Source organism: Petromyzon marinus (genome assembly GCF_048934315.1).
Source record: "Petromyzon marinus isolate PM22_M1 ecotype Great Lakes invasive population chromosome 76 unlocalized genomic scaffold, UKy_Petmar_22M1.pri1.0 chr76_unloc.2, whole genome shotgun sequence".
Classification (NCBI taxonomy): domain Eukaryota; kingdom Metazoa; phylum Chordata; class Hyperoartia; order Petromyzontiformes; family Petromyzontidae; genus Petromyzon; species Petromyzon marinus.
The window spans coordinates 656,304-728,392 of NW_027422619.1; the positions used below are offsets into that span (position 1 = coordinate 656,304).

The 72,089-nt window shown below is 49.2% G+C and overlaps 1 protein-coding gene and 1 long non-coding RNA gene across 2 annotated transcripts; both read right to left on the reverse strand.

Moving 5' to 3' along the window:
• Positions 1-20,090: 20,090 nt before the first annotated feature.
• On the reverse strand, positions 20,091-45,262 carry LOC116958328 (transcription initiation factor TFIID subunit 7). Its single transcript, XM_032980886.2, has 7 exons — positions 44,890-45,262; positions 43,511-43,589; positions 42,581-42,714; positions 39,093-39,225; positions 38,020-38,078; positions 27,535-27,607; positions 20,091-20,372 (listed from the first exon to the last, which is right to left on the reverse strand). The coding sequence occupies exons 1-7, from the start codon at positions 44,959-44,961 to the stop codon at positions 20,173-20,175; spliced, it is 750 nt and encodes a 249-aa protein (XP_032836777.2). The 5' UTR covers positions 44,962-45,262; the 3' UTR covers positions 20,091-20,172.
• Positions 45,263-57,955: 12,693 nt separating this feature from the next.
• On the reverse strand, positions 57,956-61,399 carry LOC142908202 (uncharacterized). The gene is made up of 3 exons (XR_012931632.1): positions 61,080-61,399; positions 58,842-60,793; positions 57,956-58,403 (listed from the first exon to the last, which is right to left on the reverse strand). It is a non-coding gene; the product is annotated as an uncharacterized LOC142908202 (long non-coding RNA).
• Between the last annotated feature and the right edge of the window lie 10,690 nt (positions 61,400-72,089).

Consider the following 72,089-nt stretch of genomic DNA (forward strand, 5'->3'; position numbering starts at 1 on the left):
ATTGCAGCTGCATGAGTCACAGTCCTAAACCTCGCCCATTTACCCTCGACATCAGGAGGAGTCGGGGACGATGCCAATCCCAGCCGCAAGCGATGATGAAATTCTCGCTTGTAACTTTCATAAGATAACTGAGACCAGGCCACTTTAGGTTGGAATGGGGTCCTGGGTGTACACACAGACACACACACACAGACACACACACACACAAATAACACACACACACAGAAAACACACACATACACACAGACACACACACACAGTGACACACACAGACACACACACAGACACACACACAGACACACATACACAGATAACACACACACACACACAAACAGTGACACACACAGACACACACACACAGTGACACACACAGACACACACACAGACACACACACAGACACACACACACAGACACACAGACACACAGACACACACACACACACAGTGACACACACAGACACACACACACAGTGACACACACACACAGACACACACACACAGACACACACATACACAGACACACACACACACACAGACACACACACAGTGACACACATACACACACACATAGTGACACATACACACACAGACACACACATACACACAGACACACACATACAGTGACACACACAGACACATACACACACAGACACACACACACAGTGACACACACAGACACACACACACACACAGTGACATACATACACACATACACACACACATAGTGACACATACACATACACACAGACACACACACAGATGACGCATCTCACCACGGTGTTCTCTTGGCCACACTGAAATTTATTCGTTGACGAGGCGACGGAGTTCCCACGAACATCACCGAGGACACACAGACAGAGACAAAGCTCCCCCAGGTAGTCTCTAACAGGGCTGTAGGGGCAAGTGCTGTCAGCAGCAGCAGCAGCAGTGTCTATGAAGGCTACCGGCACTGTGACACACACAGACAAAGCTACCCCAGGTAGCCTCTAACACGATGTAGGGGCAAGTGCTGTCAGCAGCAGCAGTGTCTATGAAGGCTACCGGCACTGTGACACACACAGAGTGGTGGTGATGATGTGATGGTGGTGATGATGTGATGGTGGTGATGATGTGACCAGCACCACCACCACGCCCGGCCGCCTTTGTCTCTCCCCCAGTGCTAGCGATGTTCACTACTACACTACACCGATACACACAGCACCAGGTACTCATTTGAGGCCGAGTCGACCTAGGGGAGGCCCAGGACCGGCTCAGAGAATCGTCGCCAGGTTCATAGCGCAGCGTAGCGCTAACCGCTGCACTATCACTACACACACAGACACACAGTGACACACACACACAGTGACACACACACACAGTGACACACACACAGTGACACAGACACACACACAGTGACACACACACAGACACACACACAGACACACACACAGTGACACACACACAGAGACACACAGAGACACACAGAGACACACACAGACACACACAGTGACACACACACAGTGACACACCCACACACAGTGACACACCCACACACAGTGACACACCCACACACAGTGACACTCACACACAGTGACACACACACACAGTGACACACACACACAGTGACACACACACACACAGTGACACACACACAGTGACACACACATAGTGACACACACACACAGAGACACACACACACACAGAGACACTCACACACACAGAGACACTCACACACACAGTGACACACAGACACACACACAGACACACACAGTGAAACACACACACAGTGACACACACAGTGACACACACACACAGTGACACACACACACAGTGACACACACAGTGACACGCGCAGTGACACAGTGACACACACACAGTGACACACACACTGACACACACAGTGACACACAAAGATAAAGATCCCCCATATAGCCTTAACAGACTGTAGGGGCAAGTGCTGTTAGCGAGCACCTATGAAGGCCGGAACGGTACACGAGGGGGTGGGTGGCCAGCACCACGCCCGACCGCCTTTGTCTCCCCAGTGGCAATGTTTACACACCACACAAGGTACTCATTTGAGGCTGAGTCAACCTAGGGGAGGCCCAGGACCGGTTCAGATAATCGTCACTGGTGTTGGCCGTGAGCGGGAATCGAACCCGGGTCGCCAGGTTCATAGCGCAGCATAGCGCTAACCGCTACACTACACACACACAGTGACACACACAGTGACAAACACAGTGACACACACACAGTAACACACACACAGTGACACTCACACACAGAGACACTCACACACAGAGACACACACACAGTGACACACACAGTGACAAACACAGTGACACACACACAGTGACACACACACAGTAACACACACACAGTGACACTCACACACAGAGACACTCACACACAGAGACACACACACAGTGACAAACACAGTGACACACACACAGTAACACACACACAGTGACACTCACACACACACACACAGACACACACAGTGACACACACACAGTAAGAGGTCACGGGAGGTCACGGGAGGTCGTGAGAGGTCACGGGAGGTCACGGGAGGTCGCGGTCCTCGTGAGCTCCGCCTCCAATCGCGTTCTCAACAGCTCCAGCTGGGGGAGGAGACACGGCAAGTCACTCACCAAGTCACTCACCAAGTCACTCACCAAGTCACTCACCAAGTCACTCACCAAGTCACTCGCCAAGTCACTCACTCGCCAAGTCACTCACCAAGTCACTCACCAAGTCACTCGCCAAGTCACTCACCAAGTCACTCGCCAAGTCACTCACCAAGTCACTCACCAAGTCACTCACCAAGTCACTCACTCGCCAAGTCACTCACTCGCCAAGTCACTCACTCGCCAAGTCACTCACTCGCCAAGTCACTCACCAAGTCACTCACCAAGTCACTCGCCAAGTCACTCAGCAAGTCACTCACCAAATCACTCACCAAGTCACTCACTCACCAAGTCACTCACCAAGTCACTCGCCAAGTCACTCGCCAAGTCACTCACCAAGTCACTCGCCAAGTCATTAGCCAAGCCACTCACCAAGTCACTCACTCACCAAGTCACTCACTCACCAAGTCACTCACTCACCAAGTCACTCACCAAGTCACTCACCAAGTCACTCACCAAGTCACTCACTCACCAATTCGCTCACCAAGTCACTCACTCACCAAGTCACTCACCAAGTCACTCAACAAGTCACTCAACAAGTCACTCACCCACCAAGTCACTCACCAAGTCACTCACCAAGTCACTCACCAAGTCACTCGCCAAGTCACTCGGCAAGTCACTCGGCAAGTCACTCAGCAAGTCACTCAGCAAGTCACTCGCCAAGTCACTCACCAAGTCACTCACTCACCAAGTCACTCACCAAGTCACTCGCCAAGTCACTCACCAAGTCACTCACCAAGTCACTCACCAAGTCACTCACCAAGCCACTCACCAAGCCACTCACCAAGCCACTCACCAAGTCACTCGCCAAGTCAACCGCCAAGTCACTCACCAAGTCACTCGCCAAGTCACCCGCCAAGTCACCCGCCAAGTCACTCACCAAGTCACTCGCCAAGTCACTCACCAAGTCACTCACCAAGTCACTCACCAAGTCACTCGCCAAGTCACTCACCAAGTCACTCGCCAAGTCACTCACCAAGTCACTCACCAAGTCACTCACCAAGTCACTCACTCGCCAAGTCACTCACTCGCCAAGTCACTCACTCGCCAAGTCACTCAAAAAGTCACTCACCAAGTCACTCACCAAGTCACTCGCCAAGTCACTCAGCAAGTCACTCAGCAAGTCACTCACCAAATCACTCACCAAGTCACTCACTCACCAAGTCACTCACCAAGTCACTCGCCAAGTCACTCGCCAAGTCACTCACCAAGTCACTCGCCAAGTCATTAGCCAATCCACTCACCAAGTCACTCACTCACCAAGTCACTCACTCACCAAGTCACTCACTCACAAAGTCACTCACCAAGTCACTCACCAAGTCACTCACCAAGTCACTCACTCACCAATTCGCTCACCAAGTCACTCACTCACCAAGTCACTCAACAAGTCACTCAACAAGTCACTCACCCACCAAGTCACTCACCAAGTCACTCACCAAGTCACTCACCAAGTCACTCACCAAGTCACTCGCCAAGTCACTCGGCAAGTCACTCGGCAAGTCACTCAGCAAGTCCCTCAGCAAGTCACTCGCCAAGTCACTCACCAAGTCACTCACTCACCAAGTCACTCACCAAGTCATTCGCCAAGTCACTCACCAAGTCACTCACCAAGTTACTCACCAAGTCACTCACCAAGCCACTCACCAAGCCACTCACCAAGCCACTCGCCAAGTCACTCACCAAGTCACCCGCCAAGTCACCCGCCAAGTCACTCACCAAGTCACTCGCCAAGTCACTCACCAAGTCACTCACTCACCAAGCCACTCACCAAGCCACTCACCAAGTCACTCACCAAGTCACTCACCAAGCCACTCACCAAGTCACTCACCAAGTCACTCACCAAGTCACTCACCAAGTCACTCGCCAAGTCACTCGCCAAGTCACTCGGCAAGTCACTCGGCAAGTCACTCAGCAAGTCACTCAGCAAGTCACTCGCCAAGTCACTCACCAAGTCACTCACTCACCAAGTCACTCACCAAGTCACTCGCCAAGTCACTCACCAAGTCACTCACCAAGTCACTCACCAAGCCACTCACCAAGCCACTCACCAAGCCACTCACCAAGCCACTCTCCAAGTCACTCACCAAGTCACTCACCAAGTCACTCGCCAAGTCACTCACCAAGTCACTCACCAAGTCACTCACCAAGTCACTCACCAAGTCACTCAGCAAGTCACTCAGCAAGTCACTCGCCAAGTCACTCACCAAGTCACTCACCAAGTCACTCACCAAGTCACTCAGCAAGTCACTCGCCAAGTCACTCACCAAGTCACTCGGCAAGTCACTCACCAAGTCACTCACCAAGTCACTCAACAGGTCACTCACCAGGTCACTCGCCAAGTCACTCGGCAAGTCACTCACCAAGTCACTCACCAAGTCACTCACCAAGTCACTCGCCAAGTCACTCACCAAGTCACTCAACAAGTCACTCACCAAGTCACTCACCAAGTCACTCGCCAAGTCACTCACCAAGTCACCCGCCAAGTCACCCGCCAAGTCACTCACTCGCCAAGTCACTCGCCAAGTCACTCACTCACCAAGTCACCCGCCAAGTCACCCGCCAAGTCACTCACTCGCCAAGTCATTCGCCAAGTCACTCGCCAAGTCACTCACTCGCCAAGTCACTCACTCACCAAGTCACTCACCAAGTCACTCACCAAGTCACTCACCAAGTCACTCGGCAAGTCACTCGGCAAGTCACTCACCAAATCGCTCACTCGCCAAGTCACTCACTCACAAAGTCACTCACAAAGTCACTCACCAAGTCACCCACCAAGTCACTCACCAAGTCACTCACTCGCTAAGTCACTCCCTCGCCAAGTCACTCACTCACCAAGTCACTCACTCACAAAGTCACTCACAAAGTCACTCACCAAGTCACCCACCAAGTCACTCACCAAGTCACTCACTCGCTAAGTCACTCCCTCGCCAAGTCACTCACTCACCAAGTCACTCACTCACAAAGTCACTCACAAAGTCACTCACCAAGTCACTCGGCAAGTCACTCACCAAGTCACTCACTCACCAAGTCACTCACCAAGTCACTCACTCACAAAGTCACTCACTCACCAAGTCACTCACCAAGTCACTCACCAAGTCACTCATTCAACAAGTCACTCACCAAGTGACTCACCAAGTCACTCACTTGCCAAGTCACTCACCAAGTCACTCACCAAGTCACTCGCCAAGTCACATGCCAAGTCACTCACCAAGTCACTCACCAAGTCACTCACCAAGTCACTCACCAAGTCACTCTCACAAAGTCACTCACTCACCAAGTCACTCACCAAGTCACTCGCCAAGTCACTCGCCAAGTCACTCGTCAAGTCACTCACTCACCAAGTCACTCACCAAGTCACTCACTCACCAAGTCACTCACCAAGTCACTCACCAAGTCACTCGCCAAATCACTCACTCAGAAAGTCACTCAATCACCAAGTCACTCACCAAGTCACTCACTCGCCAAGTCACTCACTCACAAAGTCACTCACCAAGTCACTCACTCACCAAGTTACTTACCAAGTCACTCACCAAGTCACTCACCAAGTCACTCACTCACCACACCACTCACCACACCACTCACCACACCACTCACCACCACTCACCACTCACCACACCATTCACCACACCACTCACCACACCACTCACCACCACTCACCACTCACCACACCATTCACCACTCACCACACCACTCACCACCACTCACCACTCACCACACCACTCACCATCACTCACCACATCACTCACCACACCACTCACCACATCACTCACCACACCACTCACCACCACTCACCACACCACTCACCACCACTCACCACCACACCACTCACCACTCACCACCACTCACCACACACCACCACACCTCACCACTCACCACACCACTCACCACCACTCACCACACCACTCACCACCACACATCACCACTCACCACACACCACCACACCACTCACCACTCACCACCACTCACCACCACACCTCACCACTCACCACTCACCACACCTCACCACACCACCACTCACCACACCACTCACCACCACTCACCACTCACCTCACCACACCACCAACCACACCACTCACCACACACCACACACACCACTCACCACACCACACACCACCACTCACCTCACCACTCACCACCACTCACCACACCTCACCACTCACCACACCACTCACCACACCACTCACCAAACCACTCACCACACCACTCACCACACCACTCACCACTCCTCACCACTCACCACTCCTCACACCACACCTCACCACACCTCACACCACGCACCACCACTCACCACACCACTCAGCACCACTCAGCACCACTCACCACTCCTCACCACTCACCAGACCACCCCTCACCACTCCTCACCACTCCTCACCACACCTCACCACACCACTCCTCACCACTCCTCACCACTCCTCACCACTCACCACCACTCACCACCACTCCTCACCACACCACTCCTCACCACTCCTCACCACTCCTCACCACACCACTCCTCACCACTCCTCACCACACCACTCACCACCCCTCACCACTCCTCACCACTCCTCACCACACCACTCACCACCACACCACTCACCACCACACCACTCACCACCACACCACTCACCATCACACCACACCACTCCTCACCACTCCTCACCACTCCTCACCACTCCTCACCACTCCTCACCACTCCTCACCACACCACACCACTCCTCACCACACCACACCACTCCTCACCACTCCTCACCACTCCTCACCACACCACACCACTCCTCACCACACCACTCACCACTCCTCACCACACCACACCACTCACCACTCCTCACCACTCCTCACCACACTCCTCACCACACCACTCACCACCACTCCTCACCACTCCTCACCACACACCACTCACCACTCCTCACCACCACTCACCACCACTCACCACTCCTCACCACTCCTCACCACTCACCACCACTCACCACCACTCACCACTCACCACTCCTCACCACACCACACCACTCACCACTCCTCACCACTCCTCACCACTCCTCACCACTCCTCACCACTCACCACCACTCACCACTCACCACTCCTCACCACACCACACCACTCACCACTCCTCACCACTCCTCACCACACCACTCACCACCACTCCTCACCACACACCACTCACCACTCCTCACCACCACTCACCACCACTCACCACTCCTCACCACTCCTCACCACTCCTCACCACACACTCCTCACCACTCCTCACCACACACCACTCACCACTCCTCACCACTCCTCACCACACACCACTCCTCACCACTCCTCACCACACACCACTCCGCACCACTCCGCACCACTCCTCACCACACACCACCACTCACCACCACTCACCACTCCTCACCACTCCTCACCACTCACCACTCACCACTCCTCACCACTCCTCACCACACTCCTCACCACACCACTCACCACCACTCCTCACCACACACCACTCACCACTCCTCACCACTCCTCACCACTCCTCACCACACACTCCTCACCACTCCTCACCACACACCACTCACCACTCCTCACCACACACCACTCCTCACCACTCCTCACCACTCCTCACCACTCCCCACCACTCCTCACCACTCCTCACCACTCCTCACCACTCCGCACCACTCCTCACCACTCCTCACCACACACCACCACTCACCACCACTCACCACTCCTCACCACACACAACTCACCACTCCTCACCACACACCACTCACCACTCCTCACCACTCCTCACCACACACCACTCCTCACCACTCCTCACCACTCACCACACCTCACCACTCCTCACCACTCCTCACACCACTCCTCACCACCACTCACCACCACTCACCACCACTCCTCACCACTCACCACTCCTCACCACTCCTCACCACTCCACACCACTCCTCACCACTCCTCACTCCTCACCACTCCTCACCACTCCTCACCACTCCTCACCACCACTCACCACTCCTCACCACACACCACTCACCACCCCCACCACTCCTCACCACTCCTCACCACCCCTCACCACTCCTCACACCACTCACCACTCCTCACCACACCACACACCACTCACCACTCCTCACCACTCCTCACCACTCCTCACCACTCCTCACCACTCCTCACCACTCCTCACCACACCACTCCTCACCACTCCTCACCATTCCTCACCACAACACCCACCACTCCTCACCTGCTGTTCCTCTTTTTCTTCCTGCCTTGTGATGTCATCCAAATTTGCCTGGAGGCGATTCTGGGAGACACAAAAACATCGTCACACCAACATCGTCACACCAACATCGTCACACCAACATCGTCACACCAACACCATCACACCGTCACAGCGTCACACCAACATCGTCATACCAACATCGTCACACCAACATCGTCACACCATCACAGCGTCACACCAACACACCAACACCGTCACACCAACACCGTCACACCAACACCGTCACACCGTCACAGCGTCACACCAACACCGTCACACCAACACCGTCACACCAACACCGTCACACCGTCACAGCGTCACACCAACACCGTCACACCAACATCGTCACACCAACATCGTCACACCAACATCGTCACTCCAACATCGTCACACCAACACCGTCACACCAACACCGTCACACCAACATCGTCACACCAACACCGTCATACCAACACCGTCACACCAACACCGTCGCACTGTCACACCAACACCGTCACACCAACATCGTCACACCAACACCGTCACACCGTCACAGCGTCACACCAACACCGTCACACCAACACCGTCATACCAACATCGTCACACCAACACCGTCACACCAATACCGTCACACCAACACCGTCACACCGTCACACCAACACCGTCCCACCAACACCGTCACACCAACATCGTCACACCAACACCGTCACACCAACATCGTGACACCAACACCGTCACACCAACACCGTCATACCAACATCGTCACACCAACACCGTCACACCAATACCGTCACACCAACACCATCACACCGTCACACCAACACCGTCCCACCAACACCGTCACACCAACATCGTCACACCAACACCGTCACACCAACATCGTGACACCAACACCGTCATACCAACACCGTCACACCAACACCATCACACCAACACCAACATCGTCACACCAACATCGTCACACCAACACCATCGCACCAACACCGTCACACCAACATCGTCACACCAACACCGTCATACCAACACCGTCACACCAACACCGTCGCACTGTCACACCAACACCGTCACACCAACATCGTCACACCAACACCGTCACACCGTCACAGCGTCACACCAACACCGTCACACCAACACCGTCATACCAACATCGTCACACCAACACCGTCACACCAATACCGTCACACCAACACCGTCACACCGTCACACCAACACCGTCCCACCAACACCGTCACACCAACATCGTCACACCAACACCGTCACACCAACATCGTGACACCAACACCGTCACACCAACACCGTCATACCAACATCGTCACACCAACACCGTCACACCAATACCGTCACACCAACACCGTCACACCGTCACACCAACACCGTCCCACCAACACCGTCACACCAACATCGTCACACCAACACCGTCACACCAACATCGTGACACCAACACCGTCACACCAACACCGTCATACCAACACCGTCACACCAACACCGTCACACCAACACCAACATCGTCACACCAACACCGTCACACCAACACCATCGCACCAACACCGTCACACCAACATCGTCACACCAACACCGTCACACCAACACCGTCATACCAACACTGTCACACCAACACCAACACCGTCACACCAACACCGTCACACCAACACCGTCACACCGTCACCATCACACCAACACCGTCATAGCGTCACCGTGACACCAACATACCAACACCGTCACACCGTCAGTCACACCAACACCGTCACACCAACACCGTCACCCCCGTCACACCGTCACAGCGTCACCGTCACACCGTCACACCGTCACACCAACACCCTCACACCAACACCGTCACACCCTCACACCGTCACACTGTCAGTCACACCGTCACCGTCACACCGTCACAGTCACACCGTCACACCGTCAGTCACACCAACACAGTCACACCGTCACAGCGTCACACCAACACCCTCACACCGACACACCGTCACAGCGTCACACCGTCACAGTCACACCGTCACCCCGTCACACCAACACAGCGTCACACCGTCACCTTCAGGGCCACGTTGCCCACTTTGTTGATGAGCTCCTCCTGACGCCTCCGGCGGTCACGGGTCTCCCTGAGACGGAGCGTCAACACGTCCACCTGGGCCCTCAGCTCACCCACTGGCAGGGGGTGGACACACGGGTGGACACACGGGGTGACACACGGGGTGAGACACGGGGTGACACACGGGGTGAGACACGGGGTAGAGACTGGGCGAGTCTCCCTGAGACGGAGCGTCAACACGTCCACCTGGGCCCTCAGCTCACCCACTTGCGGGGGGGTGGACACACGGGGTGACACACGGGGTGACACACGGGGTGAGACACGGGGTGACACGCGGGGTGAGACACGGGTGGACACACGGGTGGACACACGGGGTGACACGCGGGGTGACGCGCGGGGTAGAGACACGGGGTAGAGACACACAGGGTGAGACACGGGGTGACACACGGGGTGAGACACGGGGTGAGACAGGGAGTGAGACGCGGGGTGAGACACGGGGTGAGACAGGGAGTGAGACGCGGGGTGAGACAGGGAGTGAGACACGGGGTGAGACACGGGGTGACACACGGGGTGACACACGGGGTGACACAACAACCGCCATTCGCCACTAAGTGGCGGTGACATCACCACGACGCTTGTGCCAGGCCACGTGCACCTTAAGGCCACGTGAAGTGTCGAACGCCCGCGGGCAGGAGGTCACGGGGCAGACCCAGGTGCCACGGGTCGACTGACTGAGATGACTGGCTGATGCACCATCTGTGCCCCCTACTGTGCCAACCTGCTGTGCTTTAGCCACCCGGCGCTCCGCTCGTTGTTGTGAGCGTCGCTCCTCCGCCCTATGTTGTTGTTGGAGGGCGACTACCTCTAACTGCCCAGTAGCGTCCTTCACGAGCCTCCTCCACAGAGCCCGATCTTGACACCGCTGGTACCAGTCAGCTCCACGTCCTCCTGTACCACATCACTCCATCTCTTCTCTAGCCCGTGCCGCGCCCGTTTAGCCCCCTCCATCCGGCCGAACCAAAGGTGTTTCGGCATGCGGTGGCTGGGCATGCGGGCTACATGACCCAGCCATCGCAGCCTTGCCCGCCGGAGGAGCTCACCGATGGGACCTTGCCCAGATCTTTCAAGGATTTGTGAGCTCCTCACACAATCCAGTCTGGTTAAACCCAGGATGGATCGTAGGCAGGCCAGCCTAAATGTTTCTAACCGGCGAAGGTGTTCCATTAGGGGGGTCCACGTTTTGCAAGCATAGAGAAGGGAGGGAATGACCGTGGCCGAGAAGACCTGAAGCTTAGTGCGAAGCGACAGACCAGGTAGCCGGTCATAAGCACACTGCCCAGGTATGGGAAACTCTCCACTCTCTCCACAACTGCCCCATCACCGATTGGGAGTTGTGAGGGTGGGGTGTCCAATGGTACAAAATACCCAGGCAGGTGCTTAGTTTTGGTGGGGCTGATGGTAAGGCCCCACCTCTTAGTGGCACGCTCCAGTCTCAGCAGCAGCGTCTCCAACTCCTCCTCTGAATGAGCAGCTATTACCAAATCATCAGCATACATAACGTGGTTGAGCAATAGGGAGCCATCCCTTGACCGCACCCAGGCATCGATCAGCCTCCCATTATATCTGTACCATATGGAGATTCCCCCGGTACAGCTATTGAAGGCTTCACGAACTACTTGGTCAAAATAGATGTCAAATAATGTGGGAGCCAAAGGACATCCCTGTCGCACCCCAAGGTGTACAGGGAATGGCTCTGACTCCCGGCCACGTAGTTTTACCCGGGCCTGCTCACCATCATGAAGGTCCTTAATGATCGTGAGCAGAGGGTCAGGTACTCCAAAAGCACGAAGAACAACCCAGAGCCCAGGCCTACTGATGGTATCATAGGCCTTGACCAGGTCAATAAAGCAGAGATGTAGGTCTTTTTGGAATTCCCTACACCTCTGCTGTAGCAGACGGACAGAAAATATGGCATCTGTGCAGGTCCGCCCTTTCCTGAAACCGCATTGGGGCTCCGCAAGCTTCTCCTCAGCGTGCCTGGCAAGGCGATGCTGAATAATCCTTGCCAGGACCTTTCCCGGCACACTGAGGAGTGAAATGCCCCTGTACTTGTTACAGTCTGTGCGGTCCCCCTTCTTCTTAAAAAGGGGGACCACCGGGGCATCCTTCCAATACAGCGGAACCCGTCCAGTGGTCCAGACTGTTGTTGATGTCATATAGGGCAATTTGTGCACAAACGCCACCCTCCCTCAGCATTTGGCTTGGGAGATCATCTCTGCCCGCTGCCTTTCCTGGTCTCAGACTCCTCAACAGATGGCACCTCAGCCAGCCACTGACAGGGGGTGACTTCTTCCAATATTTGAGGCACCGCAGCCTCAGCAGGGTCATCCTCACTTTGTGCCATGATGTTTTCCTGGCTGAGGGATTTTCCCTCCCCCAGGACCTCACAGAAATGCTCAGCAAATCTGCAAACCTGTTCCTGGGGGTCGGAGATTGGATCACCGTTTTTTCCCCTAATGATGGTAATAGGTGTGGCGCTGCAGGTTACTTTTTGATGGAGTCAAATAGAGATTTGTGATCACGGGCCACTGAGGCAGACTCCATCTCCTCAGCAACCTGCGACCACCACCCATCCCTTGCAGCGCCTCACAGCTCTCCGAACCTCCGAGCGAAGGCTGCAGTAAGCCTCCTCATTCTCTGATGTGGGATTCTGTAGCCGATGACAGTGGGCCTGTCGCTTTTTCTCAACCATCCTGAACACCTCCTCTGTCAGCCAGGGTCTCTGGGGAGGTCTGGACCGCGTACCCAAAGCAGCCATTGCAGCTGCATGAGTCACAGTCCTAAACCTCGCCCATTTACCCTCGACATCAGGAGGAGTCGGGGACGATGCCAATCCCAGCCGCAAGCGATGATGAAATTCTCGCTTGCAACTTTCATCTGATAACTGAGACCAGGCCACTTTTGGTCGGAATGGGGTCCTGGGTGTACACCCACCACCGGAGTAGAAGAATGGCAGGCGCATCTTACAGATGACTAGTCGATGGTCAGAGGGCAGATCAGCTCCACGGTAGGTCCTGGTGTCAAGGACATGGGCTCGCATCCGCTGGTCCGTCACTACGTAGTCCAGCAGATGTTCTTGCTTGGACCCGGCATGCATCCATGATGTTGGGTGGATGCGCCGATGCCGGAACAGCGTGTTGGTAATTACAAGCCCATGGGCTGCACAAAAATCTAGCAGCCTCCTACCGTTATTATTGAGCTGATCTGGCCCATGCCCTCCAATCACTCCAGACCAGGTGCCAGCATCATGACCAACTCGGGCATTGAAGCCACCCAACATGATGACTCTATCCCGAGGGGCCACTTTAGCCAGCACCTGTGCACAGGAGGTCATAGAAGGCATCTGACTCATCGGCTTTCCCTGCATCCTTCCACGGATGTTCATCTTCGGTGGGGGCATAAGTAACCACGACCACCATTCCTCGCCTCCGGTTGATGGGAAGGCGAGCCCAAAGTAGCCCGGGGCTTACAGCTTCCCACACCTCACCGCCACGCTCCCACGCCCCCTTCATTCTTTTGTTCAAAAGAACAGCCACACCCTGTTGTTTGGCAGTCTGCTGCCCCGAGTAGAGGACTGTCCAGCCCTCATGGTGGCAGGAGCCAGAGCCGGTCCACCGGACCTCCTGAATGCCACACAGATCCAGGCGGTACTGGTCCAGCTCCCGACAGAGGAGTGTCAGCCTCTCCTCCGCAGTGAGCGTTCGAACATTCCACGTGGCCATCCGTAGTGGTTTATCGTTGTTTCTGGAGGAGCCCCGAGGGTAGATATTCAATCTCCTGGCTCCGCCAATTGGGGTTTGGCCAGGAGACGTCATAGACGCCTGGCCCCCCGGGGCCTCCGGCACAAGCTTATTAGTTATATACTTAATTCGCGGTTTAGTGGTAATTAATTGAAGGTGGAGGGGTTACCAGCCCCTCGCACCCATCCAGAGCCCCCGTTTAGCCCCTGTGGTGGTCACAGACGCCATGAGGGGAGGAGCCAATCGAAATTGGATCTCCCCCCACAGCACTGTCCACGACAGAGTTGCCCGTCCGGCACCGTGAGGAGGTAGGGGGTTGCCGGACCAGTCACACACACAAACAGTGACACACACACACACAGGGTGACACTGACACACACACACACAGGGTGACACACAGGGTGACACACAGGGTGACACAGACACACACACAGAGTGACACACAGGGTGACACAGACACACACACAGAGTGACACACAGGGTGACACACAGACACACACACACAGAGTGACACACACACAGGGTGACACACAGGGTGACACACAGGGTGACACAGACACACACACAGAGTGATACACAGGGTGACACAGACACACACACAGAGTGACACACACACGGGGTGACACACAGGGTGACACACAGGGTGACACACGGTGACACACAGGGTGACACAGACACACACACAGGGTGACACACAGGGTGACACACAGGGTGACACACAGGGTGACACACAGGGTGACACACACACACACACATACAGGGTGACACACAGGGTGACACACAGGGTGACACACAGGGTGACACACAGGGTGACACACACACACATACAGGGTGACACACAGGGTGACACAGACACACACACCGGGTGACACACAGGGTGACACACAGGGTGACACACAGGGTGACACAGACACACACACAGAGTGACACACAGGGTGACACAGACACACACACAGAGTGACACACAGGGTGACACAGACACACACACAGGGTGACACACAGGGTGACACACAGACACACACACAGAGTGACACACACACACACGGGGTGACACACAGGGTGACACACAGGGTGACACACAGGGTGACACACAGGGTGACACACACACACAGGGTGACACACAGGGTGACACACAGGGTGACACACAGGGTGACACACAGGGTGACACACAGGGTGACACACAGGGTGACACACAGGGTGACACAGACACACACACACACAGGGTGACACACAGGGTGACACACAGGGTGACACACAGGGTGACACACAGGGTGACACAGACACACACACAGGGTGACACACACACACACACAGGGTGACACACAGGGTGACACACAGGGTGACACACACACACACACAGGGTGACACACAGGGTGACACACAGGGTGACACACAGGGTGACACAGACACACACACAGAGTGACACACAGGGTGACACACAGACACACACACAGAGTGACACACACACACACGGGGTGACACACAGGGTGACACACAGGGTGACACACAGGGTGACACAGACACACACACAGGGTGACACACACACACACACAGGGTGACACACAGGGTGACACACAGGGTGACACACACACACACACAGGGTGACACACAGGGTGACACACAGGGTGACACACAGGGTGACACAGACACACACACAGAGTGACACACAGGGTGACACACAGACACACACACAGAGTGACACACACACACACGGGGTGACACACAGGGTGACACACGGGGTGACACACAGGGTGACACAGACACACACAGAGTGACACACACACAGGGTGACACACAGGGTGACACAGACACACACACACAGGGTGACACACAGGGTGACACACAGGGTGACACACACACACACACAGGGTGACACAGACACACACACACACAGGGTGACACACACACACACAGGGTGACACACAGGGTGACACAGACACACACACACAGGGTGACACACACACACACACAGGGTGACACAGACACACACACACACAGGGTGACACAGACACACACACACACAGAGTGACACACAGGGTGACACACGGGGTGACACACAGGGTGACACAGACACACACACACAGGGTGACACACAGGGTGACACACAGGGTGACACACACACACACAGGGTGACACACGGGGTGACACACAGGGTGACACACAGGGTGACACACAGGGTGACACACACACACACAGGGTGACACACGGGGTGACACACAGGGTGACACACAGGGTGACACAGACACACAGGGTGACACACAGGCTGACACACAGGGTGACACACAGGGTGACACACAGACACACACACACGGCGTGATTCTGCGACTACGCTGCAGGTAACCTCACCAATCTGCGTCTTCTCATCCCCGGCCCTCCCGGCCGCCCCTCCGGCCCCTCCTCGCCTCTGGCCGCCCACTGCGTCCACCTCCTCCTCCTCCTCCTCATCCTCCTCCTCCTCCTCGTCCACCTCCTCCTCCACCTCCTCCTCATCGTCTGCCCTGGCTCTCCCCCGGCCGCCTCTCGTCTTCATCCCACCTCCTCCTCCTCCTCCTCCACCTCCTCCACCTCCTCCACCTCCTCCACCTCCTCCTCCTCCACCACCTCCTCCACCTCTTCTTCCACCACCCCCTCCGGCCGCCGCTGATGAGGCTTTGGCTGCCGCGGCCGCTTTGGACGATGTCCCGGCAGTTGTCGCCGTTGACGACGACGAGGCGGTGGTGGCGGTGGTGGCGGTGGTGGTGGCGGTGTTCCTGTGGTGGTGGCTGTGGTGGTGGTGGTGGTGGTGGTGGTGGTGGAGGTCGTCGAGGTCGTCGAGGTCGTCGTCGCTGCTGCTCAGCTCGTTGAAAATCTCGCGGAGCTCGTCACGGTCTGGGGTGGTGGGGGGGTGGTGGTTGGTGGGGGGGTGGTGGGGGGGGGGTGGTGGTGGGGGGAAGGTGGGAGGAGGTGGGGGGGACGGGGATGTCAAGGGGCCAGCAGTGAGTGGGTGAGTGAGTGGGTGAGTGAGTGGGTGGGTGAGTGAGTGGGTGAGTGAGTGGGTGAGTGAGTGGGTGAGTGAGTGGGTGAGTGGGTGGGTGGGTGAGTGAGTGGGTGAGTGAGTGGGTGAGTGGGTGGGTGGGTGGGTGAGTGAGTGAGTGGGTGAGTGAGTGGGTGGGTGAGTGGGTGGGTGAGTGAGTGAGTGGGTGGGTGAGTGGGTGAGTGAGTGGGTGAGTGAGTGGGTGAGTGGGTGAGTGGGTGGGTGAGTGACTGACTGGTTGAGTGGGTGGGTGAGTCAATCGGTGGGCGAGTCGGTGGGTGGGTGAGTGAGTGGGTGGGTGGGTGAGTGGGTGAGTGAGTGGGTGAGTGAGTGGGTGAGTGGGTGGGTGAGTGAGTGAGTGGGTGAGTGAGTGAGTGGGTGGGTGGGTGAGTGGGTGGGTGAGTGAGTGAGTGGGTGGGTGAGTGGGTGAGTGAGTGGGTGAGTGAGTGGGTGAGTGGGTGGGTGAGTGAGTGGGTGAGTGAGTGGGTGGGTGGGTGAGTGGGTGAGTGAGTGGGTGAGTGAGTGGGTGAGTGAGTGGGTGAGTGAGTGAGTGGGTGAGTGAGTGGGTGGGTGAGTGAGTGGGTGGGTGAGTGAGTGGGTGGGTGAGTGGGTGAGTGAGTGGGTGAGTGGGTGAGTGAGTGGGTGAGTGGGTGAGTGGGTGAGTGGGTGGGTGAGTGACTGACTGGTTGAGTGGGTGGGTGAGTCAATCGGTGGGCGAGTCGGTGGGTGGGTGAGTGAGTGGAAAGGTGAACAAGTGAGTGAGTGACTGAGCAAATGACAGGGCGAGTGAGCGACTGACTGGCTGAGTGAGTGACTGAGCGTGGGAGTGACTGGCTAGCGAGCGAGTGAATGAACGAGTGACTGAGCGTGGGAGTGACCAGTGAGTGACTGGCCGAGCGAGCGACTGACTAGCGAGCGAGTAGCGAGTGACTGGTGAGTGACTAGCGAGGGACTGAGCAAGTGAGTGAATGAGCGAGTGACTGAGCGAGTGAGTGAGCGAGTGGCTGAGCGAGTGAGTGACTGACTAGCGAGTGACTGACTAGCGAGTGACTGACTAGCGAGTGACTGACTAGCGAGTGACTGACTAGCGAGTGACTAGTGAGTTACTAGCGAGTGACTGACTAGCGAGTGACTGACTAGCGAGTGACTGAGCGAGTGACTGACTAGCGAGTGACTAAGCGAGTGACTGAGCGAGTGACTGACTAGCGAGTGACTGAGCGAGTGACTGAGCGAGTGACTGAGCGAGTGACTAAGCGAGTCACCTGAGGCTCCCCTAGGTGTGGCTGTGGCTGCCCCGCTGGTCGAGGAGTCCAGCAGGAGACCAGGCAAGTTCCCGCGGACTCCGTCAGTGACTGACTAGCGAGTGACTGACTAGCGAGTGACTGAGCGAGTGACTGAGCGAGTGACTGACTAGCGAGTGACTGAGCGAGTGAGTGAATGAGCAAGTGAATGAGCGAGTTACTGAGCGAGTGAATGAGCGAGTGAATGAGCGAGTGACTGAGCGAGTGAATGAGCGAGTGACTGACTAGCGAGTGACTGACTAGCGAGTGACTGAGCGAGTGACTGAGCGAGTGACTGACTAGCGAGTGACTGAGCGAGTGAGTGAATGAGCGAGTGAATGAGCGAGTGACTGAGCGAGTGAATGAGCGAGTGAATGAGCGAGTGACTGAGCGAGTGACTGAGCGAGTGACTGACTAGCGAGTGACTGAGCGAGTGACTGAGCGAGTGACTGACTAGCGAGTGACTGACTAGCGAGTGACTGACTAGCGAGTCACCTGAGGCTCCCCTAGGTGTGGCTGTGGCTGCCCCGCTGGTCGAGGAGTCCAGCAGGAGACCAGGCAAGTTCCCGCAGACTCCTTCAGTGACTGACTAGCGAGTGACTGACTAGCGAGTGACTGAGCGAGTGACTGACTAGCGAGTGACTGAGCGAGTGACTGAGCGAGTGACTGAGCGAGTGACTGACTAGCGAGTGACTGAGCGAGTGACTGAGCGAGTGACTAGTGACTGACTAGCGAGTGACTGACTAGCGAGTGACTGAGCGAGTGACTGAGCGAGTGACTGACTAGCGAGTGACTGACTAGCGAGTGACTGACTAGCGAGTCACCTGAGGCTCCCCTAGGTGTGGCTGTGGCTGCCCCGCTGGTCGAGGAGTCCAGCAGGAGACCAGGCAAGTTCCCGCGGACTCCGTCAGTGACTGACTAGCGAGTGACTGAGCGAGTGACTGACTAGCGAGTGACTGAGCGAGTGACTGACTAGCGAGTCACCTGAGGCTCCCCTAGGTGTGGCTTTGGCTGCCCCGCTGGTCGAGGAGTCCAGCAGGAGACCAGGCAAGTTCCCGCGGACTCCTTCAGTGACTGACTAGCGAGTGACTGACTAGCGAGTGACTGAGCGAGTGACTGAGTGAGTCACCTGAGGCTCCCCTAGGTGTGGCTGTGGCTGCCCCGCTGGTCGAGGAGTCCAGCAGGAGACCAGGCAAGTTCCCGCGGACTCCGTCAGTGACTGACTAGCGAGTGACTGAGCGAGTGACTGACTAGCGAGTGACTGAGCGAGTGACTGACTAGCGAGTCACCTGAGGCTCCCCTAGGTGTGGCTGTGGCTGCCCCGCTGGTCGAGGAGTCCAGCAGGAGACCAGGCAAGTTCCCGCGGACTCCGTCAGCGTCACGTAAATCCTCGTCCAGAATCACCTCCCAGCCTGGACCCAGCCGCAGCAGCCCCAGCAGCAGCAGAGCTCAGGAAGTACAGGTTCAACACGTGGCAGCAGATGCAGCAGCAACACACGTGGTCGTGGTGGTCGTGGTGGTCGAGGTGGTGGTAGGGGTAGTCGGGTAGTGGTAGGGGTAGGGGTAGTGTTATTGTGGTAGTGTTATTGGTAGTGTTATTGTGGTAGTGTTATTGGTAGTGTTATTGTGGTAGTGTTATTGGTAGTGTTATTGTGGTAGTGTTAGTGGTAGTGTTATTGTGGTAGTGTTATTGTGGTAGTGTTATTGTGGTAGTGTTATTGGTAGTGTTATTGTGGTAGTGTTATTGGTAGTGTTATTGTGGTAGTGTTAGTGGTAGTGTTATTGTGGTAGTGTTATTGGTAGTGTTATTGTGGTAGTGTTATTGTGGTAGTGTTATTGTGGTAGTGTTATTGGTAGGGGTAGTGTTAGTGGTAGTGTTATTGGGGGTAGTGTTATTGTGGTAGTGTTATTGTGGTAGTGTTATTGTGGTAGTGTTATTGTGGTAGTGTTATTGTGGTAGTGTTATTGTGGTAGTGTTATTGTGGTAGTGTTATTGTGGTAGTGTTAGTGGTAGTGTTATTGTGGTAGTGTTATTGTGGTAGTGTTATTGTGGTAGTGTTATTGGTAGTGTTAGTGGTAGTGTTATTGTGGTAGTGTTAGTGGTAGTGTTATTGTGGTAGTGTTATTGTGGTAGTGTTATTGTGGTAGTGTTATTGGTAGTGTTATTGTGGTAGTGTTATTGTGGTAGTGTTATTGTGGTAGTGTTATTGGCAGTGTTATTGTGGTAGTGTTATTGTGGTAGTGTTATTGTGGTAGTGTTATTGTGGTAGTGTTATTGTGGTAGTGTTATTGTGGTAGTGTTATTGGTAGGGGTAGTGTTAGTGGTAGTGTTATTGGGGGTAGTGTTATTGTGGTAGTGTTATTGTGGTAGTGTTATTGTGGTAGTGTTATTGTGGTAGTGTTAGTGGGGTAGTGGTAGTGTTATTGGTAGTGTTATTGGTAGTGTTATTGTGGTAGTGTTAGTGGGGTAGTGGTAGTGTTATTGGTAGTGTTATTGGTAGTGTTATTGTGGTAGTGTTATAGTGGTAGTGTTATTGTGGTAGTGTTATTGTGGTAGTGTTATTGTGGTAGTGTTATTGTGGTAGTGTTATTGTGGTAGTGTTATTGTGGTAGTGGTATTGTGGTAGTGTTATTGGTAGTGTTATTGGTAGTGTTATTGTGGTAGTGTTATAGTGGTAGTGTTATTGTGGTAGTGTTATTGTGGTAGTGTTAGTGGGGTAGTGGTAGTGTTATTGGTAGTGTTATTGGTAGTGTTATTGTGGTAGTGTTAGTGGGGTAGTGGTAGTGTTATTGGTAGTGTTATTGGTAGTGTTATTGTGGTAGTGTTATAGTGGTAGTGTTATTGTGGTAGTGTTATTGTGGTAGTGTTATTGTGGTAGTGTTATTGTGGTAGTGTTATTGTGGTAGTGTTATTGTGGTAGTGGTATTGTGGTAGTGTTATTGGTAGTGTTATTGTGGTAGTGGTAGTGTTATTGGTAGTGTTATTGTGGTAGTGTTATTGTGGTAGTGTTATTGTGGTAGTGTTATTGTGGTAGTGTTATTGTGGTAGTGTTATTGTGGTAGTGTTATTGTGGTAGTGTTATTGTGGTAGTGTTATTGTGGTAGTGTTATTGTGGTAGTGTTATTGTGGTAGTGTTATTGTGGTAGTGTTATTGGTAGTGTTATTGTGGTAGTGTTATTGTGGTAGTGTTATTGTGGTAGTGTTATTGGTAGTGTTAGTGGTAGTGTTAGTGGTAGTGTTAGTGGCAGTGTTATTGTGGTAGTGTTATTGTGGTAGTGTTATTGTGGTAGTGTTATTGTGGTAGTGTTATTGTGGTAGTGTTATTGTGGTAGTGTTAGTGGTAGTGTTAGTGGTAGTGTTATTGTGGTAGTGTTATTGTGGTAGTGTTATTGTGGTAGTGTTATTGGGGGTAGTGTTATTGGTAGTGTTATTGTGGTAGTGTTATTGGGGGTAGTGTTATTGGTAGTGTTATTGTGGTAGTGTTATTGTGGTAGTGTTATTGGTAGTGTTATTGTGGTAGTGTTATTGTGGTAGTGTTATTGGTAGTGTTATTGTGGTAGTGTTATTGGGGGTAGTGTAATTGGTAGTGTTAGTGGTAGGGGAAGTGTTATTGGTAGTGTTATTGTGGTAGTCTTAGTGGTAGTGTTATTGTGGTAGTGTTATTGTGGTAGTGTTAGTGGTAGTGTTATTGTGGTAGTGTTATTGTGGTAGTGTTATTGTGGTAGTGTTATTGGTAGTGGTAGTGTTATTGTGGTAGTGTTATTGTGGTAGTGTTATTGTGGTAGTGTTATTGGTAGTGTTATTGTGGTAGTGTTATTGTGGTAGTGTTATTGGTAGTGTTATTGTGGTAGTGTTATTGGTAGTGTTATTGGTAGTGTTATTGTGGTAGTGTTAGTGGGGTAGTGGTAGTGTTATTGGTAGTGTTATTGGTAGTGTTATTGTGGTAGTGTTATAGTGGTAGTGTTATTGTGGTAGTGTTATTGTGGTAGTGTTATTGTGGTAGTGTTATTGTGGTAGTGTTATTGTGGTAGTGTTATTGTGGTAGTGTTATTGGTAGTGTTATTGTGGTAGTGTTATTGTGGTAGTGTTATTGTGGTAGTGGTAGTGTTATTGGTAGTGTTATTGTGGTAGTGTTATTGTGGTAGTGTTATTGTGGTAGTGTTATTGTGGTAGTGTTATTGTGGTAGTGTTATTGTGGTAGTGTTATTGTGGTAGTGTTATTGTGGTAGTGTTATTGTGGTAGTGTTATTGTGGTAGTGTTATTGTGGTAGTGTTATTGGTAGTGTTATTGTGGTAGTGTTATTGTGGTAGTGTTATTGTGGTAGTGTTATTGGTAGTGTTAGTGGTAGTGTTAGTGGTAGTGTTAGTGGCAGTGTTATTGTGGTAGTGTTATTGTGGTAGTGTTATTGTGGTAGTGTTATTGTGGTAGTGTTATTGTGGTAGTGTTATTGTGGTAGTGTTAGTGGTAGTGTTAGTGGTAGTGTTATTGTGGTAGTGTTATTGTGGTAGTGTTATTGTGGTAGTGTTATTGGGGGTAGTGTTATTGGTAGTGTTATTGTGGTAGTGTTATTGGGGGTAGTGTTATTGGTAGTGTTATTGTGGTAGTGTTATTGTGGTAGTGTTATTGGTAGTGTTATTGTGGTAGTGTTATTGTGGTAGTGTTATTGGTAGTGTTATTGTGGTAGTGTTATTGGGGGTAGTGTAATTGGTAGTGTTAGTGGTAGGGGAAGTGTTATTGGTAGTGTTATTGTGGTAGTCTTAGTGGTAGTGTTATTGTGGTAGTGTTATTGTGGTAGTGTTAGTGGTAGTGTTATTGTGGTAGTGTTATTGTGGTAGTGTTATTGTGGTAGTGTTATTGGTAGTGGTAGTGTTATTGTGGTAGTGTTATTGTGGTAGTGTTATTGTGGTAGTGTTATTGTGGTAGTGTTATTGTGGTAGTGTTATTGTGGTAGTGTTATTGTGGTAGTGTTATTGTGGTAGTGTTATTGGTAGTGTTATTGTGGTAGTGTTATTGTGGTAGTGTTATTGTGGTAGTGTTATTGGTAGTGTTAGTGGTAGTGTTAGTGGTAGTGTTAGTGGCAGTGTTATTGTGGTAGTGTTATTGTGGTAGTGTTATTGTGGTAGTGTTATTGTGGTAGTGTTATTGTGGTAGTGTTATTGTGGTAGTGTTAGTGGTAGTGTTATTGTGGTAGTGTTATTGTGGTAGTGTTATTGTGGTAGTGTTATTGGTAGTGTTAGTGGTAGTGTTATTGTGGTAGTGTTAGTGGTAGTGTTATTGTGGTAGTGTTATTGTGGTAGTGTTATTGTGGTAGTGTTATTGGTAGTGTTATTGTGGTAGTGTTATTGTGGTAGTGTTATTGTGGTAGTGTTATTGGCAGTGTTATTGTGGTAGTGTTATTGTGGTAGTGTTATTGTGGTAGTGTTATTGTGGTAGTGTTATTGTGGTAGTGTTATTGTGGTAGTGTTATTGGTAGGGGTAGTGTTAGTGGTAGTGTTATTGGGGGTAGTGTTATTGTGGTAGTGTTATTGTGGTAGTGTTATTGTGGTAGTGTTATTGTGGTAGTGTTAGTGGGGTAGTGGTAGTGTTATTGGTAGTGTTATTGGTAGTGTTATTGTGGTAGTGTTAGTGGGGTAGTGGTAGTGTTATTGGTAGTGTTATTGGTAGTGTTATTGTGGTAGTGTTATAGTGGTAGTGTTATTGTGGTAGTGTTATTGTGGTAGTGTTATTGTGGTAGTGTTATTGTGGTAGTGTTATTGTGGTAGTGTTATTGTGGTAGTGGTATTGTGGTAGTGTTATTGGTAGTGTTATTGTGGTAGTGTTATTGTGGTAGTGTTATTGTGGTAGTGGTAGTGTTATTGGTAGTGTTATTGTGGTAGTGTTATTGTGGTAGTGTTATTGTGGTAGTGTTATTGTGGTAGTGTTATTGTGGTAGTGTTATTGTGGTAGTGTTATTGTGGTAGTGTTATTGTGGTAGTGTTATTGTGGTAGTGTTATTGTGGTAGTGTTATTGTGGTAGTGTTATTGTGGTAGTGTTATTGGTAGTGTTATTGTGGTAGTGTTATTGTGGTAGTGTTATTGTGGTAGTGTTATTGGTAGTGTTAGTGGTAGTGTTAGTGGTAGTGTTAGTGGCAGTGTTATTGTGGTAGTGTTATTGTGGTAGTGTTATTGTGGTAGTGTTATTGTGGTAGTGTTATTGTGGTAGTGTTAGTGGTAGTGTTAGTGGTAGTGTTATTGTGGTAGTGTTATTGTGGTAGTGTTATTGTGGTAGTGTTATTGGGGGTAGTGTTATTGGTAGTGTTATTGTGGTAGTGTTATTGGGGGTAGTGTTATTGGTAGTGTTATTGTGGTAGTGTTATTGTGGTAGTGTTATTGGTAGTGTTATTGTGGTAGTGTTATTGTGGTAGTGTTATTGGTAGTGTTATTGTGGTAGTGTTATTGGGGGTAGTGTAATTGGTAGTGTTAGTGGTAGGGGAAGTGTTATTGGTAGTGTTATTGTGGTAGTCTTAGTGGTAGTGTTATTGTGGTAGTGTTATTGTGGTAGTGTTAGTGGTAGTGTTATTGTGGTAGTGTTATTGTGGTAGTGTTATTGTGGTAGTGTTATTGGTAGTGGTAGTGTTATTGTGGTAGTGTTATTGTGGTAGTGTTATTGTGGTAGTGTTATTGGTAGTGTTATTGTGGTAGTGTTATTGTGGTAGTGTTATTGGTAGTGTTATTGTGGTAGTGTTATTGGTAGTGTTATTGTGGTAGTGTTATTGTGGTAGTGTTATTGTGGTAGTGTTATTGGTAGTGTTATTGGGGGTAGTGTTATTGGGGGTAGTGTTATTGGGGGTAGTGTTATTGGGGGTAGTGTTATTGTGGTAGTGTTATTGTGGTAGTGTTAGTGGGAGTAGTGGTAGGGGTAGTGGTAGTGTTATTGGGGTAGTGTTAGTGGTATTGAAGGTAGGTAGGGGTAGTGGTAGATGTAGTGTTATTGGTAGTGTTAGTGGTAGAGGTAATGTTATTGGGGGTAGTGGTAGGGGTAGTTGTGGTGGTAGTAGTTGTGGTTGTTGTGTTGGTAGTTGTGGTTGTTGTGGTGGTAGTTGTGGTTGTTGTGGTGGTAGTTGTGGTGGTGGTTGTAGTAGTTGTGGTAGTAGATGTGGTGGTGGTTGTGGTAGTGGTAGTAGTAGTGGTTTTAGTTGTGGTTGTTGTGGTAGTAGTGGTGGTAGCGGTGGTAGTAGTAGTGGTGGTAGTAGAAGTTGTGGTGGTAGTTGTGGTGGTAGTAGTAGTGGTAGTGGAAGTAGTTGTGGTAGTTGTGGTAGTAGCGGTGGTAGTGGTGGTCGTGGTGGTAGTGGTGGTTGTGGTAGTGGTGGTAGTAGTGGTGGTAGTTGTGGTAGTAGTTGTGGTAGTAGTTGTGGTAGTAGTTGTGGTAGTAGTTGTGGTAGTAGTTGTGGTAGTAGTTGTGGTGGTAGTTGTGGTAGTAGTTGTGGTGGTTGTGGTGGTAGTAGTAGTTGTGGTGGTTGTGGTTGTTGTAGTAGTTGTGGTTGTGGTAGTTGTTGTTGTTGTAGTAGTTGTGGTGGTAGTAGTTGTGGTTGTTGTAGTAGTTGTGGTGGTTGTGGTCGTGGTAGTAGTGGTAGTTGTGGTGGTAGTAGTTGTGTTTGTTGTAGTAGTTGTGGTTGTTGTAGTAGTTGTGGTTGTTGTAGTAGTTGTGGTTGTTGTAGTAGTTGTGGTTGTTGTAGTAGTTGTGGTGGTTGTGGTAGTAGCGGTGGTAGTGGTAGTTGTGGTGGTAGTAGTTGTGGTTGTTGTGGTAGTTGTTGTTGTTGTAGTAGTTGTGGTGGTAGTTGTGGTAGTAGTTGTAGTGGTTGTGGTCGTGGTGGTAGTGGTGTTGTGGTGGTAGTTGTGGTAGTAGTTGTAGTGGTTGTGGTCGTGGTGGTAGTGGTAGTTGTGGTGGTAGTAGTTGTGGTTGTTGTAGTAGTTGTGGTGGTAGTAGTTGTGGTGGTTGTGGTGGTAGTGGTAGTAGTAGTTGTGGTAGTAGTTGTGGTTGTTGTAGTAGTTGTTGTAGTAGTTGTGGTTGTTGTAGTAGTTGTGGTGGTAGTAGTTGTGGTTGTTGTAGTAGTTGTGGTTGTTGTAGTAGTTGTGGTTGTTGTTGTTGTAGTAGTTGTGGTTGTTGTAGTAGTTGTGGTGGTAGTAGTTGTGGTTGTTGTAGTAGTTGTGGTTGTTGTTGTTGTAGTAGTTGTGGTTGTTGTTGTTGTAGTAGTTGTGGTTGTTGTAGTAGTTGTGGTGGTAGTAGTTGTGGTTGTTGTAGTAGTTGTGGTAGTAGTTGTAGTGGTTGTGGTCGTGGTGGTAGTGGTAGTTGTGGTGGTAGTAGTTGTGGTTGTTGTAGTAGTTGTGGTGGTAGTGGTGGTAGTAGTTGTGGTTGTTGTAGTAGTTGTGGTGGTAGTTGTAGTAGTTGTGGTGGTAGTAGTAGTTGTTGTAGTAGTTGTGGTGGTGGTTGTTGTTGTTGTTGTTGTAGTAGTTGTGGTGGTAGTTGTTGTTGTTGTTGTGGTTGTTGTAGTAGTTGTGGTGGTTGTTGTTGTTGTTGTTGTTGCTAGGATACGGACACTCACAGCTTCTGCGTCAGTCCTCAGCAGCCGTTTGATTTCCTTTTCAACATCTGGGCACTCAATATACTGACGTCATCATCGTCATCATCAGTAGTGACGTCAAGGTCATCAGTAGTGACGTCATCGTCATCATCAGTAGTGACGTCAAGGTCATCAGTAGTGACGTCATCGTCATCATCAGTAGCGACATCATCGTCATCATCAGCAGTGACGTCATCGTCATCAGCAGTAGTGGCGTCATTGTCGTCATCATCATCGTCATCAGTAATGGGGTCATCGGCATCAGTAGTGACGTCGTCATCAGCATCATCATCGGCAGTGACATCATCATCAGTAGTGACGTCATCATCATCGTCATCAGCAGCAGCGTCATCAGCAGCAGCAGTGTCATCAGCAGTATCATCATCATCAGCAGCGTCGTCATCATCATAATCAGCAGCCACATCAATTAACAAAGTGGATAGACTCACCTCACAGAGACCCATAGACTCACCACACAGAGACCCACAGACTCACCACACAGAGACCCACAGACTCACCACACAGAGACCCATAGACTCACCACACAGAGACCCACAGACTCACCACACAGAGACCCATAGACTCACCACACAGAGACCCATAGACTCACCACACAGAGACCCATAGACTCATCACAGAGACCCATAGACTCATCACACAGAGACCCATAGACTCACCACACAGAGACCCGTAGACTCACCCCACAGAGACCCATAGACTCACCTCACAGAGACCCACAGACTCATCACACAGAGACCCATAGACTCACCACACAGAGACCCATAGACTCATCACACAGAGACCCATAGACTCACCACACAGAGACCCATAGACTCATCACACAGAGACCCATAGACTCACCACACAGAGACCCATAGACTCACCACACAGAGACCCACAGACTTACCACACAGAGACCCATAGACTCACCACACAGAGACCCATAGACTCACCACACAGAGACCCATAGACTCATCACAGAGACCCATAGACTCATCACACAGAGACCCATAGACTCACCACACAGAGACCCGTAGACTCACCACACAGAGACCCATAGACTCATCACACAGAGACCCATAGACTCATCACACAGAGACCCATAGACTCACCACACAGAGACCCATAGACTCACCATACAGAGACCCATAGACTCATCACACAGAGACCCATAGACTCATCACACAGAGACCCATAGACTCACCACATAGAGACCCATAGACTCACCACACAGAGACCCATAGACTCATCACACAGAGACCCATAGACTCATCACACAGAGACCCACAGACTCACCACACAGAGACCCACAGACTCACCACACAGATACCCATAGACTCACCACACAGAGACCCATAGACTCACCACACAGAGACCCATAGACTCACCACACAGAGACCCATAGACTCACCTCACAGAGACCCATAGACTCACCACACAGAGACCCATAGACTCATCACACAGAGACCCATAGACTCATCACACAGAGACCCATAGACTCACCACACAGAGACCCACAGACTCACCACACAGAGACCCACAGACTCATCACACAGAGACCCATAGACTCACCACACAGAGACCCATAGACTCATCACACAGAGACCCATAGACTCACCACACAGAGACCCACAGACTCACTCACACAGAGACCCACAGACTCAACACACAGAGACCCATAGACTCACCACACAGAGACCCACAGACTCTGTAGTGTATAGTGTACTACTGCTGATACTACTACTGCTGATACTACTACTGCTGATACTACTACTGCTGATACTACTACTGCTGATACTACTACTGCTGTTACTACAAGTGATACTACTACAACTGATACTACTACTGCTGATACTACTACTAGTGATACTACTACTACTGATACTACTACTGCTGATACTACTACTGCTGATACTACTACTAGTGATACTACTAGTGATACTACTACAAGTGATACTACTACTACTGATACTACTGCTACTGATACTACTACTACTGCTGATACTACTACTGCTGATACTACTACTGATACTACTACTGCTGATACTACTACTACTGATACTACTACTACTGATACTACTACTGCTGATACTACTACTGCTGATACTACTACTACTGATACTACTACTGCTGATACTACTACTGCTGATACTACTACTGCTGATACTACTACTACTGATACTACTGCTGCTGATACTACTACTGCTGATACTACTACTGATACTACTACTACTGATACTACTACTACTGATACTACTACTGATACTACTACTACTGATACTACTACTGATACTACTACTACTGATACTACTGCTGATACTACTACTACTGATACTACTACTACTGATACTACTGCTGCTGATACTCCTACTACTGATACTACTACTACTGATACTACTACTACTGATACTACTGCTGCTGATACTACTACTACTGATACTACTGCTACTGATACTACTGCTGCTGATACTACTACTGCTGATACTACTACTACTGATACTACTACTACTGATACTACTACTGCTGATACTACTACTGCTGATACTACTACTACTGATACTACTACTACTGATACTACTACTACTGATACTACTACTGCTGATACTACTACTGCTGATACTACTACTACTGATACTACTGATACTACAACTACTGATACTACTGCTGCTGATACTACTACTACTGATACTCCTACTGCTGATACTACTACTGCTGATACTACTACTGCTGATACTACTACTACTGATACTACTACTACTGATACTACTACTACTGATACTACTACTGATACTCCTACTACTGATACTACTACTGCTGATACTACTACTACTGATACTACTACTACTGATACTACTACTACTGATACTACTACTGCTGATACTACTACTGCTGATACTACTACTACTGATACTACTGATACTACTACTACTGATACTACTGATACTACTACTACTGATACTACTGATACTCCTACTACTGATACTACTACTACTGATACTCCTGCTACTGATACTACTACTACTGACACTCCTACTGCTGATACTACTACTGCTGATACTACTACTACTGATACTACTACTACTGATACTACTACTACTGATACTACTACTACTGATACTACTACTACTGATACTACTACTACTGATACTACTACTACTGATACTACTACTGATACTACTACTGCTGATACTACTACTACTGATACTACTACTACTGATACTACTACTGCTGATACTACTACTGCTAATACTACTACTACTGATACTACTACTACTGATACTACTACTACTGATACTACTGCTGCTGATACTACTACTACTGATACTACTACTGATACTACTACTACTGATACTACTACTACTGATACTACTACTGCTGATACTACCACTACTGATACTCCTACTACTGATACTACTACTGATACTACTACTACTGATACTCCTGCTACTGATACTACTACTGCTGATACTACTACTGATACTACTACTGATACTACTGCTGATACTACTACTACTGATACTACTACTACTGATACTCCTACTACTGATACTACTAATACTGATACTACTAATACTGATACTCCTACTGCTGATACTACTACTACTGATACTACTACTACTGATACTACTACTAGTGATACTACTACTACTGATACTACTACTACTGCTGATACTACTACTACTGATACTACTACTACTGATACTACTACTGATACTACTACTACTGATACTACTACTACTGATACTACTACTGATACTACTACTACTGATATTACTACTACTGATACTACTACTACTGATACTACTACTACTGATACTACTACTGCTGATACTACTACTACTGATACTACTACTACTACTGATACTACTACTGATACTACTACTACTGATACTACTACTGCTGACACTACTACTACTGATACTCCTACTGCTGATACTACTACTGCTGATACTACTACTGATACTACTGCTACTGATACTACTGCTGCTGATACTACTACTACTGATACTACTACTACTGATACTACTACTGATAGTACTACTACTGATACTACTACTGCTGATACTACTACTGCTGATACTACTACTACTGATACCACTACTACTGATACTACTACTACTGATACTACTACTACTGATACTACTACTACTGATACTACTACTACTGATACTACTACTACTACTACTGATACTACTACTACTGATACTACTACTACTGATACTACTACTACTGATACTACTACTACTGATACTACTACTGCTGATACTACTACTGCTGATACTACTACTGATACTACTACTACTGATACTACTACTGCTGATACTACTACTGATACTACTACTACTGATACTACTACTACTGATACCACTACTACTGATACTACTACTACTGATACTACTAATGATACTACTACTACTGATACTACTACTGCTGATACTACTACTACTGATACTACTACTACTGATACTCCTACTACTGATACTACTACTGCTGATACTACTACTGATACTACTGCTGATACTACTACTACTGATACTACTACTACTGATACTACTACTACTGATACTCCTACTACTGATACTACTACTGCTGATACTACTACTGATACTACTGCTACTGATACTACTAATACTGATACTCCTACTGCTGATACTACTACTACTGATACTACTACTACTGATACTACTGCTACTGATACTACTAATACAGATACTAATACTGATACTCCTACTGCTGATACTACTACTACTGATACTACTACTACTGATACTACTACTAGTGATACTACTACTACTACTGATACTACTACTACTACTGATACTACTACTACTGATACTACTACTACTGATACTACTACTACTGATACTACTACTACTGATACTACTACTACTGATAGTACTACTGCTGATACTACTACTGATACTACTAGTGATACTACTACTGCTGATACTACTACTAGTGATACTACTACTAGTGATACTACTACTACTGATACTACTACTGATACTACTACTACTGATACTACTACTACTGATACTACTACTAGTGATACTACTACTACTGATACTACTACTACAACTGATACTACTACTACTGATACTACTACTAGTGATACTACTACTACTGATACTACTACTACTGATACTACTACTACTGATACTACTACTACTGATACTACTACTACAGATACTACTACTGCTGATACTACTACTAGTGATATTACTACTACTGATACTACTACTACTGATACTACTACTACTGATACTACTACTACTACTGATACTACTACTACTGATACTACTACTACTGATACTACTACTGATAGTACTACTACTGATACTACTACTGCTGATACTACTACTGCTGATACTACTACTACTGATACTACTACTACTGATACTACTACTACTGATACTACTACTACTGATACTACTACTGCTGATACTACTGATACTACTACTACTGATACTACTACTACTGATACTACTACTACTGCTACTACTACTACTGATACTACTACTACTGATACTACTACTACTGATACTACTACTGCTGATACTACTACTGCTGATACTACTACTGCTGATATTACTACTGCTGATACTACTACTGCTGATACTACTACTAGTGATACTACTACTAGTGATACTACTACTACTGATAATACTACTACTGATACTACTACTAGTGATACTACTACTACTGATACTACTACTACTGATACTACTACTACTGATACTACTACTACTGATACTACTACTACTGATACTACTACTACTGATACTACTACTACTGATACTACTACTAGTGATACTACTACTACTGATACTACTACTACTGATACTACTACTACTGATACTACTACTAGTGATACTACTACTACTGATACTACTACTACTGATACTACTACTACTGATACTACTACTACAGATACTACTACTGCTGATACTACTACTAGTGATACTACTACTACTGATACTACTACTACTGATACTACTACTACTGATACTACTACTACTACTGATACTACTACTACTACTGATACTACTACTACTGATACTACTACTGCTGATACTACTACTACTGATACTACTACTACTACTGATACTACTACTACTGATACTACTACTACTGATACTACTACTACTGATACTACTACTACTGATACTACTACTGCTGATACTACTACTACTGATACTACTACTACTGATACTACTACTACTGATACTACTACTACTGATACTACTACTGCTGATACTACTACTACTGATACTACTACTACTGATACTACTACTACTGATACTACTACTACTGATACTACTACTACTGATACTACTACTGCTGATACTACTACTACTGATACTACTACTGCTGATACTACTACTGATACTACTACTACTGATACTACTACTACTGATACTACTACTACTGATACTACTACTGCTGATACTACTACTGCTGATACTACTACTACTGATACTACTACTACTGATACTACTACTACTGTTACTACTACTACTGATACTACTACTACTACTGATACTACTACTACTACTGATACTACTACTACTGATACTACTACTACTGATACTACTACTGCTGATACTACTACTGCTGATACTACTACTACTGATACTACTACTACTGATACTACTACTACTGATACTACTACTACTGATACTACTACTACTGATACTACTACTACTGATACTACTACTGCTGATACTACTACTACTGATACTACTACTACTGATACTACTACTACTGATACTACTACTGCTGATACTACTACTACTGATACTACTACTACTGATACTACTACTAATGATACTACTGCTGCTGATACTACTACTACTGATACTACTACTGATACTACTACTACTGATACTACTACTACTGATACTACTACTGCTGATACTACCACTACTGATACTCCTACTACTGATACTACTACTGATACTACTACTACTGATACTCCTGCTACTGATACTACTACTGCTGATACTACTACTGATACTACTACTGATACTACTGCTGATACTACTACTACTGATACTACTACTACTGATACTACTACTACTGATACTCCTACTACTGATACTACTACTGCTGATACTACTACTGATACTACTACTACTGATACTACTGCTGATACTACTACTACTGATACTACTGCTACTGATACTACTAATACTGATACTACTAATACTGATACTCCTACTGCTGATACTACTACTACTGATACTACTACTACTGATACTACTACTAGTGATACTACTACTACTGATACTACTACTACTGCTGATACTACTACTACTGATACTACTACTACTGATACTACTACTGATACTACTACTACTGATATTACTACTACTGATACTACTACTACTGATACTACTACTGCTGATACTACTACTGCTGATACTACTACTACTGATACTACTACTACTGATACTACTACTGCTGATACTACTACTACTGATACTACTACTACTACTGATACTACTACTGATACTACTACTACTGATACTACTACTGCTGACACTACTACTACTGATACTCCTACTGCTGATACTACTACTACTGATACTACTACTGCTGATACTACTACTGCTGATACTACTACTACTGATACTACTACTACTGATACTACTACTGCTGATACTACTACTACTGATACTACTACTACTACTGATACTACTACTGATACTACTACTACTGATACCACTACTACTGATACTACTACTGCTGATACTACTACTGCTGATACTACTACTACTGATACTACTACTACTGATACTACTACTACTGATACTACTACTACTGATACTACTACTACTGATACTACTACTACTACTACTGATACTACTACTACTGATACTACTACTGATACTACTACTACTGATACTACTACTACTGATACTACTACTACTATACTACTACTGATACTACTACTACTGATACTCTCTGTACTACTACTGGACTACTACTACTACTGATACTACTACTGATACCTACTGATACTACTACTACTGATACTACTGCTACTGATACTCCTACTACTGATACTACTACTCTGATACTACTACTATGATACTCTACGTACTGATATACTACTGATACTTACTACTAATACTCCTGCTACTGATACTACTACTGCTGATACTACTACTGATACTACTACTGATACTACTGCTGATACTACTACTACTGATACTACTACTACTGATACTACTACTACTGATACTCCTACTACTGATACTACTACTGCTGATACTACTACTGATACTACTACTACTGATACTACTGCTGATACTACTACTACTGATACTACTGCTACTGATACTACTAATACTGATACTACTAATACTGATACTCCTACTGCTGATACTACTACTACTGATACTACTACTACTGATACTACTACTAGTGATACTACTACTACTGATACTACTACTACTGATACTACTACTACTGATACTACTACTACTGATACTACTGCTACTGATACTACTAATACTGATACTACTAATACTGATACTCCTACTGCTGATACTACTACTACTGATACTACTACTAGTGATACTACTACTACTACTGATACTACTACTGATACTACTACTACTGATACTACTACTACTGATACTACTACTACTGATACTACTACTGCTGATACTACTACTGCTGATATTACTACTGCTGATACTACTACTGCTGATACTACTACTAGTGATACTACTACTAGTGATACTACTACTACTGATACTACTACTACTACTAGTGATACTACTACTACTGATACTACTACTACTGATACTACTACTACTGATACTACTACTAGTGATACTACTACTACTGATACTACTACTACTGATACTACTACTACTGATACTACTACTGATACTACTACTACAGATACTACTACTGCTGATACTACTACTACTGATACTACTACTACTGATACTACTACTACTACTGATACTACTACTACTACTGATACTACTACTACTGATACTACTACTGATAGTACTACTACTGATAGTACTACTACTGATACTACTACTGCTGATACTACTACTGCTGATACTACTACTACTGATACTACTACTACTGATACTACTACTACTGATACTACTACTACTGATACTACTACTGCTGATACTACTACTACTGATACTACTACTACTACTACTGATACTACTACTACTGATACTACTACTACTGATACTACTACTACTGATACTACTACTACTGATACTACTACTACTGATACTACTACTAGTGATACTACTACTACTGATACTACTACTACTGATACTACTACTACTGATACTACTACTACAGATACTACTACTGCTGATACTACTACTAGTGATACTACTACTACTGATACTACTACTACTGATACTACTACTACTGATACTACTACTACTACTGATACTACTACTACTACTGATACTACTACTACTGATACTACTACTGCTGATACTACTACTACTGATACTACTACTACTGATACTACTACTACTGATACTACTACTGCTGATACTACTACTGCTGATACTACTACTACTGATACTACTACTACTGATACTACTACTACTGATACTACTACTACTACTGATACTACTACTACTACTACTGATACTACTACTACTACTGATACTACTACTGCTGATACTACTACTACTGATACTACTACTACTGATACTACTACTACTGATACTACTACTACTGATACTACTACTGCTGATACTACTACTACTGATACTACTACTACTGATACTACTACTGCTGATACTACTACTGATACTACTACTACTGATACTACTACTACTGATACTACTACTACCGATACTACTACTGCTGATACTACTACTACTGATACTACTGCTGATACTACTACTACTGATACTACTACTACTGATACTAATAGTGATACTACTACTACTGATAGTACTACTGATACTACTACTACTGATACTACTACTACTGATACTACTACTACTGATACTACTACTGCTGATACTACTACTACTGATACTACTGCTGATACTACTACTACTGATACTACTACTACTGATACTACTACTACTGATACTACTACTACTGATACTACTAGTGATACTACTACTACTGATACTACTAGTGATACTACTGCTACTGATACTACTACTGATACTACTACTACTGATACTACTACTGCTGATACTACTACTACTGATACTACTGCTACTGATACTACTGCTACTGATACTTCTACTACTGATACTACTACTACTGATACTACTACTGCTGACACTACTACTGCTGATACTACTACTACTGATACTACTGCTGATACTACTACTACTGATACTACTACTACTGATACTACTGCTGATACTACTACTACTGATACTACTACTACTGATACTACTACTACTGACACTACTACTGATACTACTGCTGCTCACCTTCTTGCGGGCAGACTTCCTGAAGCGCCTCTTCCTCACGTTCTTCAACGGGGGGGTGACTGGGGGGGGTCACAGTTACAGTCACCCACTCACTCACTCACCCACCCACTCACTCACCCACTCACTCACTCACCCACTCACTCACCCACCCACCCACTCACTCACTCACCCACTCACTCACCCACTCACTCACTCACTCACCCACTCACTCACCCACTCACCCACCCACCCACTCACTCACCCACTCACTCACTCACCCACTCACTCACCCACTCACTCACTCACTCACCCACTCACTCACCCACCCACTCACTCACTCACCCACTCACTCACCCACTCACTCACTCACTCACCCACTCACTCACCCACTCACTCACTCACTCACCCACTCACTCACTCACCCACCCACTCACTCACTCACCCACTCACTCACTCACCCACTCACTCACCCACTCACTCACTCACCTACCCACTCACTCACCCACTCACTCACTCACCCACTCACTCACTCACCCACTCACTCACTCACCCACCCACTCACTCACTCACCCACTCACTCACTCACCCACTCACTCACCCACTCACTCACTCACCTACCCACTCACTCACCCACTCACTCACTCACCCACTCACTCACTCACCCACTCACTCACTCACCCACTCACTCACCCACTCACCCACTCACTCACTTACCCACTCACCCACTCACTCACCCACCCACCCACTCACTCACCCACTCACTCACCCACCCACCCACTCACTCACCCACTCACTCACCCACCCACCCACTCACCCACCCACCCACTCACTCACCCACTCACTCACCCACCCACCCACTCACTCACCCACTCACTCACTCACCCACTCACCCACCCACTCACTCACCCACTCACTCACCCACCCACCCACTCACTCACCCACTCACTCACCCACCCACCCACCCTCCCACCCACTCACTCACTCACTCACTCACCCCCCCACCCCCCCCACCCCCCCCCACCACCCCCCACCCCCCACCCCCACCCCCACCCCCCACCCCCACCCCCACCCCCCCCAGGTGCCGTGCTGCTCACTGCCGTGGCTCCAGAGGGAGCGCCGCTCCTTCTCACGGCGCCGGGCAGCTCCAGGCTCCTCGGCGTCCACCTCCTCACGCGCCTCCTCCTCCTCCTCATCCTCCTCCTCCTCCTCGCCCGTGCACACCAACATCTGCTCACGGCACGCGCACGCTCACCCGCTCGCTCACCCGCTCGCTCGCTCACCCGCTCGCTCACCCGCTCACCCACTCACTCACCCGCTCGCTCACCCGCTCACCCGCTCGCTCACCCGCTCGCTCACCCGCTCGCTCGCTCACCCGCCTACTCACCCACTCGCTCCCTCACCCGCTCGCTCACCCGCTCGCTCACCCGCCTACTCACCCACTCGCTCCCTCACCCACTCGCTCAGCCACTCGCTCGTTCAGCCACTCGCTCAGCCACCCGCCCGCTCACCCGCCTACTCACCCACTCGCTCCCTCACCCACTCGCTCCCTCACCCGCTCGCTCACCCACTCGCTCAGCCACTCGCTCGCTCGCTCAACAACAACTGCCATTCGCCACTAAGTGGCGGTGACGTCACCACGACGCTTGTGCCAGGCTATGTGCACCTTGAGGCCACGTGAAGTGTCGAACGCCCGCTGGCAGGAGGTCACGGGGCAGACCCAGCAGGTGCCACGGGTCGACTGACTGAGATGACTGGCTGATGCACCACCTGTGCCCCCTACTGTGCCAACCTGCTGTGCTTTAGCCACCCGGCGCTCCGCTCGTTGTTGTGAGCGTCGCTCCTCCGCCCTCCGTTGTTGTTGGAGGGCGACTGCCTCCAACTGCCCAGTAGCATCCTTCACGAGCCTCCTCCACAGAGGTCGATCTTGACACCGCTGGTACCAGTCATCGGCAAGTCCACTCAGCTCCACGTCCTCCTGTACCACGTCACTCCATCTCTTCTCTAGCCCGTGCCGCGCCCGCTTAGCCCCCTCGATCCGGCCGAACAAAAGCTGTTTCGGCATGCGGTGGCTGGGCATGCGGGCTACATGACCCAGCCAACGCAGCCTTGCCTGCCGGAGGAGCTCACCGATGGGACTTTGCCAGGATCTTTCAAGGATTTGTGAGCTCCTCCTTCGTGCGGAACGACAGACCAGGTAGCTTCCACACAGCGTTACGCAACCGATGAAAAAATATTGCCGCTCGACAGATTCGGAGTGAGACCTCTGCTGTTAAACCGGAGCCGGTCATAAGCACACTGCCCAGGTATGGGAAACTCTCCACTCTTTCCACAACTGCCCCATCACCGATTGGAAGTTGTGGGAGTGGAGTGTCCGATGGAACAAAATACCCAGGCAGGTGCTTAGTTTTGGTGGGGCTGATGGAAAGGCCTCATCTCTTAGTGGCACGCTCCAGTCTCAGCAGCAGCGCCTCCAACTCCTCCTCTGAGTGAGCAGCGATTACCAGATCATCGGCATACATAACGTGGTTGAGCAATAGGGAGCCATCCCTTGACCGCACCCGGGCATCGATCAGCCTCCCATTGTATCTGTATCAGATGGAAATTCCTCTGGTACAGCCATAATAAGCTTCTCAAACTACGTGGTCGAAATAGATGTTAAATAATGTGAGAGCCAGAGGACATCCCTGTCGCACCCCAAGGTGTACAGGGAATGGCTCTGACCCCCGGAAACGTAGTTTTACCCGGGCCCGCTCACCATCATGAAGGTCCTTAATGATCGTGAGCAGAGGGTCAGGGACTCCGAAAGCACGAAGAACAACCCAGAGCCCAGGCCTACTGATGGTATCATAGGTCTTGACCAGGTCAATAAAGCAGAGATGTAGGTCTTGTTGGAATTCCCTACACCTCTGATGTAGCAGACGGACAGAAAATATGGCATCTGCGCAGGACCGCCCTTTCCTGAAACCGCATTGGGGCTCCGCAAGCTTCTCCTCAGCGTGCCTGGCAAGGCGATGTTGAATAATCCTTACCAGGACCTTTCCCGGCACACTGAGGAGTGAGATGCCCCTGTAGTTGTTACAGTCTGTGCGGTCCCCCTTCTTAAAGAGGGGGACCACCAGGGCATCCTTCCAATCCTGCGGAATCCGTCCAGTGGTCCAGACTGTTGTTATGATGTCATGTAGGGCAGTCTGTGCACTAACGCCACCCTCCCTCAGCATTTCGCTTGGGATATCATCTCTACCCGGCACCTTTCCTGGTCTCAGACTCTGGATTGCCTTCAGTACTTCCTCAACAGATGGCACATCAGCCAGCCACTCACAGGGGGTGACTTCCTCCAATATTTGAGGCACCGCAGCCTCAGCAGGGTCATCCCCACTTTGTGCCACGATGTTTTCCTGGCTTAGGGATTTCCCCTCCCCCAGGACCATACAGAAATGCTCAGCAAATCTGAAAACGTGTTCCTGTCGGTCGGAGATTGGATCACCGTTCTTTCCCCTAATGATGGTAATAGGTATGGCGCTGCAGGTCACTTTTTTGATGGAATTAAATAGAGATTTGTGATCGCGGGCCACTGAGGCAGACTCCATCTCCTCAGCAACCCGCGACCACCACCCATCCTTGCAGCGCCTCACGGCTCTCCGAACCTCCGAGCGAAGGCTTCGGTAAGCCTCCTTATTCTCCGACGTGGAATGCTGTAGACGATGACAGTGGGCCTGTCGCTTTTTCTTAGCCAGCTTGAACACCTCCTCTGTCAGCCAGGGTCTCTGAGGAGGTCTGGACCGTGTACCCAAAGCAGCCATTGCAGCTGCATGAGCCACAGTCCTAAACCTCGCCCATTTACCCTCGGCATCAGGAGGAGTGGTGGACGATGCCAACCCCAGCCGTAAGCGATGATGAAATTCTCGCTTGCGACTTTCATCAGCTAGCTGAGACCAGGCCACCTTAGATTTGAATGGGGTCCTGGGTGTACACCCACCACCGGCGTGGAAGAATGGCAGGCGCATCTTACAGATGACTAGTCGATGGTCAGAGGGCAGATCAGCTCCACGGTAGGTCCTGGTGTCAAGCATCCGCTGGTCCGTCACTATGTAGTCCAGCAGATGTTCTTGCTTGGACCCGGCATGCATCCATGATGTGGTGTGGATGCGCCGATGCTGGAACACTAAGCCACCCACTCCCCCACCTGCTCGCTCACCTACTCGCTCGCCCACTCACCCACTGACCCACTCACCCACTGACCCAATCACCCACGCACTCACCCACTCAGCCACACACTCACCCACCCACTCACCCACTCACTCACTCACTTACCCACCCACCCACTCACACACCCACCCACTCACCCATCCACCAACTCACCCACCCACCCACTCACCCACTCACTCACTCACTCACCCACTCACTCACCCACTCACTCACCCACTCACTCACTCACCCACTCATTCACCCACCCACTCACCCACCCACAAACTCACCCACCCACTCACCCACTCACCCACCCACTAACCCACCCACCCACCCACTAACTCAGCCACCCACCCACTCACCCCACCACCACCCCGCCCACCACCACCCCGCCCACCTGACACACGTTGGCTGTCTTGTAGAAGTTCTTCTTGTCGATGGTCTTGAGCGACTCAACGATGCAGGGCAGCTCTACGAGACGAGCAGACAGCGGGCAGGAGTCCACCTTCACCACGCCGTGACGTCCATCAGCTGGGGGGGGTGAGTGGGGGGTGAGTGGGGGGGTGAGTGGGGGGTGAGTGGGTGAGTGGTGAGTGACTGGTGAGTGAGTGAGTGGGTGAGTGAGTGGGTGAGTGAGTGGGTGAGTAAGTGGGTGAGTGGGTGAGTAGTGGGTGAGTGAGTGAGTGGGTGAGTGAGTGGGTGAGTAAGTGGGTGAGTAAGTGGGAGAGTGAGTGAGTGAGTGGGTGAGTGAGTGGGTGAGTGAGTGGGTGAGTAAGTGGGTGAGTGGGTGAGTAGTGGGTGAGTGAGTGAGTGGGTGAGTGAGTGGGTGAGTAAGTGGGTGAGTAAGTGGGAGAGTGAGTGAGTGAGTGGGGGGGTGAGTGGGTGGGTGGGTGAGTGAGTGGGTGTGTGAGTGGGTGAGTGAGTGGGTGGGTGAGTGATTGAGTGAGTGGGTGAGTGAGTGGGTGAGTGAGTGAGTGAGTGGGTGAGTGATTGAGTGAGTGGGTGAGTGAGTGAGTGGGTGAGTGGGGGGTGAGTGGTGGGTGAGTGGGGGGTGAGTGGTGGGTGAGTGGGGGGTGAGTGGTGGGTGAGTGGGGGGTGAGTGAGTGGGTGAGTGATTGAGTGAGTGGGTGAGTAAGTGGGTGAGTGGGTGGGTGAGTGGGTGAGTGAGTGGGGGGGGGGGGGTGAGTGGGTGGATGAGTGAGTGGGTGAGTCGGTGGGTGAGTGGGTGAGTAGTGGGTGAGTGAGTGGGGGGGTGGGTGAGTGGGTGGGTGGGTGAGTGGGGGGGTGAGTGGGGGGGTGAGTGGGGGGGTGAGTGGGGGTGACTCACGGTGCAGGTGAATGGTGAATCTCTCTCGAGGATTCATGTTGCCAGAGTGAATGATTCGGCGCACAGCCTCAGCTTGCTCCTGTCGTGAGACACACAGACACACACAGAGACACACACAGAGACACACACAGAGACACACACAGAGACATAGACACACACAGAGACACACAGAGAGACAGAGACACACACAGAGACACAGACACACAGAGAGACACACACAGAGACACACAGAGAGACACACACAGAGACATAGACACACATAGAGACACACAGAGAGACAGAGACACACACAGAGACACAGACACACATAGAGACACACACAGAGACACACAGAGAGACACACACAGAGACACAGAGACACACAGAGAGACACACACAGAGACACACAGAGAGACAGACACACACAGAGACACACAGAGAGACAGACACACACAGAGAGACAGACACACACAGAGAGACACACAGAGAGACACAGACACAGTCACACAGAGAGACAAAGACACACAGAGACACACGGAGACACACAGAAACACACAAAGAGACACAGAGACACACACAGAGAGACAGAGACACACACAGAGACACACAGAGAGAGACACACACAGAGACACAGAGCCACAAAGAGAGACAGAGACACACAGAGAGACAGAGACACACACAGAGACACAGACACACACAGAGACACACACAGAGACACAGAGACACACGGAGACACACAGAGATGAGTGTGTGTGGTGCCAGGCTAGGTACACCACTGTGTGTATGGTGCCAGACTAGGTGCACCACTGTGTGTGTGTGGTGCCAGGCTAGGTGCACCACTGTGTGTGTGTGTGGTGCCAGACTAGGTGCACCACTGTGTTAGTGTGGTGCCAGGCTAGGTGCACCACTGTGTGTGTGTGGTGCCAGGCTAGGTGCACCACTGTGTGTGTGTGGTGCCAGGCTAGGTACACCACTGTGTGTGTGTGGTGCCAGGCTATGTACAACACTGTGTTAGTGTGGTGCCAGGCTAGGTACACCACTGTGTGTGTGTGGTGCCAGGCTAGGTACACCACTGTGTGTGTGTGGTGCCAGGCTAGGTACACCACTGTGTGTGAGTGGTGCCAGGCTAGGTACACCACTGTGTGTGTGTGGTGCCAGGCTAGGTACACCACTGTGTGTGTGTGGTGCCAGGCTAGGTGCACCACTGTGTGTGGTGCCAGGCTAGGTACACCACTGTGTGTGGTGCCAGGCTAGGTGCACCACTGTGTGTGGTGCCAGGCTAGGTACACCACTGTGTGTGTGTGGTGCCAGGCTAGGTACAATACTGTCTGTGAGTGTGGTGCCAGGCTAGGTACACCACTGTGTGTGTGTGGTGCCAGGCTAGGTGCACCACTGCTCACGCTGGGTAGCCGCAGGATGAAGTGATTCTCCAAGTCGAAGGGAGCCTCCTCCTTGCCGCCTTTGGGGTTCATGGCGGTGGGAAGGATTAAACGTAAAGCTAAAAGAGCTAAATTTAGTTAAATTAGAGAGTTATATATAGCGAGAAGCGGATTTGACGAGAGCGTTGGAGAGAGTTAAAAAGGGAGTTAATTATGGAGAGAGTTAAATAGAGAGATGATATATAACGAGAGAGTTAATTTAGAGAGTTAATTTAGAGAGTTAATTAAGGAGAGGCGAGAATGGGAATGAACGCTCGGAACGAGACCGGAAGTGAGCGTGGAAGTGACGTCGGTCTCGCAGGGGGGGGCGTGACCGAATAAGTGGACATGAAGTCACAGGCAAGCACCCCGGCCCCCACCCATCGCACGTTACGTCTCGAATTCACCGTTAAGTTCGGCGGAAGTGACGTCATTAGCACTCCCACCGCGCGTGACGTAATCACGCTTATTTATTTGCACCCGGAGGAATCCGATGAGGAGCGAAGCTCTTTCATCATGAGATGTCCGCTCAGACAGAATAAAAAACACACAACTGCGTGACGTCTTCGAAAAAAACCGTCGAAAGTGACGTCATCGATAGCACAATTACGCACGTTGTCGGAATCCCATAGCGCGTGACGTCATCGGAATACCATGGCGCGTGACGTCATGTCATCTACCATTCAATGGCGCGTGACGTCACGCCCTTCTGCCCCGTGTGTGGACTAATCTCCATCTGTTCCATCTCAATCCACCTTCTAACACCGTGTGTGGACTAATCTCCATCTGTTCCATCTCACTCCCTTCTAACACCGTGTGTGGACTAATCTCCATCTGTTCCATCTCACTCCCTTCTAACACCGTGTGTGGACTAATCTCCATCTGTTCCATCTCACTCCACCTTCTAAGACCGTGTTTGGACTAATCTCCATCTGTTCCATCTCACTCCATTCTAACACCGTGTGTGGACTAATCTCCATCTGTTCCATCTCGCTCCCTTCTACACCGTGTGTGGACTAATCTCCATCTGTTTCATCTCACTCCCCTCTACCCAGTGTGTGGACTAATCTCCATCTGTTCCATCTCACTCCACCTTCTAACACCGTGTGTGGACTAATCTCCATCTGTTCCATCTCACTTCTATCCCATGTGTGGACTAATCTCCATCTGTTCCATCTCGCTCCCGTCTACACCGTGTGTGGACTAATCTCCATCTGTTCCATCTCACTCCCTCCTACACCGTCTGTGGACTAATCTCCATCTGTTCCATCTCACTCCCTTCCAACACCGTGTGTGGACTAATCTCCATCTGTTCCATCTCACTCCCTTCTACACCGTGTGTGGACTAATCTCCATCTGTTCCATCTCACTCCACCTTCTACCCCGTGTGTGGACTAATCTCCATCTGTTCCATCTCACTCCACCTTCTAACACCGTTGGTGGACTAATCTCCATCTGTTCCATCTCACTCCACCTTCTACCCCGTGTGTGGACTAATCTCCATCTGTTCCATCTCACTCCACCTTCTAACACCGTGTGTGGACTAATCTCCATCTGTTCCATCTCACTCCCTTCTACCCCGTGTGTGGACTAATCTCCATCTGTTCCATCTCTCTCCCTTCTAACACCGTGTGTGGACTAATCTCCATCTGTTCCATCTCACTACACCTTCTACCTCGTGTGTGGACTATTCTCCATCTGTTCAATCTCACTCCACCTTCTCACACCGTGTGTGGACTAATCTCCATCTGTTCCATCTCACTCCACCTTCTACACCGTGTGTGGACTAATCTCCATCTGTTCCATCTCACTCCCTTCTAACACCGTGTGTGGACTAATCTCCATCTGTTCCATCTCGCTCCACCTTCTACCCCGTGTGTGGACTAATCTCCATCTGTTCCATCTCACTCCACCTTCTACACCGTGTGTGGACTAATCTCCATCTGTTCCATCTCACTCCCTTCTAACACCGTGTGTGGACTAATCTCCATCTGTTCCATCTCACTCCCTTCTAATACCGTGTGTGGACTAATCTCCATCTGTTCCATCTCACTCCCTTCTACCCCGTGTGGACTAATCTCCATCTGTTCCATCTCACTCCCTTCTACACTGTGTGTGGACTAATCTCCATCTGTTCCATCTCACTCCACCTTCTAACACCGTGTGTGGACTAATCTCCATCTGTTCCATCTCACTCCCTTCTACCCGTGTGTGGACTAATCTCCATCTGTTCCATCTCACTCCACCTTCTACACCGTGTGTGGACTAATCTCCATCTGTTCCATCTCACTCCCTTCTACCCGTGTGTGGACTAATCTCCATCTGTTCCATCTCACTCCCGTCTACACCGTGTGTGGACTAATCTCCATCTGTTCCATCTCACTCCCTTCTACCCGTGTGTGGACTAATCTCCATCTGTTCCATCTCACTCCCTTCTACCCGTGTGTGGACTAATCTCCATCTGTTCCATCTCACTCCCGTCTACACCGTGTGTGGACTAATCTCCATCTGTTCCATCTCACTCCCTTCTAACACCGTGTGTGGACTAATCTCCATCTGTTCCATCTCACTCCCTTCTAACACCGTGTGTGGACTAATCTCCATCTGTTCCATCTCACTCCACCTTCTAACACCGTGTGTGGACTAATCTCCATCTGTTCCATCTCGCTCCCTTCTAACACCGTGTGTGGACTAATCTCCATCTGTTCCATCTCACTCCACCTTTTAACACCGTGTGTGGACGAATCTCCATCTGTTCCATCTCGCTCTCTTCTACCCCGTGTGTGGACTAATCTCCATCTGTTCCATCTCACTCCCTTCTACACCGTGTGTGAACTAATCTCCATCTGTTCCATCTCACTCCCTTTTAACACCGTGTGTGGACTAATCTCCATCTGTTCCATCTCACTCCACCTTCTACACCGTGTGTGGACTAATCTCCATCTGTTCCATCTCACTCCCGTCTACACCGTGTGGACTAATCTCCATCTGTTCCATCTCACTCCCCTCTACCCCGTGTGTGGACTAATCTCCATCTGTTCCATCTCACTCCCTTCTAACACCGTGTGTGGACTAATCTCCATCTGTTCCATCTCACTCCACCTTCTAACACCGTGTGTGGACTAATCTCCATCTGTTCCATCTCACTCCCTTCTAACACCGTGTGTGGACTAATCTCCATCTGTTCCATCTCACTCCACCTTCTAACACCGTGTGTGGACTAATCTCCATCTGTTCCATCTCACTCCCTTCTACCCCGTGTGTGGACTAATCTCCATCTGTTCCATCTCACTCCACCTTCTAACACCGTGTGTGGACTAATCTCCATCTGTTCCATCTCACTCCCTTCTAACACCGTGTGTGGACTAATCTCCATCTGTTCCATCTCACTTCCTTCTACCCCGTGTGTGGACTAATCTCCATCTGTTCCATCTCACTCCCTTCTACACCGTGTGTGGACTAATCTCCATCTGTTCCATCTCACTCCCTTCTACACCGTGTGTGGACTAATCTCCATCTGTTCCATTTCACTCCCTTCTACACCGTGTGTGGACTAATCTCCATCTGTTCCATCTCACTCCACCTTCTACCCCGTTTGCGGACTAATCTCCATCTGTTCCATCTCACTCCCTTCTACACTGTGGACTAATCTCCATCTGTTCCATCTCGCTCCCTTCTAACACCGTGTGTGGACTAATCTCCATCTGTTCCATCTCACTCCCTTCTACACCGTGTGTGGACTAATCTCCATCTGTTCCATCTCACTCCCTTCTAACACCATGTGTGGACTAATCTCCATCTGTTCCATCTCACTCCCTTCTAACACCGTGTGTGGACTAATCTCCATCTGTTCCATCTCACTCCACCTTCTAACACCGTGTGTGGACTAATCTCCATCTGTTCCATCTCACTCCCTTCTAACACCGTGTGTGGACTAATCTCCATCTGTTCCATCTCACTCCACCTTCTAACACCGTGTGTGGACTAATCTCCATCTGTTCCATCTCACTCCCTTCTACCCCGTGTGTGGACTAATCTCCATCTGTTCCATCTCACTCCACCTTCTAACACCGTGTGTGGACTAATCTCCATCTGTTCCATCTCACTCCCTTCTAGCACCGTGTGTGGACTAATCTCCATCTGTTCCATCTCACTTCCTTCTACCCCGTGTGTGGACTAATCTCCATCTGTTCCATCTCACTCCCTTCTACACCGTGTGTGGACTAATCTCCATCTGTTCCATCTCACTCCCTTCTACACTGTGTGTGGACTAATCTCCATCTGTTCCATCTCACTCCCTTCTACACCGTGTGTGGACTAATCTCCATCTGTTCCATCTCACTCCACCTTCTACCCCGTTTGCGGACTAATCTCCATCTGTTCCATCTCACTCCCTTCTACACTGTGGACTAATCTCCATCTGTTCCATCTCGCTCCCTTCTAACACCGTGTGTGGACTAATCTCCATCTGTTCCATCTCACTCCCTTCTACACCGTGTGTGGACTAATCTCCATCTATTCCATCTCACTCCCTTCTAACACCATGTGTGGACTAATCTCCATCTGTTCCATCTCACTCCCTTCTAACACCATGTGTGGACTAATCTCCATCTGTTCCATCTCACTCCCTTCTAACACCATGTGTGGACTAATCTCCATCTGTTCCATCTCACTCCCTTCTAACACCATGTGTGGACTAATCTCCATCTGTTCCATCTCACTCCCTTCTACTCCGTGTGTGGACTAATCTCCATCTGTTCCATCTCACTCCCTTCTAACACCGTGTGGACTAATCTCCATCTGTTCCATCTCACTCCAAACACCGTGTGTGGACTAATCTCCATCTGTTCCATCTCACTCCACCTTCTAACACGGTGTGTGGACTAATCTCCATCTGTTCCATCTCACTCCCTTCTACACCGTGTGTAGACTAATCTCCATCTGTTCCATCTCACTCCACCTTCTAACACCGTGTGTGGACTAATCTCCATCTGTTCCATCTCAGTCCCTTCTACACCGTGTGTGGACTAATCTCCATCTGTTCCATCTCACTCCCTTCTACACCGTGTGTGGACTATTCTCCATCTGTTCCATCTCACTCCCTTCTACACCGTGTGTGGACTAATCTCCATCTGTTCCATCTCACTCCACCTTCTAACACCGTGTGTGGACTAATCTCCATCTGTTCCATCTCAGTCCCTTCTACACCGTGTGTGGACTAATCTCCATCTGTTCCATCTCACTCCCTTCTACACCGTGTGTGGACTAATCTCCATCTGTTCCATCTCACTCCCTTCTACCCCGTGTGTGGACTAATCTCCATCTGTTCCATCTCACTCCCTTCTACACCGTGTGTGGACTATTCTCCATCTGTTCCATCTCACTCCCTTCTACTCCATGTGTGGACAAATCTAAATCTGTTCCATCTCACTCCCTTCTACACCGTGTATGGACTAATCTCCATCTGTTCCATCTCACTCCACCTTCTAACACCGTGTGTGGACTAATCTCCATCTGTTCCATCTCACTCCCTTCTACACCGTGTGTGGACTAATCTCCATCTGTTCCATCTCACTCCACCTTCTACCCCGTGTGTGGACTAATCTCCATCTGTTCCATCTCACTCCCGTCTACACCGTGTGTGGACTAATCTCCATCTGTTCCATCTCACTCCCTTCTACCCGTGTGTGGACTAATCTCCATCTGTTCCATCTCACTCCCTTCTACCCGTGTGTGGACTAATCTCCATCTGTTCCATCTCACTCCCTTCTACCCCGTGTGTGGACTAATCTCCATCTGTTCCATCTCTCTCCCTTCTAACACCGTGTGTGGACTAATCTCCATCTGTTCCATCTCACTACACCTTCTACCTCGTGTGTGGACTATTCTCCATCTGTTCAATCTCACTCCACCTTCTAACACCGTGTGTGGACTAATCTCCATCTGTTCCATCTCACTCCACCTTCTACACCGTGTGTGGACTAATCTCCATCTGTTCCATCTCACTCCCTTCTAACACCGTGTGTGGACTAATCTCCATCTGTTCCATCTCGCTCCACCTTCTACCCCGTGTGTGGACTAATCTCCATCTGTTCCATCTCACTCCACCTTCTACACCGTGTGTGGACTAATCTCCATCTGTTCCATCTCACTCCCTTCTAACACCGTGTGTGGACTAATCTCCATCTGTTCCATCTCACTCCCTTCTAATACCGTGTGTGGACTAATCTCCATCTGTTCCATCTCACTCCCTTCTACCCCGTGTGGACTAATCTCCATCTGTTCCATCTCACTCCCTTCTACACTGTGTGTGGACTAATCTCCATCTGTTCCATCTCACTCCACCTTCTAACACCGTGTGTGGACTAATCTCCATCTGTTCCATCTCACTCCCTTCTACCCGTGTGTGGACTAATCTCCATCTGTTCCATCTCACTCCCTTCTACCCGTGTGTGGACTAATCTCCATCTGTTCCATCTCACTCCCGTCTACACCGTGTGTGGACTAATCTCCATCTGTTCCATCTCACTCCCTTCTACCCGTGTGTGGACTAATCTCCATCTGTTCCATCTCACTCCCTTCTACCCGTGTGTGGACTAATCTCCATCTGTTCCATCTCACTCCCGTCTACACCGTGTGTGGACTAATCTCCATCTGTTCCATCTCACTCCCTTCTAACACCGTGTGTGGACTAATCTCCATCTGTTCCATCTCACTCCCTTCTAACACCGTGTGTGGACTAATCTCCATCTGTTCCATCTCACTCCACCTTCTAACACCGTGTGTGGACTAATCTCCATCTGTTCCATCTCGCTCCCTTCTAACACCGTGTGTGGACTAATCTCCATCTGTTCCATCTCACTCCACCTTTTAACACCGTGTGTGGACGAATCTCCATCTGTTCCATCTCGCTCCCTTCTACCCCGTGTGTGGACTAATCTCCATCTGTTCCATCTCACTCCCTTCTACACCGTGTGTGAACTAATCTCCATCTGTTCCATCTCACTCCCTTTTAACACCGTGTGTGGACTAATCTCCATCTGTTCCATCTCACTCCACCTTCTACACCGTGTGTGGACTAATCTCCATCTGTTCCATCTCACTCCCTTCTAACACCGTGTGTGGACTAATCTCCATCTGTTCCATCTCACTCCCGTCCACACCGTGTGGACTAATCTCCATCTGTTCCATCTCACTCCCCTCTACCCCGTGTGTGGACTAATCTCCATCTGTTCCATCTCACTCCCTTCTAACACCGTGTGTGGACTAATCTCCATCTGTTCCATCTCACTCCACCTTCTAACACCGTGTGTGGACTAATCTCCATCTGTTCCATCTCACTCCCTTCTAACACCGTGTGTGGACTAATCTCCATCTGTTCCATCTCACTCCACCTTCTAACACCGTGTGTGGACTAATCTCCATCTGTTCCATCTCACTCCCTTCTACCCCGTGTGTGGACTAATCTCCATCTGTTCCATCTCACTCCACCTTCTAACACCGTGTGTGGACTAATCTCCATCTGTTCCATCTCACTCCCTTCTAACACCGTGTGTGGACTAATCTCCATCTGTTCCATCTCACTTCCTTCTACCCCGTGTGTGGACTAATCTCCATCTGTTCCATCTCACTCCCTTCTACACCGTGTGTGGACTAATCTCCATCTGTTCCATCTCACTCCCTTCTACACCGTGTGTGGACTAATCTCCATCTGTTCCATCTCACTCCCTTCTACACCGTGTGTGGACTAATCTCCATCTGTTCCATCTCACTCCACCTTCTACCCCGTTTGCGGACTAATCTCCATCTGTTCCATCTCACTCCCTTCTACACTGTGGACTAATCTCCATCTGTTCCATCTCGCTCCCTTCTAACACCGTGTGTGGACTAATCTCCATCTGTTCCATCTCACTCCCTTCTACACCGTGTGTGGACTAATCTCCATCTGTTCCATCTCACTCCCTTCTAACACCATGTGTGGACTAATCTCCATCTGTTCCATCTCACTCCCTTCTAACACCATGTGTGGACTAATCTCCATCTGTTCCATCTCACTCCCTTCTAACACCATGTGTGGACTAATCTCCATCTGTTCCATCTCACTCCCTTCTACTCCGTGTGTGGACTAATCTCCATCTGTTCCATCTCACTCCCTTCTAACACCGTGTGGACTAATCTCCATCTGTTCCATCTCACTCCTACCACCGTGTGTGGACTAATCTCCATCTGTTCCATCTCAGTCCCTTCTACACCGTGTGTGGACTAATCTCCATCTGTTCCATCTCACTCCCTTCTACACCGTGTGTGGACTATTCTCCATCTGTTCCATCTCACTCCCTTCTACACCGTGTGTGGACTAATCTCCATCTGTTCCATCTCACTCCCTTCTACCCCGTGTGTGGACTAATCTCCATCTGTTCCATCTCACTCCCTTCTACACCGTGTGTGGACTATTCTCCATCTGTTCCATCTCACTCCCTTCTACTCCATGTGTGGACTAATCTAAATCTGTTCCATCTCACTCCCTTCTACACCGTGTATGGACTAATCTCCATCTGTTCCATCTCGCTCCACCTTCTAACACCGTGTGTGGACTAATCTCCATCTGTTCCATCTCACTCCCTTCTACACCGTGTGTGGACTAATCTCCATCTGTTCCATCTCACTCCACCTTCTACCCCGTGTGTGGACTAATCTCCATCTGTTCCATCTCACTCCCGTCTACACCGTGTGTGGACTAATCTCCATCTGTTCCATCTCACTCCCTTCTACCCGTGTGTGGACTAATCTCCATCTGTTCCATCTCACTCCCTTCTACCCGTGTGTGGACTAATCTCCATCTGTTCCATCTCACTCCCGTCTACACCGTGTGTGGACTAATCTCCATCTGTTCCATCTCACTCCCTTCTAACACCGTGTGTGGACTAATCTCCATCTGTTCCATCTCACTCCCTTCTAACACCGTGTGTGGACTAATCTCCATCCGTTCCATCTCACTCCACCTTCTAACACCGTGTGTGGACTAATCTCCATCTGTTCCATCTCGCTCCCTTCTAACACCGTGTGTGGACTAATCTCCATCTGTTCCATCTCACTCCACCTTTTAACACCGTGTGTGGACGAATCTCCATCTGTTCCATCTCGCTCCCTTCTACCCCGTGTGTGGACTAATCTCCATCTGTTCCATCTCACTCCCTTCTACACCGTGTGTGGACTAATCTCCATCTGTTCCATCTCACTCCCTTTTAACACCGTGTGTGGACTAATCTCCATCTGTTCCATCTCACTCCACCTTCTACACCGTGTGTGGACTAATCTCCATCTGTTCCATCTCACTCCCTTCTAACACCGTGTGTGGACTAATCTCCATCTGTTCCATCTCACTCCACCTTCTAACACCGTGTGTGGACTAATCTCCATCTGTTCCATCTCACTCCCTTCTAACACCGTGTGTGGACTAATCTCCATCTGTTCCATCTCACTCCCGTCTAACACCGTGTGTGGACTAATCTCAATCTGTTCCATCTCACTCCACCTACCCCGTGTGTGGACTAATCTCCATCTGTTCCATCTCACTCCCTTCTAAAACCGTGTGTGGACTAATCTCCATCTGTTCCATCTCACTCCCTTCTACACCGTGTGTGGACTAATCTCCATCTGTTCCATCTCACTCCCTTCTATCCCGTGTGTGGACTAATCTCCATCTGTTCCATCTCACTCCCTTCTAACACCGTGTGTGGACTAATCTCCATCTGTTCCATCTCACTCCCTTCTAAAACCGTGTGTGGACTAATCTCCATCTGTTCCATCTCCCTCCACCTTCTAACACCGTGTGTGGACTAATCTCCATCTGTTCCATCTCACTCCCTTCTAACACCGTGTGTGGACTAATCTCCATCTGTTCCATCTCGCTCCCTTCTACACCGTGTGTGGACTAATCTCCATCTGTTCCATCTCGCTCCCTCCTACCCCGTGTGTGGACTAATCTCCATCTGTTCCATCTCACTCCACATTCTACCCCGTGTGTGGACTAATCTCCATCTGTTCCATCTCACTCCCTTCTAACACCGTGTGTGGACTAATCTCCATCTGTTCCATCTCACTCCCTTCTACACCGTGTGTGGACTAATCTCCATCTGTTCCATCTCACTCCCTTCTAACACCGTGTGTGGACTAATCTCCATCTGTTCCATCTCACTCCACCTTCTAACACCGTGTGTGGACTAATCTCCATCTGTTCCATCTCACTCCCTTCTAACACCGTGTGTGGACTAATCTCCATCTGTTCCATCTCACTCCCTTCTACACCGTGTGTGGACTAATCTCCATCTGTTCCATCTCACTCCCGTCTACACCGTGTGTGGACTAATCTCCATCTGTTCCATCTCACTCCCTTCTAACACCGTGTGTGGACTAATATCCATCTGTTACATCTCACTCCACCTTCTACACCGTGTGTGGACTAATCTCCATCTGTTCCATCTCACTCGACCTTCTACACCGTGTGCGGACTAATCTCCATCTGTTCCATCTCCCTCCAACTTCTAACACCGTGTGTGGACTAATCTCCATCTGTTCCATCTCACTCCACCTTCTAACACCGTGTGGACTAATCTCCATCTGTTCCATCTCACTCCCTTCTAACACCGTGTGTGGACTAATCTCCATCTGTTCCATCTCACTCCCTTCTAACACCGTGTGTGGACTAATCTCCATCTGTTCCATCTCACTCCCTTCTACCCCGTGTGTGGACTAATCTCCATCTGTTCCATCTCACTCCCGTCTACACCGTGTGTGGACTAATCTCCATCTGTTCCATCTCACTCCCTTCTAACACCGTGTGTGGACTAATCTCCACCTGTTCCAACCCACTCCCTTCTACACCGTGTGTGGACTAATCTCCATCTGTTACATCTCACTCCACCTTCTACACCGTGTGTGGACTAATCTCCATCTGTTCCATCTCACTCCCTTCTACACCGAGTGTGGACTAATCTCCATCTGTTCCAACCCACTCCCTTCTACACCGTGTGTGGACTAATCTCCATCTGTTACATCTCACTCCCTTCTAACACCGTGTGTGGACTAATCTCCATCTGTTCCATCTCGCTCGACCTTCTACACCGTGTGTGGACTAATCTCCATCTGTTCCATCTCACTCGACCTTCTACACCGTGTGCGGACTAATCTCCATCTGTTCCATCTCACTCCCTTCTAACACCGCGTGTGGACTAATCTCCATCTGTTCCATCTCACTCCCTTCTACACCGTGTGTGGACTAATCTCCATCTGTTCCATCTCCCTCCAACTTCTAACACCGTGTGTGGACTAATCTCCATCTGTTCCATCTCAATCCCTTCTACGCCGTGTGTGGACTAATCTCCATCTGTTCCATCTCACTCAATCTTCTAACACCATGTGTAGACTAATCTCCATCTGTTCCATCACACCCCCTTCTACACTGTGGACTAATCTCCATCTGTTCCATCTCACTCCCTTCTAACACCGTGTGGACTAATCTCCATCTGTTCCATCTCACTCCTACCACCGTGTGTGGACTAATCTCCATCTGTTCCATCTCAGTCCCTTCTACACCGTGTGTGGACTAATCTCCATCTGTTCCATCTCACTCCCTTCTACACCGTGTGTGGACTATTCTCCATCTGTTCCATCTCACTCCCTTCTACACCGTGTGTGGACTAATCTCCATCTGTTCCATCTCACTCCCTTCTACCCCGTGTGTGGACTAATCTCCATCTGTTCCATCTCACTCCCTTCTACACCGTGTGTGGACTATTCTCCATCTGTTCCATCTCACTCCCTTCTACTCCATGTGTGGACTAATCTAAATCTGTTCCATCTCACTCCCTTCTACACCGTGTATGGACTAATCTCCATCTGTTCCATCTCGCTCCACCTTCTAACACCGTGTGTGGACTAATCTCCATCTGTTCCATCTCACTCCCTTCTACACCGTGTGTGGACTAATCTCCATCTGTTCCATCTCACTCCACCTTCTACCCCGTGTGTGGACTAATCTCCATCTGTTCCATCTCACTCCCGTCTACACCGTGTGTGGACTAATCTCCATCTGTTCCATCTCACTCCCTTCTACCCGTGTGTGGACTAATCTCCATCTGTTCCATCTCACTCCCTTCTACCCGTGTGTGGACTAATCTCCATCTGTTCCATCTCACTCCCGTCTACACCGTGTGTGGACTAATCTCCATCTGTTCCATCTCACTCCCTTCTAACACCGTGTGTGGACTAATCTCCATCTGTTCCATCTCACTCCCTTCTAACACCGTGTGTGGACTAATCTCCATCCGTTCCATCTCACTCCACCTTCTAACACCGTGTGTGGACTAATCTCCATCTGTTCCATCTCGCTCCCTTCTAACACCGTGTGTGGACTAATCTCCATCTGTTCCATCTCACTCCACCTTTTAACACCGTGTGTGGACGAATCTCCATCTGTTCCATCTCGCTCCCTTCTACCCCGTGTGTGGACTAATCTCCATCTGTTCCATCTCACTCCCTTCTACACCGTGTGTGGACTAATCTCCATCTGTTCCATCTCACTCCCTTTTAACACCGTGTGTGGACTAATCTCCATCTGTTCCATCTCACTCCACCTTCTACACCGTGTGTGGACTAATCTCCATCTGTTCCATCTCACTCCCTTCTAACACCGTGTGTGGACTAATCTCCATCTGTTCCATCTCACTCCACCTTCTAACACCGTGTGTGGACTAATCTCCATCTGTTCCATCTCACTCCCTTCTAACACCGTGTGTGGACTAATCTCCATCTGTTCCATCTCACTCCCGTCTAACACCGTGTGTGGACTAATCTCAATCTGTTCCATCTCACTCCACCTACCCCGTGTGTGGACTAATCTCCATCTGTTCCATCTCACTCCCTTCTAAAACCGTGTGTGGACTAATCTCCATCTGTTCCATCTCACTCCCTTCTACACCGTGTGTGGACTAATCTCCATCTGTTCCATCTCACTCCCTTCTATCCCGTGTGTGGACTAATCTCCATCTGTTCCATCTCACTCCCTTCTAACACCGTGTGTGGACTAATCTCCATCTGTTCCATCTCACTCCCTTCTAAAACCGTGTGTGGACTAATCTCCATCTGTTCCATCTCCCTCCACCTTCTAACACCGTGTGTGGACTAATCTCCATCTGTTCCATCTCACTCCCTTCTAACACCGTGTGTGGACTAATCTCCATCTGTTCCATCTCGCTCCCTTCTACACCGTGTGTGGACTAATCTCCATCTGTTCCATCTCGCTCCCTCCTACCCCGTGTGTGGACTAATCTCCATCTGTTCCATCTCACTCCACATTCTACCCCGTGTGTGGACTAATCTCCATCTGTTCCATCTCACTCCCTTCTAACACCGTGTGTGGACTAATCTCCATCTGTTCCATCTCACTCCCTTCTACACCGTGTGTGGACTAATCTCCATCTGTTCCATCTCACTCCCTTCTAACACCGTGTGTGGACTAATCTCCATCTGTTCCATCTCACTCCACCTTCTAACACCGTGTGTGGACTAATCTCCATCTGTTCCATCTCACTCCCTTCTAACACCGTGTGTGGACTAATCTCCATCTGTTCCATCTCACTCCCTTCTACACCGTGTGTGGACTAATCTCCATCTGTTCCATCTCACTCCCGTCTACACCGTGTGTGGACTAATCTCCATCTGTTCCATCTCACTCCCTTCTAACACCGTGTGTGGACTAATATCCATCTGTTACATCTCACTCCACCTTCTACACCGTGTGTGGACTAATCTCCATCTGTTCCATCTCACTCGACCTTCTACACCGTGTGCGGACTAATCTCCATCTGTTCCATCTCCCTCCAACTTCTAACACCGTGTGTGGACTAATCTCCATCTGTTCCATCTCACTCCACCTTCTAACACCGTGTGGACTAATCTCCATCTGTTCCATCTCACTCCCTTCTAACACCGTGTGTGGACTAATCTCCATCTGTTCCATCTCACTCCCTTCTAACACCGTGTGTGGACTAATCTCCATCTGTTCCATCTCACTCCCTTCTACCCCGTGTGTGGACTAATCTCCATCTGTTCCATCTCACTCCCGTCTACACCGTGTGTGGACTAATCTCCATCTGTTCCATCTCACTCCCTTCTAACACCGTGTGTGGACTAATCTCCACCTGTTCCAACCCACTCCCTTCTACACCGTGTGTGGACTAATCTCCATCTGTTACATCTCACTCCACCTTCTACACCGTGTGTGGACTAATCTCCATCTGTTCCATCTCACTCCCTTCTACACCGAGTGTGGACTAATCTCCATCTGTTCCAACCCACTCCCTTCTACACCGTGTGTGGACTAATCTCCATCTGTTACATCTCACTCCCTTCTAACACCGTGTGTGGACTAATCTCCATCTGTTCCATCTCGCTCGACCTTCTACACCGTGTGTGGACTAATCTCCATCTGTTCCATCTCACTCGACCTTCTACACCGTGTGCGGACTAATCTCCATCTGTTCCATCTCACTCCCTTCTAACACCGCGTGTGGACTAATCTCCATCTGTTCCATCTCACTCCCTTCTACACCGTGTGTGGACTAATCTCCATCTGTTCCATCTCCCTCCAACTTCTAACACCGTGTGTGGACTAATCTCCATCTGTTCCATCTCAATCCCTTCTACGCCGTGTGTGGACTAATCTCCATCTGTTCCATCTCACTCAATCTTCTAACACCATGTGTAGACTAATCTCCATCTGTTCCATCACACCCCCTTCTACACTGTGGACTAATCTCCATCTGTTCCATCTCACTCCCTTCTAACACCGTGTGTGGACTAATCTCCATCTGTTCCATCTCACTCACTTCTAACACCGTGTGTGGAATAATCTCAATCTGTTCCATCTCACTCCCTTCTAACACCATGTGTGGACTAATCTCCATCTGTTCCATCTCACTCTCTTCTACCCGTGTGTAGACTAATCTCCATCTGTTCCATCTCACTCCCTTCTAACACCGTGTGTGGACTAATATCCATCTGTTCCATCTCACTCCCTTCTACCCGTGTGTAGACTAATCTCCATCTGTTCCATCTCACTCCCTTCTACACCGTGTGTGGACTAATCTCCATCTGTTCCATCTCACTCACTTCCAACACCGTGTGTGGACTAATCTCCATCTGTTCCATCTCACTCCCTTCTAACTCCGTGTGTGGACTAATCTCCATCTGTTCCATCTCACTCCCTTCTACACCGTGTGTGGACTAATCTCCATCTGTTCCATCTCACTCCCTTCTACACCGTGTGTGGACTAATCTCCATCTGTTCCATCTCGCTCCCTTCTAACACCGTGTGTGGACTAATCTCCATCTGTTCCATCTCACTCCCTTCTACCCCGTGTGTGGACTAATCTCCATCTGTTCCATCTCACTCCCTTCTAACACCATGTGTGGACTAATCTCCATCTGTTCCATCTCACTCCCTTCTAACACCATGTGTGGACTAATCTCCATCTGTTCCATCTCACTCCCTTCTACCCGTGTGTGGACTAATCTCCATCTGTCCCATCTCACTCCCTTCTACCCGTGTGTGGACTAATCTCCATCTGTTCCATCTCACTCCCGTCTACACCGTGTGTGGACTAATCTCCATCTGTTCCATCTCACTCCCTTCTAAAACCGTGTGTGGACTAATCTCCATCTGTTCCATCTCACTCCCTTCTAACACCGTGTGTGGACTAATCTCCATCTGTTCCATCTCACTCCACCTTCTAACACCGTGTGTGGACTAATCTCCATCTGTTCCATCTCGCTCCCTTCTAACACCGTGTGTGGACTAATCTCCATCTGTTCCATCTCACTCCACCTTTTAACACCGTGTGTGGACGAATCTCCATCTGTTCCATCTCGCTCCCTTCTACCCCGTGTGTGGACTAATCTCCATCTGTTCCATCTCACTCCCTTCTACACCGTGTGTGGACTAATCTCCATCTGTTCCATCTCACTCCCTTTTAACACCGTGTGTGGACTAATCTCCATCTGTTCCATCTCACTCCCTTCTACACCGTGTGTGGACTATTCTCCATCTGTTCCATCTCACTCCCTTCTACTCCATGTGTGGACTAATCTCCATCTGTTCCATCTCACTCCACCTTCTACCCCGTGTGTGGACTAATCTCCATCTGTTCCATCTCACTCCCGTCTACACCGTGTGTGGACTAATCTCCATCTGTTCCATCTCACTCCCTTCTACCCGTGTGTGGACTAATCTCCATCTGTTCCATCTCACTCCCTTCTACCCGTGTGTGGACTAATCTCCATCTGTTCCATCTCACTCCCGTCTACACCGTGTGTGGACTAATCTCCATCTGTTCCATCTCACTCCCTTCTAACACCGTGTGTGGACTAATCTCCATCTGTTCCATCTCACTCCCTTCTAACACCGTGTGTGGACTAATCTCCATCTGTTATATCTCACTCCACCTTCTAACACCGTGTGTGGACTAATCTCCATCTGTTCCATCTCGCTCCCTTCTAACACCGTGTGTGGACTAATCTCCATCTGTTCCATCTCACTCCACCTTTTAACACCGTGTGTGGACGAATCTCCATCTGTTCCATCTCGCTCCCTTCTACCCGTGTGTGGACTAATCTCCACCTGTTCCATCTCACTTCCTTCTACACCGTGTGTGGACTAATCTCCATCTGTTCCATCTCACTCCCTTTTAACACCGTGTGTGGACTAATCTCCATCTGTTCCATCTCACTCCACCTTCTACACCGTGTGTGGACTAATCTCCATCTGTTCCATCTCACTCCCTTCTAACACCGTGTGTGGACTAATCTCCATCTGTTCCATCTCACTCCACCTTCTAACACCGTGTGTGGACTAATCTCCATCTGTTCCATCTCACTCCCTTCTAACACCGTGTGTGGACTAATCTCCATCTGTTCCATCTCACTCCCGTCTAACACCGTGTGTGGACTAATCTCAATCTGTTCCATCTCACTCCACCTACCCCGTGTGTGGACTAATCTCCATCTGTTCCATCTCACTCCCTTCTAAAACCGTGTGTGGACTAATCTCCATCTGTTCCATCTCACTCCCTTCTACACCGTGTGTGGACTAATCTCCATCTGTTCCATCTCACTCCCTTCTATCCCGTGTGTGGACTAATCTCCATCTGTTCCATCTCACTCCCTTCTAACACCGTGTGTGGACTAATCTCCATCTGTTCCATCTCACTCCCTTCTAAAACCGTGTGTGGACTAATCTCCATCTGTTCCATCTCACTCCACCTTCTAACACCGTGTGTGGACTAATCTCCATCTGTTCCATCTCACTCCCTTCTAACACCGTGTGTGGACTAATCTCCATCTGTTCCATCTCGCTCCCTTCTACACCGTGTGTGGACTAATCTCCATCTGTTCCATCTCGCTCCCTCCTACCCCGTGTGTGGACTAATCTCCATCTGTTCCATCTCACTCCACATTCTACCCCGTGTGTGGACTAATCTCCATCTGTTCCATCTCACTCCCTTCTAACACCGTGTGTGGACTAATCTCCATCTGTTCCATCTCACTCCCTTCTACACCGTGTGTGGACTAATCTCCATCTGTTCCATCTCACTCCCTTCTAACACCGTGTGTGGACTAATCTCCATCTGTTCCATCTCACTCCACCTTCTAACACCGTGTGTGGACTAATCTCCATCTGTTCCATCTCACTCCCTTCTAACACCGTGTGTGGACTAATCTCCATCTGTTCCATCTCACTCCCTTCTACACCGTGTGTGGACTAATCTCCATCTGTTCCATCTCACTCCCGTCTACACCGTGTGTGGACTAATCTCCATCTGTTCCATCTCACTCCCTTCTAACACCGTGTGTGGACGAATATCCATCTGTTACATCTCACTCCACCTTCTACACCGTGTGTGGACTAATCTCCATCTGTTCCATCTCACTCGACCTTCTACACCGTGTGCGGACTAATCTCCATCTGTTCCATCTCCCTCCAACTTCTAACACCGTGTGTGGACTAATCTCCATCTGTTCCATCTCACTCCACCTTCTAACACCGTGTGGACTAATCTCCATCTGTTCCATCTCACTCCCTTCTAACACCGTGTGTGGACTAATCTCCATCTGTTTTATCTCACTCCCTTCTAACACCGTGTGTGGACTAATCTCCATCTGTTCCATCTCACTCCCTTCTACCCCGTGTGTGGACTAATCTCCATCTGTTCCATCTCACTCCCGTCTACACCGTGTGTGGACTAATCTCCATCTGTTCCATCTCACTCCCTTCTAACACCGTGTGTGGACTAATCTCCACCTGTTCCAACCCACTCCCTTCTACACCGTGTGTGGACTAATCTCCATCTGTTACATCTCACTCCACCTTCTACACCGTGTCTGGACTAATCTCCATCTGTTCCATCTCGCTCGACCTTCTACACCGTGTGTGGACTAATCTCCATCTGTTCCATCTCACTCGACCTTCTACACCGTGTGCGGACTAATCTCCATCTGTTCCATCTCACTCCCTTCTAACACCGCGTGTGGACTAATCTCCATCTGTTCCATCTCACTCCCTTCTACACCGTGTGTGGACTAATCTCCATCTGTTCCATCTCCCTCCAACTTCTAACACCGTGTGTGGACTAATCTCCATCTGTTCCATCTCACTCCCTTCTAACACCGTGTGTGGACTAATCTCCATCTGTTCCATCTCACTCCACCTTCTAACACCGTGTGTGGACTAATCTCCATCTGTTCCATCTCACTCCCTTCTAACACCGTGTGTGGACTAATCTCCATCTGTTCCATCTCACTCCCGTCTAACACCGTGTGTGGACTAATCTCAATCTGTTCCATCTCACTCCACCTACCCCGTGTGTGGACTAATCTCCATCTGTTCCATCTCACTCCCTTCTAAAACCGTGTGTGGACTAATCTCCATCTGTTCCATCTCACTCCCTTCTACACCGTGTGTGGACTAATCTCCATCTGTTCCATCTCACTCCCTTCTATCCCGTGTGTGGACTAATCTCCATCTGTTCCATCTCACTCCCTTCTAACACCGTGTGTGGACTAATCTCCATCTGTTCCATCTCACTCCCTTCTAAAACCGTGTGTGGACTAATCTCCATCTGTTCCATCTCACTCCACCTTCTAACACCGTGTGTGGACTAATCTCCATCTGTTCCATCTCACTCCCTTCTAACACCGTGTGTGGACTAATCTCCATCTGTTCCATCTCGCTCCCTTCTACACCGTGTGTGGACTAATCTCCATCTGTTCCATCTCGCTCCCTCCTACCCCGTGTGTGGACTAATCTCCATCTGTTCCATCTCACTCCACATTCTACCCCGTGTGTGGACTAATCTCCATCTGTTCCATCTCACTCCCTTCTAACACCGTGTGTGGACTAATCTCCATCTGTTCCATCTCACTCCCTTCTACACCGTGTGTGGACTAATCTCCATCTGTTCCATCTCACTCCCTTCTAACACCGTGTGTAGACTAATCTCCATCTGTTCCATCTCACTCCACCTTCTAACACCGTGTGTGGACTAATCTCCATCTGTTCCATCTCACTCCCTTCTAACACCGTGTGTGGACTAATCTCCATCTGTTCCATCTCACTCCCTTCTACACCGTGTGTGGACTAATCTCCATCTGTTCCATCTCACTCCCGTCTACACCGTGTGTGGACTAATCTCCATCTGTTCCATCTCACTCCCTTCTAACACCGTGTGTGGACGAATATCCATCTGTTACATCTCACTCCACCTTCTACACCGTGTGTGGACTAATCTCCATCTGTTCCATCTCACTCGACCTTCTACACCGTGTGCGGACTAATCTCCATCTGTTCCATCTCCCTCCAACTTCTAACACCGTGTGTGGACTAATCTCCATCTGTTCCATCTCACTCCACCTTCTAACACCGTGTGGACTAATCTCCATCTGTTCCATCTCACTCCCTTCTAACACCGTGTGTGGACTAATCTCCATCTGTTTTATCTCACTCCCTTCTAACACCGTGTGTGGACTAATCTCCATCTGTTCCATCTCACTCCCTTCTACCCCGTGTGTGGACTAATCTCCATCTGTTCCATCTCACTCCCGTCTACACCGTGTGTGGACTAATCTCCATCTGTTCCATCTCACTCCCTTCTAACACCGTGTGTGGACTAATCTCCACCTGTTCCAACCCACTCCCTTCTACACCGTGTGTGGACTAATCTCCATCTGTTACATCTCACTCCACCTTCTACACCGTGTGTGGACTAATCTCCATCTGTTCCATCTCACTCCCTTCTACACCGAGTGTGGACTAATCTCCATCTGTTCCAACCCACTCCCTTCTACACCGTGTGTGGACTAATCTCCATCTGTTACATCTCACTCCCTTCTAACACCGTGTGTGGACTAATCTCCATCTGTTCCATCTCGCTCGACCTTCTACACCGTGTGTGGACTAATCTCCATCTGTTCCATCTCACTCGACCTTCTACACCGTGTGCGGACTAATCTCCATCTGTTCCATCTCACTCCCTTCTAACACCGCGTGTGGACTAATCTCCATCTGTTCCATCTCACTCCCTTCTACACCGTGTGTGGACTAATCTCCATCTGTTCCATCTCCCTCCAACTTCTAACACCGTGTGTGGACTAATCTCCATCTGTTCCATCTCAATCCCTTCTACGCCGTGTGTGGACTAATCTCCATCTGTTCCATCACACCCCCTTCTACACTGTGGACTAATCTCCATCTGTTCCATCTCACTCCCTTCTAACACCGTGTGTGGACTAATCTCCATCTGTTCCATCTCACTCACTTCTAACACCGTGTGTGGAATAATCTCCATCTGTTCCATCTCACTCCCTTCTAACACCATGTGTGGACTAATCTCCATCTGTTCCATCTCACTCCCTTCTAACACCGTGTGTGGACTAATATCCATCTGTTCCATCTCACTCCCTTCTACCCGTGTGTAGACTAATCTCCATCTGTTCCATCTCACTCCCTTCTACACCGTGTGTGGACTAATCTCCATCTGTTCCATCTCACTCACTTCCAACACCGTGTGTGGACTAATCTCCATCTGTTCCATCTCACTCCCTTCTAACTCCGTGTGTGGACTAATCTCCATCTGTTCCATCTCACTCCCTTCTACACCGTGTGTGGACTAATCTCCATCTGTTCCATCTCACTCCCTTCTACACCGTGTGTGGACTAATCTCCATCTGTTCCATCTCGCTCCCTTCTAACACCGTGTGTGGACTAATCTCCATCTGTTCCATCTCACTCCCTTCTACCCCGTGTGTGGACTAATCTCCATCTGTTCCATCTCACTCCCTTCTAACACCATGTGTGGACTAATCTCCATCTGTTCCATCTCACTCCCTTCTAACACCATGTGTGGACTAATCTCCATCTGTTCCATCTCACTCCCTTCTACCCGTGTGTGGACTAATCTCCATCTGTTCCATCTCACTCCCTTCTTCCCGTGTGTGGACTAATCTCCATCTGTTCCATCTCACTCCCGTCTACACCGTGTGTGGACTAATCTCCATCTGTTCCATCTCACTCCCTTCTAACACCGTGTGTGGACTAATCTCCATCTGTTCCATCTCACTCCCTTCTAACACCGTGTGTGGACTAATCTCCATCTGTTCCATCTCACTCCACCTTCTAACACCGTGTGTGGACTAATCTCCATCTGTTCCATCTCGCTCCCTTCTAACACCGTGTGTGGACTAATCTCCATCTGTTCCATCTCACTCCACCTTTTAACACCGTGTGTGGACGAATCTCCATCTGTTCCATCTCGCTCCCTTCTACCCCGTGTGTGGACTAATCTCCATCTGTTCCATCTCACTCCCTTCTACACCGTGTGTGGACTAATCTCCATCTGTTCCATCTCACTCCCTTTTAACACCGTGTGTGGACTAATCTCCATCTGTTCCATCTCACTCCACCTTCTACACCGTGTGTGGACTAATCTCCATCTGTTCCATCTCACTCTGTTCTAACACCGTGTGTGGACTAATCTCCATCTGTTCCATCTCACTCCACCTTCTAACACCGTGTGTGGACTAATCTCCATCTGTTCCATCTCACTCCCGTCTAACACCGTGTGTGGACTAATCTCAATCTGTTCCATCTCACTCCACCTACCCCGTGTGTGGACTAATCTCCATCTGTTCCATCTCACTCCCTTCTAAAACCGTGTGTGGACTAATCTCCATCTGTTCCATCTCACTCCCTTCTACACCGTGTGTGGACTAATCTCCATCTGTTCCATCTCACTCCCTTCTATCCCGTGTGTGGACTAATCTCCATCTGTTCCATCTCACTCCCTTCTAACACCGTGTGTGGACTAATCTCCATCTGTTCCATCTCACTCCCTTCTAAAACCGTGTGTGGACTAATCTCCATCTGTTCCATCTCACTCCACCTTCTAACACCGTGTGTGGACTAATCTCCATCTGTTCCATCTCACTCCCTTCTAACACCGTGTGTGGACTAATCTCCATCTGTTCCATCTCGCTCCCTTCTACACCGTGTGTGGACTAATCTCCATCTGTTCCATCTCGCTCCCTCCTACCCCGTGTGTGGACTAATCTCCATCTGTTCCATCTCACTCCACATTCTACCCCGTGTGTGGACTAATCTCCATCTGTTCCATCTCACTCCCTTCTAACACCGTGTGTGGACTAATCTCCATCTGTTCCATCTCACTCCCTTCTACACCGTGTGTGGACTAATCTCCATCTGTTCCATCTCACTCCCTTCTAACACCGTGTGTGGACTAATCTCCATCTGTTCCATCTCACTCCACCTTCTAACACCGTGTGTGGACTAATCTCCATCTGTTCCATCTCACTCCCTTCTACACCGTGTGTGGACTAATCTCCATCTGTTCCATCTCACTCCCTTCTAACACCGTGTGTGGACTAATCTCCATCTGTTCCATCTCACTCGACCTTCTACACCGTGTGCGGACTAATCTCCATCTGTTCCATCTCCCTCCAACTTCTAACACCGTGTGTGGACTAATCTCCATCTGTTCCATCTCACTCCACCTTCTAACACCGTGTGGACTAATCTCCATCTGTTCCATCTCACTCCCTTCTAACACCGTGTGTGGACTAATCTCCATCTGTTCCATCTCACTCCCTTCTAACACCGTGTGTGGACTAATCTCCATCTGTTCCATCTCACTCCCTTCTACCCCGTGTGTGGACTAATCTCCATCTGTTCCATCTCACTCCCGTCTACACCGTGTGTGGACTAATCTCCATCTGTTCCATCTCACTCCCTTCTAACACCGTGTGTGGACTAATCTCCACCTGTTCCAACCCACTCCCTTCTACACCGTGTGTGGACTAATCTCCATCTGTTACATCTCACTCCACCTTCTACACCGTGTGTGGACTAATCTCCATCTGTTCCATCTCACTCCCTTCTACACCGAGTGTGGACTAATCTCCATCTGTTCCAACCCACTCCCTTCTACACCGTGTGTGGACTAATCTCCATCTGTTACATCTCACTCCCTTCTAACACCGTGTGTGGACTAATCTCCATCTGTTCCATCTCGCTCGACCTTCTACACCGTGTGTGGACTAATCTCCATCTGTTCCATCTCACTCGACCTTCTACACCGTGTGCGGACTAATCTCCATCTGTTCCATCTCACTCCCTTCTAACACCGCGTGTGGACTAATCTCCATCTGTTCCATCTCACTCCCTTCTACACCGTGTGTGGACTAATCTCCATCTGTTCCATCTCCCTCCAACTTCTAACACCGTGTGTGGACTAATCTCCATCTGTTCCATCTCAATCCCTTCTACGCCGTGTGTGGACTAATCTCCATCTGTTCCATCTCACTCAATCTTCTAACACCATGTGTAGACTAATCTCCATCTGTTCCATCACACCCCCTTCTACACTGTGGACTAATCTCCATCTGTTCCATCTCACTCCCTTCTAACACCGTGTGTGGACTAATCTCCATCTGTTCCATCTCACTCACTTCTAACACCGTGTGTGGAATAATCTCCATCTGTTCCATCTCACTCCCTTCTAACACCATGTGTGGACTAATCTCCATCTGTTCCATCTCACTCTCTTCTACCCGTGTGTAGACTAATCTCCATCTGTTCCATCTCACTCCCTTCTAACACCGTGTGTGGACTAATCTCCATCTGTTCCATCTCACTCCCTTCTAACTCCGTGTGTGGACTAATCTCCATCTGTTCCATCTCACTCCTTTCTACACCGTGTGTGGACTAATCTCCATCTGTTCCATCTCACTCCCTTCTACACCGTGTGTGGACTAATCTCCATCTGTTCCATCTCGCTCCCTTCTAACACCGTGTGTGGACTAATCTCCATCTGTTCCATCTCACTCCCTTCTACCCCGTGTGTGGACTAATCTCCATCTGTTCCATCTCACTCCCTTCTAACACCATGTGTGGACTAATCTCCATCTGTTCCATCTCACTCCCTTCTACCCGTGTGTGGACTAATCTCCATCTATTCCATCTCACTCCCTTTTAACAACGTGTGTTGACTAATCTCCATCTGTTCCATCTCACTCCCTTCTAACACCGTGTAGGGACTAATCTCCATCTGTTCCATCTCACTCCAACTTCTACCCCGTGTGTGGACTAATCTCCATCTGTTCCATCTGGCTCCCTTCTAACACCGAGTGTGGACTAATCTCCATCTGTTCCATCTCACTCCCTTCTAACACCATGTGTGGACTAATCTCCATCTGTTCCATCTCACTCCGTTCTAACATCCTGTGTGGACTAATCTCCATCTGTTCCATCTCACTCCCTTCTAACACCATGTGTGGACTAATCTCCATCTGTTCCATCTCACTCCCTTCTAACACCATGTGTGGACTAATCTCCATCTGTTCCATCTCACTCCCTTCTACCCCGTGTGGACTAATCTCCATCTGTTCCATCTCACTCCCTTCTACCCCGTGGGTGGACTAATCTCCATCTGTTCCACCTCACTCCCTTCTACACCGTGTGTGGACTAATCTCCATCTGTTCCATCTCACTCCCTCCTAACACCATGTGTGGACTAATCTCCATCTGTTCCATCTCACTCCCTTCTACCCCGTGTGGACTAATCTCCATCTGTTCCACCTCACTCCCTTCTACACCGTGTGTGGACTAATCTCCATCTGTTCCATCTCACTCCCTTCTACACCGTGTGTGGACTAATCTCCATCTGTTCCATCTCAATCCCTTCTAACACCATGTGTGGACTAATCTCCATCTGTTCCATCTCACTCCCTTCTACACTGTGGACTAATCTCCATCTGTTCCATCTCACTCCCTTCTACACCGTGTGTGGACTAATCTCCATCTGTTCCATCTCACTCCCTTCTACACCGTGTGTGGACTAATCTCCATCTGTTCCATCTCACTGCACCTTCTACCCCGTGTGTGGACTAATCTCCATCTGTTCCATCTCACTCACTTCTAACACCGTGTGTGGACTAAACTCCATCTGTTCCATCTCACTCCCTTCTAACACCGTGTGTGGACTAATCTCCATCTGTTCCATCTCATTCCCTTCTAACACCGTGTGTGGACTAATCTCCATCTGTTCCATCTCACTCCCTTCTCTAACACCGTGTGTGGACTAATCTCCATCTGTTCCATCTCACTCCCTTCTAACACCGTGTGTGGACTAATCTCCATCTGTTCCATCTCACTCCCTTCTAACACCGTGTGTGGACTAATCTCCATCTGTTCCATCTCACTCCCTTCTAACACCGTGTGTGGACTAATCTCCATCTGTTCCATCTCACTCCCTTCTAACACCGTGTGTGGACTAATCTCCATCTGTTCCATCTCACTCCACCTTCTAACACCGTGTGTGGACTAATCTCCATCTGTTCCATCTCACTCCCTTCTACCACGTGTGTGGACTAATCTCCATCTGTTCCATCTCACTCCCTTCTAACACCATGTGTGGACTAATCTCCATCTGTTCCATCTCACTCCCTTCTAACACCGTGTGTGGACTAATCTCCATCTGTTCCATCTCACTCCCTTCTAACACCATGTGTGGACTAATCTCCATCTGTTCCATCTCACTCCACCTTCTAACACCGTGTGTGGACTAATCTCCATCTGTTCCATCTCACTCCCTTCTAACACCGTGTGTGGACTAATCTCCATCTGTTCCATCTCGCTCCCTTCTAACACCGTGTGTGGACTAATCTCCATCTGTTCCATCTCACTCCACCTTTTAACACCGTGTGTGGACGAATGTCCATCTGTTCCATCTCGCTCCCTTCTACCCCGTGTGTGGACTAATCTCCATCTGTTCCATCTCACTCCCTTCTACACCGTGTGTGGACTAATCTCCATCTGTTCCATCTCACTCCCTTATACCCCGTGTGTGGACTAATCTCCATCTGTTCCATCTCACTCCACCTTCTACACCGTGTGTGGACTAATCTCCATCTGTTCCATCTCACTCCCTTCTAACACCGTGTGTGGACTAACCTCCATCTGTTCCATGTCACTCCCTTCTAACACCGTGTGTGGACTAATCTCCATCTGTTCCATCTCAATCCCTTCTACACCGTGTGTGGACTAATCTCCATCTGTTCCATCTCACTCCCTTCTACACCGTGTGTGGACTAATCTCCATCTGTTCCATCTCACTCCCTTCTAACACCGTGTGTGGACTAATCTCCATCTGTTCCATCTCACTCCCTTCTAACACCGTGTGTGGACTAATCTCCATCTGTTCCATCTCACTCCCTTCTACCCCGTGTGTGGACTAATCTCCATCTGTTCCATCTCACTCCCTTCTAACACCGTGTGTGGACTAATCTCCATCTGTTCCATCTCACTCCCTTCTATCCCATGTGTGGACTAATCTCCATCTGTTCCATCTCACTCCCTTCTACCCAGTGTGTGACTAATCTCCATCTGTTCCATCTCACTCCACCTTCTACACCATGTGTGGATTAATCGCCATCCGTTCCATCTCACTCCCTTCTAACACCGTGTGTGAACTAATCTCCATCTGTTCCATCTCACTCCCTTCTACACCGTGTGTGGACTAATCTCCATCTGTTCCATCTCACTCCCTTCTACACCA

Coding starts and splice junctions, on each gene's coding strand:
- LOC116958328 (XM_032980886.2), bottom strand. CDS start 44,961: ATGAACCCCAAAGGCGGCAAGGAGGAGGCTCCCTTCGACTTGGAGAAT. Junction 38,079..39,092: donor CTCCCTCTGGAGCCACGGCA/GTGAGCAGCACG, acceptor GACCCCCCCCAG/TCACCCCCCCGTTGAAGAAC. Junction 20,373..27,534: donor CGCAGAAGCTGTGAGTGTCC/GTATCCTAGCAA, acceptor GGCTGGGTCCAG/GCTGGGAGGTGATTCTGGAC.